The sequence below is a fragment of the Phaenicophaeus curvirostris genome, chromosome 1 (assembly GCF_032191515.1).
Source record: "Phaenicophaeus curvirostris isolate KB17595 chromosome 1, BPBGC_Pcur_1.0, whole genome shotgun sequence".
NCBI classification, from domain to species: domain Eukaryota; kingdom Metazoa; phylum Chordata; class Aves; order Cuculiformes; family Cuculidae; genus Phaenicophaeus; species Phaenicophaeus curvirostris.
The window spans coordinates 53,920,165-53,992,253 of NC_091392.1; the positions used below are offsets into that span (position 1 = coordinate 53,920,165).

At 37.2% G+C, this 72,089-nt stretch overlaps 1 protein-coding gene across 1 annotated transcript; it reads right to left on the bottom strand.

Moving 5' to 3' along the window:
• Positions 1-10,799: 10,799 nt before the first annotated feature.
• SLC6A15 (solute carrier family 6 member 15) lies at positions 10,800-40,002 on the bottom strand. The gene is made up of 11 exons (XM_069858401.1): positions 39,509-40,002; positions 31,016-31,173; positions 30,403-30,529; positions 28,437-28,618; positions 26,752-26,862; positions 23,228-23,469; positions 22,934-23,126; positions 21,403-21,595; positions 18,605-18,764; positions 15,840-16,002; positions 10,800-12,152 (listed from the first exon to the last, which is right to left on the bottom strand). The coding sequence occupies exons 1-11, from the start codon at positions 39,795-39,797 to the stop codon at positions 11,781-11,783; spliced, it is 2,190 nt and encodes a 729-aa protein (XP_069714502.1). The 5' UTR covers positions 39,798-40,002; the 3' UTR covers positions 10,800-11,780.
• Positions 40,003-72,089: the final 32,087 nt, after the last annotated feature.

Here is a 72,089-nt window from a genome sequence, read left to right on the forward strand (position 1 = left end):
GCCCGTGGAGATGCCTGAGCACAATACTGACTTAATGCAAGAGACCTAGCACTCTGTCATTGCTCAACTCATCTAAGTTTCTTTCACTTGTGTTCAGCTAGAGTGCCTTATGGCTTCTTGAGAAGAAACAATACTGAAAATAGAAAACTGTTATTAACTACACTAAGAATACTCACTATCTTACTTTGACTGTCTTCAATATATCAGTGAAAAAAATACGGTTAGGGGATTGTTAAGATATGGGTTGCAACATATTTATACCTAAGGGAGAAAATAACAGATAGGGAGAGAGATTAATTAAAAAATGTCACACAAGAAGTTAGGTTTAGAATTGGTATATAGCACTTTTTTGTAGGTACTTGTTGCAGGTGCAAAATAGGATTCAGCTTGCATTGTATGCCTGTCATGACATTCTTGACATTCTCGGTGCGCAGCTGTTTGGATGTTCAGTCACCTTATGTCACAGTTCCACATGTACATTCTCCATACAGCATCTGCTGCCTCATCCTCCCAAAGGACAGTCAGGTGCTATGCATAACTACACACTGCCTGAAATGTCAATATGCATTTGAATTTTGTTCTTTTAAAGTAAAAAGCCCTACTTATTCTTTTCTTCCACTGTAAAAACAAAATCGATGGGAAAAAGGATAGTCAAAATCCTCAATTAAACTAGGTAACTGTCTGCTCTTGCTTTTAGTTATAAAAAAGGCTATAAAACAAGCACAGAAGAAAACATAAGGTAAACATATTGACCAAGGGCTATAGTGGTAGCCAGCTCTGCACTAAACATGTGAAATTGCACCAGTACCCAACTCCTAATCCCAGCAAAATATGTTTTGAAGTAAAGACTCATTTCTTTCTGTGGCCTCATAAAGGAAGTGCCAGCTTCTTCATCTTCTCTTAATGGAGTGTGATGTTATCTTTGTATCTAAATCTGTCACAAACTTCATTTGTGATTCTTCTAGTCTTCCACTTCCCTGTAAAACGGAGATCACATTTCCTATCTCATGGGAGTTTTGTGCAAGTAAATTAAAAAAAAGAAGAAGAAGAAGAAGAAGAAACACAACAAAAAAACATGCATCTTGTGCCTCACAATTCTGGGGAGGGGCCAAAATCATCTAAACTATTTCTGCATTCTCATTGGCTTAAACTTTGGAGGGTTAGCATTATCCTAACTCCAGCAAACAGGGTTTGCACAACCTGTGCAACCCTCTTGGCTCTGCACTGTTATATCCAGCAACTCTCATAACCTTTATTCCTTCTTTCCCAATTGCTGACAGTGCCCTCCCTCCTATAGGCTTGTACCTGATTAATTCCAGGGCTACTGTACTTGCTAGAAAGCAGATGTGTGTCATGGAAATCGGACTGGTCTATGTACACCAGAAAAATCCTCACCCATGCTGGTTTGGAGGTTTTTACAATATTAACAATCATTATCCATAACAGAGATTACAATCTCACAGTTTTGGTAACAAATCTAGCCTCGTTGGAATAAATTCCCAAATCTGGTTTTGTTCCAGTTTTCTTTTTTTTAAAAAAAGGTGGAGATGGAGAGTTAAAGACTGGGAGATGCCACACATACAGCCACCTACAAGTCATATTCCCTCACATAAAACATATAGTCTTGGCAATATTTTTTTTCACAAATAGAATAATTTAGTTTTAATAGCATGTACCAATGAGTACAACTGACTCCTCCGTGACAAAAGGAAGCTCTTGTCAGCACAAAGTCTTTCTAGTGCTGTCAATGATGCAGCTATATTAGTTCAAGACTAGACTGTCAACCTAAATTAGGGGCCAGAGCACTGAAAATGAAAAACATACTTGCATTTACTGCATAGTTTGGCTCAAATGTGTGATGCGAGAGCCAGGATGCATAATATATGGAAGATTCAAAAATTAAAATCTTCATCTTTAGTGGTTGTACAGGGACACATTTCCACAGGGTTAAGCTGCATGACACCTCTTAAAGTAAACAGAAGTTTAAATCTTAAATCTTCTGTCCCACTTTCAAGACTTTCCTCATCATAGCATATACAGAGCATGAAATACCACATTTCCCTTGAGATTTGCAGTTCACAAAATGAAGGGTCCATTAATTTGGCTTATTATGCACCACCTGACTCACCTTCTTAACACCATACAAGCAATAAAAAACTGAATAGAGGACTAAATTTCTCAGGCTTGGTAGGTGTTTGGTCCTATAAAAGTACAGGAGATAAAAAGAGGAAAGTGGAGAGAGATATAACTGAGCACCCCTTTTAGTCTTTCATTTTGTTGCTGTCGAATTGCTCTCCCTTTTTCAACAACTGTCATAAATCTTCTGGAGTTAGGGTGATGCAGGCTGCATGGGACAGAGTGATGTTACCCTACAAGTCACTTCTGTCATAAAAGGCAATTGTAAGAATGTTCAAAATCTCTGGGACTGGATGAGGCTTCCTTGGCTTTTGCTCTGTTCACATTGAAGAATTACATCAAAGTCTCACTGAAGCTGACTACTTGTTTCTCTCTGCTCAGCAAAACACTCTCTTGAGGGAGGTCTCACTCTATCTGTTTACCTATACCACTGTTTGTCAGGCCAGAGTGTGAACTGGGAGATTTAATCCTTTATTAGTAGAGTAAACTGAGAGAAGGGACTAGTCTCTTTGTGCATGTGGTGGGGGGTAATTTCTGGCTTTATCCTGCTTTTCACAGTGGAGTTTATACCCTAGACAGGCTTCTGGAACATCCTAGCAGAATAAACAAAGAGCCGTCTGGATCTGTTTGCCCCCTGCAAGGCTGCATTTTGATGAAGGATGGCCCAGAAGCATGCAGTGTGCATCATGCATGTAGTATATGTAAGATGGTACAAAGGCAAAATACTAAGACAATTTTTTGCCCTTTCTGTTGCTGTTTTCTTGTTCCAAGCAAGCAATGCTAATAAAATTCCTTTCTTTCATGATGCTCATAAAAGTCAGAAACATTAGATCTTTTTTCTTTTTACTAACCAAATCAAAGCAATTTATTTTAGGTCTATATCACTGAGAAATTGCTATTTGAACATAATCTTTCTTATGCATTTTGTTTTCCACGACTCTACTCCACAGCTCCCCTTTTATTAGTTGACATTATCCGGTTACTTCAATATTTACTTATTAATTTCACTAGTATATTTGTTGTTTAAAGTGATAATTGTATCATCATCTCAGTAATTTTCTGGCTAATTGTGTACTTTCTAAAGATAACATATTCATAAGGAGCTGATTCACCCTACAATAATTAAAGGGTGCCAAAATCTGTTTCTGAAGCTGCTGAAGCAAGGTATGCCTATGCCTCTGAGACCAAGGTGATACTTGCTGCCATTTTTGTTCAAATCTTTCATCTGAAGAAATCTAATTGTCTAACGTAGCTTCAAATGCTTCTGCTTTTACCCCTGATATTGTGTCTTCAAGCAAGATCTGCTACATGTTGTATGGCATATACATAATTATGCATAGAGCCAGCAAGGACACTGAAGTGTTTCATTTTCATTATGCATTTTTCTTCATTTCTAGACACAGTCTTAAAATCTGTTACACCACATGCTGAGTTGCTGAAATATTTTGCACAGGCAGCACTCAAAACTTCATATATGTCTGTAAATATGCTAGGAGTCAAATCTCAGATCAAACTTAGACAAACTTGCATTGTCTTTGAAGAAATGAATCCCTAAAGCTATGTAATGATATTCTGTAAAGTAAAATTAATATTATTCTCTATTATGACTGTGATGTGGGAGGTCAAGAGCACACTAAGGCACATATCAGGGCACAGAATCCTACTATGTCAATTCAGCAGCAGTAAGCAAGCTGAGTTAAAAACTAAAGACACAACAAATTATTATATTCACATTAAAGACATGACAGGCCATTAACATTTTCCTCACAGTTTATTCTACAATATTAATCTACTATAATGAAAATGTGCTTTATGAATTCAATTAGCAATGCATACTGTGAAAGTTCATGTACACATAATATAGGATTTTTAATGATATAATGGAACTGAGAATTATTCCTACTAGGCCAAACTTCAGATTATCCCATCACACATCGCCACCTTGGGCTAATTTTACACAATTCAACAGAAATAATAATTCCATTGCTACCAAAAGAGAGAAGTCCATCCCCTATCCCACTTCAACTAGCTATTCCTTTCCTGACTGTAGAGTTGCCTCCTCCCTCCTGCATCTGGTCTTGCTTTCATTCTATGACAAATCAATTCACAACTTAATAAAAAATAAACTGGAGTAAAAATGAAATGTTTTGCTGGATTAATGAATTGGATCTGCCTGTGAAGATCTGATGAATGACAAAGTGGGCAAGAGTGAGAGTACGAAGATAAAAACACCTTCTTTTTCCTCACTGAATTGCTACATTTGCCCAGTTGCTTTCTGATAGCCCAACATCCCACAACAGGTTCATCACCTAAGAATGGTTTGAAGTGTTTCAGAGAACAAGAATTAGATCTCTAGGTCCTTTACACAGCCAATACAGAAAGATGCAGTTTATGTACAAAGTCAGAGTGTGATCTGAACCAGACTCTTTCTGGCCTGTGAAGTGTTGGCATGTTTTCTGTCCAGCATAGCAATAAAGATTCAGCTTTTCTGCATTCAAACTGCAAAGGTAATTAAGAAATCCAATGCAGATAGTTAGAATGTAACCCGCATGTGTCTAATAAACACTGTTAGGCTGCTTCTGTAAATTCCAGGTACCTCACCAAATTGTTAAGTGAGCCCTGAAGGACAGGTGATTGTGTAATGAGGAAAAGATGGATATGGAAAGCTAGAAAAAGTTATCCATGAAAACAAGAGGAAAAGGTCGAGAAAAGAAGTTTAGGAATTTCAGTTCAGTCTGTCCTGTTTTTTTTTTTTTTTTTTAATGATAGGTATAAACTCACCGTTCAGTGTTAACAGCACTATTTATATGGCCATATAACTGCATGCCTTGTGTTGGCTAATTTTCAGCTATATACCAACTGTAAATTAGGTAAAAAACTTAAGAGACTGTGGATATTTTTGCTATGGTTTAGATGTTATAACGTAGCTTTCATAGAGAGAAATGAATATTTCTAAGGCTGAAAGAAAAATCACGTGTTTCTTTCGTCAGTGGCAGTGCAGGTTTAAGCAACTGCTACTCTCAGCCATTCCTTCCTCTTTCCACACCACCACATCCATTATGCCAGCACAGCTGTTTGTGCAGCCTATGGTGAAAACGTGAGCCAACTGTGAAATCCTGGGGTGGCAGAAAGGAATCAAAATCAAAAGGAATCTTATAACAACATGTGAATTTAAGATGTATGAGAAACTGACCTTGCACTGGGACAGCTATGGGGTATATGGAGGCCTTGATAAATTGACCCTAGAGGATCTGAGGTCTGATGAAGACTTTACAGACTCTTATGAAATTTCATAATGTGTCTTGAGGATCCTCTTATTTCTCTAATTCAAAAGCTTTTTATCTAGTGACGGTACTTTCAGCCATTTGTCATTTGTAAGACTTTTTATGGAATAATCTTAAATTACTTGAAAATAAATCTTCTTGAGGAGTAAAGGCAGATCCTTAAGTGCCAACTGTCCTATCCCTGTTTTGCTCTTCTCTCAGAAAGTCAATTGAATCGCAGCTAGATACATGTTTATGTGTAGGTATAGATATAAGTAATGTGTACGTATACCGCTTACAACATTTTTTCAAGCCACTGTATTTTTTACATCAAGTACGCAGTTTGTCTTTCATGTTTTTGCTGCCTAAAGGAGAGCAGAAAATTCATGACATCTTCATCAAATACAATATCCATATGATTAAATTCTTTCTGTTCAAAATGTTTTATACTGGAACAGAGTTGAACAATCTATTTCCATAAGGACACACAGATATTTATATCTCACCTGTCTGATTTGGCAGCTTCTCCACAGTGCCACAGTTTCTCCTTTTTTTAAGAACAAGGGGTTCTGTCACACTTAAGTCCCACACCAAATGTTGCCCATTTGTAGATCTATAATGTTGGAATACTTCACTGTCCAGATGCATTGCACATGGGAGGCTGGGTATCTGGTTTCCATTCCAGGGACTACGCAGTAAAATGCATATCATTTAGGTGCTTTGAGGTTTTGGCTAATTTCAAGTCTGTGAGTACTGGCTGGGATTATTCATATCCTTGACGCTAGGCAAATGCTCAGGAGATTTACAATAACGTTAAGTCACCGTAACACAGTGGTCTCCGACTCAGAGCTTTTAGTCACAAACTCTCATTTTTCTTCACCTCATATCCTCATACCTCGAGTTTTCTGTACTTTTAAGTAACTATTTTTCTCCTTAAATCATAAATTCATGTCCCAATTTACCTACTATTTTACCATTATAATTTTGTCTTCAATTCAGACAGCTAAAATAAAGTAATTTTGGAAAGCTGCATTTCTTTAACATCTTTCCCCAGACCATCTCAAAATGCTTTATGAAAAATAACCAAGCTTTTCAGTGTCAAAAGCACTTGAGCACTTAAAAGGAAAATTGATTCTGACATAGCCCAAGCCTTTCTTCTCAGCCCAGCATTCTCTTGTCCTGATTCATTCCCCTTCTTTCCCTCTCCTCCTATACTAACAAAACTTCAGGCATCTTTGATTCATACATTTCTTTAACAGCTGTTATCTAACTGTAGAATATTTCTTCTAAAGTCTTGATTACACCATCCTTCACATAGCCATCAAAATCTGTTTTCTATCTGAAATCTGGCACTTTTTTTCTGTACCTATTTATCTTTCCAGTCACCTCCTACCTATTCAATTTACACTTGGTAATTCATTGGGTGGCTCTTATTTCCCCACTATCTTTTTCCCTCTTCCACCTTTTAATGAGCTCTACTTCAGTTCCACCCTATTTCACCACTCAACTTTTTAACTCTTTCGTTCTTTGGATTGCAAACCTGGCCCTTCCTTTGCATGTATTTTCTTTTTGCCTGAATCAAATATCTGAAAATCAGTTTGGCTATCTTTGAAGCAATTTTTTTTTTCCATAGAATTTTTCTTTTTGCTAATCAGTTCTAGTTCTTTTAGTTAAGAGAATATCTCTTATTCTTGAACTTCCAGTAATGGAAAACACATTCTTTTTCTACCTGTTGATTTTGAATTTGACATTAGACATGCAGACAATATCTCAAAAGCAGGGACTGAATAAAAAGGGAGACTGTCTATACCTGTTTGTTTCACAGAATAAACTCTTTATCGTAACACCATAATTTAAATACTACAGCATGGGAGCTCTCATTGCCAGTCTATGTACTTTATTGGGAAAGAATCCACAAGACAAACATGTATTTATGCTGATTTGAGACAAGAGTGCCTTAGTTAACATTTTTTCACTCATACGTAGTACTAAATAATGACAAATATGGTAAAAAATGAAAGACAAGATGGTTCTGTCAGAGCTAGTAAGAAATGCTTTAAACCCTCTTTACCAAAAGGGTTAAACAGCTGTCTAGGGCATGTTTTAGTAGCCATACTACTTGTAAAACACTACCAGATATCACAGTACGTTGCTTTCTTCAGAAGCAAAATTGTAGGCTTGAGTCACTCCTTCAACTGCTGCCCCTTCTCCGTACTCTTTGCTGCCCCACCTCCCATCTACCTCTTTGCAACTTTCAGCACTTACTGATGATGGCAGTGAGAGGAATAGATCAAAGTAATTAATATTGCTATTACTGTTAGTAGTATTACTGTTAGTAGTGATATTGTAGTCTGAGATTTTCTTACTCCACTGATTATTTGTCTACTATTTAATTCATTAATTTCAGAAATGCGAATAGCAAGTAATAGGATATTTGAAAAAAATGCATGTTAGAAAATTACTGTTTCAAAATGTTGAATAAAGAAGTTACTTGCTCTTAATTCTCAAATGTGGCCCTGCACTAGGATACTGACAGTGCGTTGTTGCTTTTACTAGAATTTGTTGTGTCTTTCTTTCTTGGGTATAGAAACTTAAATATATATGAAAGCAGCTGAAAACGCAGAAGGCTAGTAAAGTACTGAGTTTTAGTGAGACCGAGGAGTTCTCTGTCAGGGTGAAAAAAAACTCCTGAAGATGCTATTTTACCAACACACACGAACTATGAGCACCATCCAGTGGCAAAAGAAGTAAATCACATCTTATATTTCCCATTTCCTCTTTTTTCTTCAAATAGCAGAATTTACCTAGGCATTTAAGTTTTTATATTAAATTTCCTGCATTTTTTAAAACTGGCATAACTACATTTCCGCTAACTTGTAAAAGATGCTGTAGCAGTAAGCTTTTTTTGAGTACACTGCATTCCAGCTGAACAGTGCATGTTACTTCTTTCATGGTGGTCAATACAGTCAAGTGTTTTCAGTGTATCTAAAACTCATCTGCAAACACATCCTTCTTTACTCTGCTATTTCTTTCACAAGCATGATTCCTCCCTACTGTGACAAGCTCACTATTCTCCTTACACCAGCATCAGGATTCATCAGCTAACATATATCTGCTGCTCCCTGAGAACAGGCTTCATTGTTCAACTACTTATGTTCTTGGTTCTTGGGTTTTTTTGGTCCATTCTGGTTTTTTTCTTCTCTCTTCTCTTCTTTTCTACACGACACTGCAAAGTATCTATAAAATTTTGATATTTCACAAATGACTAAATCAGGTAACAGGACTATATAATCTGTCCTGCATCTCACTGAATTTGAGAACTTCTGTTGAAAAGTATGGAGGTAATGGCATAGCCCTTGCTTGTGCCATACTGGTGCTGACCAATTCCATCACCTTTCTTTGGGGAAATCAGACCTCACAAAGCGTGTTGGTTTCAAAAACCTTGCATCTTCTGCAAGAAATAATACCAGAAATGTATTTTCACTTTCCACATGGGAGATCTTGTTCTTACACAGTCAGATATAGACTAACACACAAATTAGACTGACATGACCCATGTATATTCTGCATTTCAAATAGATAACTATCTGAAACCTCTCTCTCCTTTATGCTACTTCTTTTTATCCACAAGGACAGCAAGTAGTAACTTGCTCCCAGAGCTGAAGTATGAAAATGGTGTGAAATCTCTTGGTTTTAACAGCAATAGTACATCCAAATTGATATTTTGCTTCAGCAGTTCTTCAAGGACTTGGATGTTAGACTTTACAGTTATTATTTTTAATGTTTTTATATCTCCACATATAGCTATTTTGTGGACCAGACATGCTTCTTTAGGCAGGACAGACAGTCCCTTCATTTTTAGACCACCAGACTAAAGCAGATTAAAGGAATTTCTGCACCTCAGGGTGTTTAATCATGGTTGAGATCAAACTATGAATCAAATATCCAGTAGTAGACAGGACATACATTCTGGGCTTTCTCAAGCCTGAAAAATGTCATGAAGCTGAGGAGAGACATGCTAATGGGAACTATTAGAACCAACTGCTTGAGAAGCAGTGGTTTAAATGAGTGGAAAATCTAAATACTCATTAAGTGTTGAAGGAGACAGGCAAAAGGCCAGAAAGAAGACATCCATTCCCAGCAGGATAATCAGCAGTCTGCTTAAGTAGCTTTAGTCCCCTTCATGGTACTTTAAGCAGAAGTAGCTACTGCACTTCAATAGCAAGATCTTGCTCATAGTCATGCTCACAGGTCTTCCACAGCAGCAGACATATGGCCATTGCTTTAGATTTAAAACTAGGGTCTATACAATTAAAAGCCCGTGTCACTGCAGGCAAGAAGTCTGTAAGAACAGGATTCTGCACTCTGTGATCTGGGCACAGAGGGTATGCATGACAATTAACCTGAGTAGTCACTCACCTTAGAAGCCTGATGTGATATGACAGTGGAAATATGCTGTTGCTTTGCTGCAGCAGGAGTATGTTGTACATGCTTTCTCTGTGTCTCTAATGCTGATCCATTACACACAGAGTAATATTGCCAATAGATGAGCTATGAATGCACAACCTGCTTAAATTATGCCAGCTTTCTCCCATATGTTCTAATACACGCATTTTAGACCACTACCTTAAACTTTGTTTTATGTGCACAATTCCTCACAAATGTAAGGTAAGTATGGTAATTAAATGCAGCTTGTTCTCAACTGATACTACTAGTTCACTTTCTGATGATTCAAAATCACTTCCAAAGCTCTCAGGTTAGAAACAGAAAATTACCTGGGATTATCCTCCCAAAGACAAAAGAGTTACCCTTAAGGAATGTTATTAGGTTGCTAAGATATTTTGATTTGTTTAAGATTTTGCTCCTTTTTATCTGACATAGCTTTTCCATGTTGATATGTTTAAAGCTGTACTCTTGGAAGCACACAGCTACAGTACATGTTAGAATCCTGTTGTTCCCCACATGGAGAAGCAGAAGTCACTTACCTCTTGGGATAACAGCACCATAATTCAGCCTTCACAATTTTTCTTCACACATCAAAAGGCAAGAAGTAGAAAATGAATGATAGACAGAACTATGCAAAAGATCTGTACCAGTTTTTGGCCTCTGAAACAGGGATAAACTGGAGTAATGACAGTAAGACAGTGAAACATCTATACCTGGTTATGATTCTGAGACTTGCATTTACCTCAAGTGAATCTGGTTCTTTGATGCTGGGACAAGGTAACTAGGTTACTGCCAGTTTAACCCCAGCCAGCAACTAAGTACAACACAGCAACTCGCCCATTCTCCCCTGATGGGATGGACCAGAGAGTCAGAAGAGTAAAAGTGAGAAAACTCAGTTTATAATAAGTAAACAATTACAAGTGTATTAGGAAATCACAGAGAAATACCTTGTCAATCTCTTTATTCATAGGTTAAAATGTAATGCCATACAGTTCTTAACAATTACTGACTGAAAAAAATTATCTGCATAAAACAAGCAAAACTGAAGACCAATTAAAAAAGCCATCTTGCTTCAACTTTTGAAACGATTACATACAGAATAATATACATATTTACATTACAAGTATATTATATAAATATAAGATATATGTAATCTTGTAACCACAATAAATATCAAGAAGGTCTTTTTTAGGCACACAGCATAGAAAAAAATGCAGAATCTGCACAATCCTTAAGATTCTTGGAGTGACTCACTCTTACATAGTTTTCACACTGAAAAAGCAAATATTTTACATAAAATATACAGCCACGGTTTATGAAGTCCCCAGTGAATGGGGAATCTTTCCTTGTCTTACTGTAAGTCTACTCCATGATTTTCTAATACTATTGCTCTATACAGCTATTACATAAGAAAATAGTTTGCAGGTTTTTTTTCACTCAGCTAATAGCTCAAGTAATAATCAGTGCTAACAAAATAAGTACAACATATCTACATAATGTATATACAAGTGTTTGCTCAAACACGGGTTTGAACTACTTCTGAGCTCACTTTTAATACTGGGGAATTGACCTGAAAGCAGAACAAACAGGAATTTCAGTGATACTACTCCAGAAACATTTTATCATTTGAGTGAGACCTAAGATTTCAGAGGCAGAAAACTTGAAATTTAGAAATTAATTGAAAAAAACCAAATTCTTGGCTACGCTGGCAGATGCAGGCTGCCACTGATTTGAATGTATTCCCTTCAGTGCAAACGAAAACCCAGAGAATTAATCCAAAGGGAGTTTTCTCAACCTATGCATACAGTCATGATGTTTAAAGACTGTCGCTATGGAGCACCTGAGATCATACTCTAGTAAGTGAAGCTGACCCTTCTTGTAGCCATGATCAGCAAGAGAGGAGAAACAAACAGTGGAGGGCAGATGTTCCTGCAGTTACAAATCAGACTCCCGCATATCAGGCATATCTGCCATAAGGTACCCAATACCATAGCGTCCATTTGGAGCAGTGTCCAGAGTTGGTGATCCAGTCTGTTTTCGATATATATTTTTGCCAAAACTTGGAGATGGCACTTCACTAGGACTCTTCCCATGAATCAGACTTGTATTATCTCCCTCCAGATTAACAGGTTCCTTTATTATCCGGCCTCTTTTGTACGATACAGATGCCAAACTACCAGAGGTGTCATCAATAAGGTTGCAACGGCGCACCATGAAGACTATTGGGACTGGCAGCATTGCCAACACGATCAGAGATATACAAACAACCATTGCCCATGTTGGATAGCTGCGGAACTCTTCTGTAGCCTGAGCAATCCAAGAGAAAAACTATTAATACATTTTTACTTAGAAATGAGCAAACCTGCAGTCCTCACAAATGCCTGCAGTTTTCAAACACATATTCACATTTTTGTAACTTTGCACCCAGTGAGTACAATTACAGATCACAAATTTGAACAGTCATGGAGATGTAGGATTGCTCTTTCTGCCAATAAGCAGGACCAAAACACTGCCCCACAACTTCCAAGATGCTGAGAGCACTCTAGCAGAACCCAAATCAAGATTTTCATATTAGGCTTTCTGCTGTATTTTTCTGTAGTTGTTCCCTGATCCACTAAACGATGTTCAGAACAAACGTGCAGTGGTATCGGTAACCGTGCCTGGAAAATAAGACCTTGTTCTGTAGGCTAAGAGCTGGTCTAGACAGGGACTGTCTCAGGTCACCCTGTGGCACTGTCTCACTTGGTATAAACTTCATGTAACACACTTAGTGGGGGGTAGGGACTGCATACCACACCTCTATTGCATCCATGAATCACTGGCCAACAGACTTAGTTTGCCTTATTTTATAAATGGAAAGGAATGGTATGTTTGATGTTCTAAGGCATTTCCTTTTCTAATTTTTGAGGGCAAGAATCAAACGGAATGAGCACTTTAATGACAATTCCTAGAAAGCAGTACTAGTTGTCTGATTAAAGGTAGACGTCTACCCACAGTAAAACCAACCTTTTGTATTTACACTTTAACTGTCTACGCTGCAGTTTACTCCCAGCTAATTCAGACAATTGTCCATTGAGGGTCCCCAAGATTAATCTCTCTAACATTTTACTCTCCCTATGTATTGTATGACAAGCTTGTAGAAACACTTGAGGGCTCATGAGCCTACAAGCTAGCAGAAGTCTTAGGAGTTGCCTTAACTAAATCTCTTTTCAGACCCAACACGATGCATCCAGACAAGTTTTCTACGAATCAGATCTTACAAGAGACAGGTTTTAATGCAGCTGTTACCTAAAATGTGATACATGTTCCCAAAGGGGAAAATTTATGACATGGCTAAATCTCAATATTTAATTCCACATAAAAAGTTGATGTGTTTTCTGAAATGATTTATTCAGTGTTGCTATGCAACTATTTTATCACAGAATCATAAAATCATTTAGATTGGAAAGCACCTTTAAAATTATCCAGTCCACCCATTAACATAACACTGCCAAGCCTACCACTAAACCATGTCCCTAAGTACCATGTCTACATTTCTTCTAAATACCTCCAGGGATGCTGACTCAACTACTTCCATGCACAGCCTGTTCCAATACTTGACAACCCTTTTGGTGAAGTAATTTTTTTCTAATATCCAGTCTAAACCTCCCGCAGTACAAGTTGAGGCCATCTCCTCTAGTCCTATCACTTGGTACTTAGGAGAAGAGACTAGCTCCCACCTTGCCACAACCTCCTTTCAGGTAGTTGTAGAGAGCAGTAAGGTCTCCCCTCAGCCTCCTTTTCTCCAGGCTAAACAACCCCAGTTCCCTCAGGCAATTCTCCTAAGACTTGTGCTTCAGATCTTTCACCAGCCTTGTTGACGTCTTTGGATGTGCTCCAGCACTTCATTGTCTTTCTTCTACTGAAAGGCCCCAGTGGAACACTGTGCAAGGTGTAGCCTCACCAGTGCTGAGTACAGGGGCACAACCACTTCCCTAGTCCTGCTGGCCACACTATTTCTGACACAAGCCAGGATGCTGTTGGCCTTCTTGGCTACCTGAGCACATTGCTGCTCATATTTAGCCGTCTGTCTACCAACACCACCAGGTCTTTCTCTGCTGGGCAGTTTTCCAGCAATTCTTTCTTAGGCTTGTAGAACTTCATGGGATTGTTGTGACCCAAGTGTAAGACCTGACATTGAGCTTTGTTGAAACTCATACAATTGCCTTTGGCCCATCAATCCAGCTTGCCCAGATTCCTCTGCAAAGCCTTCTTACTCTCAAACAGATCAGGACTCCTGCCCAGCTTGGTGTCATCTGCAGACTTCCTGAGGGAGCACTCGATCCCCTCATCCAGATCCTTAATGAAGATACTAAACTGAACTGGCCCCAACACTGAGCTTTGCGGAATACCACTTGTGACTGTCTGCCAACTACATTTAAATCCATCTACTACAACTCCTTGAGGCTGTCCAGCCAGTCAGTTTTTTACCCAACAAAGTATATGCCCACCCAAGCCATGAATAGCCAGTTTCTGCAAGAGAATGTTGTGGAAAATGTTGTCAAAGGTTTTACTTTGTTGCATTGACAAAATCCACAGCTTCTTCCTCACCCACTAACCAGGTCACCTTGTCCTAGAAGGAGACAAGGTTAGCCAAGCAGGACTTGCCTTTCCTAAACCTATGCAGGATGGGCCTGAACACATGGTTGTCCTGTACATGCCATGTGATGGCACTCAGGATGATAAGCTCCATAACCTTTCCTGGCACTGAGGTCAGACTGACAGGCCTGTTACTCGGGTTCTCCTTCCAGCCCTTTCTGTAGCAGTCATTAACCATTTCCCTTTGGATTATAGATGATAAGGTAGGTCAAACAGGTTACACAGAGCAGCTGTGGGATGCCTCATCACTGGAAGTGTGCAAGGACAGGTTGGATGTGGCTTTGAGCAACCTGGTCTAGTAGAAGGTGTCCCTGCCCATGGTGGGGTGTGCATGTGTGTGACCTTTTAAGGCCCCTTCCAACGCAAACTATTCTGTGATTTTATGGAGGCTTCATTCTGCTACTCTTCCCCGTCTTCCAGCTCAGTGGGATGGGTACCCAAAGAACAATTAGTCATACTATTAAAGACTGAGGCAGCATTAAGTACCCTAGTCTTTTCCTCAGGCTTTCTCACTATGTTCTCCCCATATCCAATAAAGGATGGAGATTCTCTGTAGCCCTCCTTTTGCTGCTGATGTATTTACAGAAACATTTTCATTGCCTGTTACTTCAGTAGTAATGGAAGTCCTAGTTGAGCTCTGGCCCCTCTAATTTTCTCCCTGCATAACCTCACAACATCCTTGTAGTTGTCTTGAGTTGCCTACTTCTTCCAAAGGTCATAAAGTTGGGTTGGTTTTTTTTCTGAGTTCCAGCCAAATGCTCCTGTTGAGCCAGGCTGACCTTCTTCCCCTCTGGCTCATCTTTCAGCACATGGTCACAGCCCGCTCCTGCACCTAAAAGACTTCCATCTTGAAGAACACCCATCCTTCCTGGACTCCTCTGGCCTTCAGGAATACCTCCCAAGAATTCTATCAGGCTCCTAAACAGGCCCTCTGGAAGTCCAAGGTGCCTGTTCTGCCGATCGCCCTCCTCACTTCTCCAAGAATCGAGAACTCTTATCATTTCATGATCACTTTGCCCAAGACAGCCTTCAACCATCACATCACCTGCAAGTCGTTCTATGAAGATTTAATGAAAGTGAACAAACTCTTCTACCCTTAAGAATTTCTTCAACATACATCAACAAACTAAAATTCATAAAAGCATGAAGGTTTCTGCCAAGAAGTTTAATTTTAAAAGCAGAAGTACTCTAACATTAAAAAAGTTATTTTTACATTTATGTTACTTGAGATAAATACAACTGTGTCACTATTTATACTGATTTTGAATTTCTGATTGCAAATATTTTGTCTTTTCATATACTTCTGAAATACTTCAGATATGATCATAATTGTGATGGCATCTGTTACATACATACCTTTTCTTCAACCCAAGCATTGTAGCCAGGAGGACTTAATCCCATTTGGACAATGCTAGCTGCTAACAAACATAACAATACTAAAGGTGAAACATATTTCCACATGTAGTAATAATACTGGCTTGGAGAAAATCCAAGCATGTCCTTCAGATCCTCCATAAATCTGTGAAGGGAATAAAAGGTTAGAGTGTTAGATACTGAGATTTCAAGTACTACAATTGACACATAGCACCTAATTTGAGGGAACAGACACACAGAAAAAATGCATGTATAGAAATGGCTGCAGTTTATATCACTTAATGGGCTGATTGCTTGCATCACTAGTTCAGAACAGATGAATCGCTACACAGTGTGGTGACTCAATAAACTGTTTGCTGGACTGTGCTGGAAAGATATGTAAATTCACATTTCTTTTCAAGATTGTTTTTTATATCTTCTTATACTGTTTACTGGGTTGCTTACTAGGGCCTGTGCAATTACTTCTGAGGACATACACTACCAGCATATCACACAGATTCTGCAAAATAAATTTTGAACCCACATGTGCGCTGCAGTGTATAAAATATCTTTAGGGATAAGCTATGTTTTGCATCATGTAAGTTACTGAAATAAAACTTTGTGACATTTTAAATCTGCCTCCTTGTGCCTCAAAATTCCAAGTCACATTTTTGTGCTTTTGACAGTGGCATACACGATTACAGAGCCAGTAGAAAATTTTTCAAGTTAATTCTTCTGGAGCTTTCACAAGCATTGACTCTGTTTTAACTCCCTTGTGGTCCCACTCCCTTTTGAAACATACATCTTGAAACAGCTCTTACAGCAATAAATACATTTTCAAAGCAGTTACACATGTGAAACTGCTGTCATATAAATGCTCAAAAATTTTTTTGAGCTGCATAGTTTCGCGTATTCTTTCCTTTGTTTACATGGTAATGAAACACATCACTAAAGAAACTGAATTTACAAATGGCTTGTGCCTTCTACAGATAGCTTTTTCTTTCCGTGATCTCCAATTCTTCAGTGAGTTAAACATAAATATATTATCTTCACTTTAAAGTCTTTCATCATCTCCATTCCACTTATCCTTCTTTAAAACCTACCAAGCTCCTTTAGTTCTGATGCCAGAATAGCAGATTTTCCTTCTTGGCTACAAGGATTCACGTTATCTTTTTTCTATCCTTTGGCTGTAATGCCTTTGGATGTAATATTTTTGGTTGCTTGGGTTTTTTTCTATCTGATCGAAGACAAAGTATCTAGAAAGGCATGTATAAGGATCTTCATCTACAAGGAGGACCCCTTGGTACTGTAACAGCCAAAGACAACCTGAAGTTGTTGACTCCAACGGTTTTTACGAACAAGAATACTAGGTTCTTAAAGAAGGATATTCTGGAGAAATATATATCAGAATAAATACTAGGATTACTCCAGAGGGAGTGGTAACCATTATTAATGAGAAATCTGGCTCTTAACTTTTCACTATACCCTGTCAGAACCCCTTCTGAAAAAATGCATCAACTGCCCTCTGATTTAGAAGCAAAGTATTACCATATTTTAGCTATTCCCAAACACCATCTTCCTCACAGATAGGTTGTTGAGCTTTGGCATGTCTAACTGTCTTCAGTGGCACTCTACCCGACTAAACATTACCAATCTGATAACTGAGACATCTGTTTCATCTTTTGGTTGCGTGCAGAAAAAAATCTCCATGGTGTTTTCATGTCTATGTGATCAATTATAGGATTACACATGTGGCAAGTCTCCCTTAATGAGTAAATAGATCAGGCACTACTTGCAGAAATAAGGTCTTGAAACCATATAATTAAACTTTCTTATTGTAGTTCTATTTCATTATGGTGAGGGACTGGTTGATTACTCAGACTGAATAAGTGGGAAGTCAAATGAAAACCCACCCATTCTATGTCACCCTTTGTACATGCAAAGGAATCATAGATGCTTAAATTACTTCAACATGCTAGTATAGCATACTCTGTTTTATCTGTGGACGGCATGAGTTATTTTTGATACGAAGTCTTCTATTCCTCAGGTGTGGCAAACAATGATCTCGCTTAGTGAACACGTTCTGGTGATTTCAGTCATGCGATGTAAAAAAATCAAAGGGGCCTGATAATCTCTTCAGCCACCACTGATAAAGGTCACTTCACTGTCAACTATGCTGCTTCCAAGTAAGATTCAAAACTGTTCCTTGCTATCATTTCCTCTATTTCCTCTCTCACAACTAATGCAAAGAACAATTAATTGCTACAACAACCCAAACTAAATCTAGTTCATAAACTGAAACATTCTTATTGTTACTGCCACTAGAGTTTGCTTTGCTCCTTTCTCAGGCTGCTTAGAATGCTGCAGATCTGTTTAGAACACTCATTCTCATCTGCTGCTAGGACCATGGTTATTACTTCTTGAAATCTTTCCCTTGTTGTCTTATTTCTATATAAATTCCTCATCCTTGTATATTCAGCCTCCTTTCTGACTCTCTAATTTTGCCTTTTTTACTGCATTCTCCTCTATCTGGATCTGTTGCAATCGCTCTTTGGATTTTACTACGCTGGCTTGCTGCAGTTTATCTTGCTCCAAACCTGTTCTTAAAACCAGACTGGATTCACAAATAGATTGACTCACTTTCTACTTACTTGAATTTATGTATTTATGTGTACATTGCAAATACTTTGCATAATACAATTAAGTAGTCATAATTATTGTACTTAATACTGTTGATATGAACAGGGGAATACATTTCCTTCACTTACTTGTCTATTCCATACATTCGGCTGACTGCAATATTCTCCAAAGTGACCACAATAAGCAGGGGCAGAGTAGCTGAGTAGTCATCGAACATTGTCACAAAATAATTTCCAGAGCGCTGCACGAAGATGAGGCCGATAAAAAATGCTACTGAGCAGCAGATGACTGGAATAAAGAACACAAATGTGAACTGCAATTATAACAAAGTTCTGTAGACAAAGAGGAAATGAGTTCAAAACAGCAAAAATGTACTTTAACATATCATATAATCAGGATTCATAAGGGGTCTCAATGTTAAGAATACCAGTAATCCTACCTACTCCCTAAATAACAGAAAAGCTAGGAAATTACATTTACTGGAATTGCCATACTATAGCAGTCCTGATTAAGCAATGGGGATTAATCAAGTGACTACTTCTCACGAAACACTGAAATTAAAGTGAATGCAAGGCTAAAATAAACAGATGTGATAAGCTAAACATCATATATCATGTTCCTTGGTCACTAGATCACTTTTTGGAATTAAGAACTGAAAAGAACCAAACTTTCAGACTAGGAGTCTAAAAAATAAAAAGGCTGAATAAGCTTCCCCTAAAAGACAATGCACAGCATGAAGTTCCGTTAGGATCTGTCTAAATCTATTTAAGCACTAACCAACATTTCTGCCCCTTCTTTTGTTGAGAGACAACCTGAAATATATTTTTAAACGCTTGATCCTGTATAATCAATCTCAATACATTTTTTTTTCTACTAAATTCATCAAGAATAGGACTGAAACCTTATGTCACCATAAAATAAGTCAAATTTCAAAAAACTGTTAAATCTGTTGTAGGTTAGGCACCAGTAAGAAGATTCTCCCACTTGAAGTGTCTTTTTCTGCTCACTGGCAACTTATGCTAAAGATACATCTGTCTGTAATTAGGTTAAATGAATCTAAGCCAAAATATAATATATCCTTACACAATTTACCCATGGCATAAATCCAAGATAATCAATTAGTATTGATTACAGTAGAGAAGCAATGACAATGACACTTTAAAATACTACAGTAGAAGACCAATCACTTCTTTCAAACCTTGCAAGAACTATTGTTATAGTGACTTTCAGAGAATGGAAATTCATAGAATTAAAGCGATCATTACAAATCGGTGTGAAATCCCAATGCAAGGTAACAAACCCAAAAGAACACAGGTAAAATCTCCTCAACCTGAGTGTCATTTTTCACGTTGAGTCTTTTTTACTGACCCTGAGAAAAGAATTAGACCACTAGAACCGTGATTATGCGAATTCAGAAATTCTTGGTATTCTTGTGTTCTCCCATTGTGCCTCACCATTACGTTCTCAAAATACACATCTTTAGTTGTAAATTACAGTTCAGGTAGTTATACTCATTATAACTCCAGACATCCATATGCAGACTCTAATTTGGAAATAGTTGAACACAAAATAACTTTAAGCATGAGTTCCTGAACTCAAGAGAGTCTGAACTGCAACCACTGTGTAAGAAGTTGCAAATGTGTTCACACTTCTGTAAAAATTGAACATTTGTGGTGTTAGGTACAAACTCTAGTGCAGGCATAATCCTTGTTAAATCACATTCATACAACATGAAATATAATCCAGGCATTTCAGTTTCATACGTTAATTATGAAAACTCCACATCATGTTGTAACTCAAGTACAACAGAGTTCAGCAAAAATCAAGCATGCATATCACTCAAAAAAATTATAAGAGTAATAAGGCAGTTCTTGAATATCCCTTTATCTTAATAGGGTTTTTTTGTCAAATGCAATAACAGGGAATTACTGTAAAATGCTCCATTACTGTAAAATGCTCCATTATAGTAGTGCCTACATATAGAATTTGCATATATACTTAGGAATAACAACTAGTTTCTAAATGTCACACGGGTTACTCAGTAAGAATTTCAAAGCTGATGAAACAAAACAAAACAAGTGCTTAATAGGTTAGGAGTTCTGAAAAATCAGTTGATTTATCTTTATGAAGAATTTTATTCTTAGATCTAACAAAGTGAAAAAAAGACATGTTTTCTGTTCAATATTATTTATTACCTAAGTAAGGTAAGGAAAGCAGTCAGGAAAGAACAGTGATCTGCTGCATCAAGGGTTAACTCACATAAAATATATTATTGTTTCCTTCATAGAATTAGAGAACACTGAAGCAGCTTGTTATATTTTTATTTTCTATCTTTCCTGTCACAGGTATTGATACAAAATCTGAATTTTTGCATAACATATCAAGTTCTTTGCAGCTGTCCTGAATATTTTCAGTAACCTAACTTTCACATTTTATGCTGAGGTTCTATTTCAAAAAGAGAATCTGCTACAAGATCATCAGAGCTATATGACCAGGTTACACCTCAAATAACTTTGGGCATTTAAATAAATAAATAAAAAACCCCAATTACACAACTGAAGACGCTTTCCACATTCAACAGCGTAAAGTATGTTCCTCTAGGGAGTAACCATACTGACTTTTAATGTAATAAATATTTCATCATAAATTAAGATTCTATTTGGCCTACTTAGGAATACTTCGTAGTTGCTTGCAATGTATTTTCCTTCTTTCCTTTTCCTTTGTTTCCCTGATGTGTGACAGAGGCAGGAATGGAAAAGAGCTCAGAAGGACTGACTACATAGAAAATTATAACAGAAATCCTCCATTAAAATTTGAGTTCCAGGACATTCCTTCTCTTGAAGTACTCAGGAAAAGGTTTTACTTGCAGATATTAATGTGCTTTTATCTACTGCTCTAGTGAAAGAATAAAGTTTGTGCAACTCACCCGTAAGAATTTCTTTCCTGACTTTGAAGGTATCAACAATGGGTGCAATAATACCTTCAATGGTTCCAAACATGCTTCCAAGTCCTAGATTTACCAACATGAGGAAGAACATGACTGACCAGAAAGGAGAAGCAGGGAAGTGGGTCATTGCTTCTGTAAAGGCAATAAAGGCTAAACCAGTTCCTTGAACTGCCTGTCAGTGAGAAAAAAATACATGTTATCATTCACAGACAGTACTTTTTTTATACTGTGACAGTCTGATTTCATGTTCATACAAAGTCATTCATTAAATCTTGAAGGTCCAGCAGGAAGCTGCTATCTAATATGTGATGCTTTCAAAACTGCAAACTTAATTAGTACTATTTACTGAAATATTGGATTTGGCTGAGCTTCTGTAAGTCAACCGATATTAATAACACACTTCTTTCCCTCTTTCACTGACAATTTTGTATGAGAGAAAAGCTGCCTCTAGGAAGACCTTATAGCAGCCTTCTAGTACTTAAAGAGGGCCTACAGGAAAGCTGGGGAGGGGTTCCTCATGAGGGAGTGCAGTGACAGGACAATGGGTAATGATTTTAAGCTGAAAGAAGGTGGATGTAGATTCGATATTACAGAGAATTTTTTTACTTTGAGGGTGGTGAGGCCCTGGAACAGGTTGACCAGAGAAGTCACAGAAGCCCCATCCCGGGAGGTATTCAAGGCCAGGCTGGATGATGCTTTGATCAATCTGGTGTTGCGGAAGGTGTCCCTGCCTGTGGCAGGGGGGGTGGAACTAGTTGAACCTGAAGTTCCCTTCCAACCCAAACTATTCTATGACTCTGTGATGACTACTAGAAAATATTGTGTTTTCTCCAGCAAGTGTATAAATTACCCTATTCTAATACCTAGTTGTTTCAAATTTAAATGGCAGGTATACAGCATAGAATCTTCTAATGTCTAAGCCATCTATTTGGCATTTTAGTTTCAGATACTGGTGCAGCTACTTATAGGTCAATGTTTAAACTGGAAGTCCCCGTGAAAAAGCTAGAAAAATGTATTTTCTTTTACTTATCTGGCTCACTGTAAGATTGTAAGATTTCAAAACATCAAAAATTACACTCATTAAACAATTACCTAATAAATAAAGAATAACTTTCTTACTTTCTAGTGAAGGAGTATTTACATTTAACCATTGTATCTTAACACTAAAACACAGCATAGTTTAAGATGTTGTATAGGTACACCTCTGTTCAGTATTTGAAAAATTCTCAAGCTCAACTCCTCTAAAAAAAAAAAAACACCTTTAAAACCTCCAGAGGACAGTGATATAATGATCAGGCTGTATTTTAAATCAATAAAGACCATATTAAGACATTGGACCCAAAAGTCCTCAGGTGAGCTGGAATGTGACCCTGCACAGAACTATGGTTTCATATGGATCCCTATAGGTGTACTGCTCATAAGTGTAAGTATACTTCACAGTTTATTTCAAGCTTAACAAACATTCATCCATTAATAACCTCTGTATTTAAGATTTACTTATTGCTCTCACCTTGTTAAGTTCATCTTCAATTTGACAAGATTTCAGACCAAGAGAATCAAACTCTTCTTCTTTAACTTTCTGAATGATGTCATAAACTAAATTGTAATCTTCTGCTGTAATACTTGAGAAATTTATATGATGTGGGATCATATCCTGGCTGAGATTCCCTATTTTCAAAAGTTTTAAAATCTTCTCTGAATTCCTGTAAAACACAATAAAATAGAGAAGTCAAATTTTATGATCTGTTTTAACTCAAATGAAATATACCATAAAAATAATTAAAAAAGAAATGGATATTCATACTGGATAACACATTTTTCATTTATGATATTGGCTTTGAAGCCCAGAACTGCAAACACCACCAAAGTTGCCAGCACAGAAGTGAAAAAATTGATGAAGGACACCAGTACAGCATCAAAATGGCAGTTGTTGTCTCTCTTGTTGTAGCTTGAAAAGGCAATGACTCCACCAAATCCAAGCCCTAAGGCAAAGAACACCTGAGTAGCAGCTTCTCTCCAGACCTTGGGCTCCAGCATTATTTCAAGCTGTTTGAAATTAGATATAATATATGTCAGCTATAAAATGCATTTCTATTATATGAAAATACAATAGAAAAAAAACAGGACGATCTGTATCACAAAATGCTAATACTCCGCTACAAATGTGTTTTCATCATGATATCATGAAAGTTGGATGTAAAACCTGAAGTTAAACAAACTTATGGGCCAGAATTATTATTGATTTTATACTATATAATCCTTAAAGAGACACAGAGTATGTTCCCAACAATGCAGCACTACTGGAGATATATGATAACTGAACTAGCAGCTAGCTACGCCGTGAAATGAAAGAACATTCTTTTTTTTTTTCATTGCATTTACTGTCTTTTTGTCCAGTACATGTATTATAAGTTGTAAGATTTATTTGGGGACTATTAATCCTCTCATAAATGCAATAAGTATGTTGATAGTTGTTTTGTTGCTATTTAAAAAAAAAAAGTGAACAGAAATACACATGTTTATATGGAATTCTATCACATGCAAATATGTAAACCAAAATACAACGTATGAAATAAACGCTGGACACCACAGCCTGCAGGGTACATGAGTCAAATCTCCCTTAAGTTAGATACCTCAAACTTACTCCAAGTTAAATCAGTCATGTATTTGAGAGACAACTAAGTCTTTTATAACTATCTTGTTCTTTCATATGACCACAGTTCAAGAAATAACTTTAATAAAATTACGAGCCATTCATGTATTTCAGATCCTCCTATATACTGAATCATGAGAGAGAAGTACATGTGAAATTTAAATATTATCTGCTCAAGTTCATTCAGGGCCTCCATTTTTTTTTAGCAGTGAAAGATCTTACTTCTGCAAACGTGTTGGAGTTTTTTGTCTTTTTTTTTAAGCTGTCGGCTTACTGAAAACAGTAAAACTAAAATGCATGCATGCCAGCATCAGAAAAATGATAGTCTCACTATCAATCTGCTACTGTTACGATATTAAAAAAACCTTCCAAATTCCCATAAAGGTATAGTATTTATTACAGATGGGTAGCAAATGCTTTCGTTATTCTTTTAGCTAAAAACCTAAATATTTGGGGGAAAAAAAGTGTTTATGACAATAACTTTTTACTGATGCAATTTTTGTCATAATTACAACGCACAAGTAGCTATTGCACGTAGTTCAAGCAGCTTGTATCACAGTCATGCTACAGATTTTCCACTAGAGTGAGCTCGAGGAACAGTCTTAATTTTACCAAACCTGGAAATGATATCATCAAAGGTGCATTCCCCAAAACACGTTGCCTAGCTAAGTCACAATAAACTTGTAACTGATTTGCCATTAGAAGATATTTACTGTGAAGTTTTGTGGGCTCCATTTAAGCTTCACAGTCTACTACATTTCCATGGCAGTAGTTGACCTCAGTGGGCTTTTCATATACCTTTCCTTAGATTTTTTATTAAGTTTATTATTTAGAAATTCTGCTTTGTTCATCAACCACACCAAACAGAGAAATTCTCGCCCTCTTCATCAGTCCCGTGCTCTCACACCTGCACCAATGCATGCGAGTCCTCTGGTGTGCTGACACAACTATTCTGTGGAAATGTATTGTGATTGTCTGTGGCCAAAGTGTGGTCTTTTGCTGAACTAAACTGAAGTGGTAAAGAAGTTTTCCCCTCTTGTGTCTATCTATGTGCATTATTTTCAATTTAGTTCAATTTAGCAATCCTTTTTACAGTCTGCCTACCCAAATACACTGTTAACACATTAGAGCAAATGAATTCCTACAGGTTCATACAAACCTACAGTCCAAATTAGTACTCCAGTATAGAAGCAAAGATTATAAATAAAAGACTATGGAAACTTTATATTCATATATACTGTGTGTGATGCATAGGCCTCAAATTTAAGGCACAGCTTAAGTTTTGTGATACAGAACTAGAAACCAGTAGAAGAAATTACAAACAAGTTTTCTTTAAATTTTGTTTATCTAAACACTTGAAACAATTGCATGACTAAGTTGTAATTCTAAGCTAAGCATCAGCTCCAACTTATTTTAGGTCTAACTCATAAAAGCTGAAAAAGTGAAGGGTAAAGAGACGTTTGTATTCAAGGGGAGTTTTAATGTTTACTTCCCCTCAGTATCTAGCAGTGTTTCTTAAGTTAAAGAAAGCATTAATACTGTGGTGGATAACCCAAATTATAACTTTAACAGGTCTGTATTCCATCTCTACTCTAAGACTTCTTCTTCGCTGGTAAATACTGAATTTCTCTGTTCCCCACATTTCCCCAAACTTGCCTGAGCAGCCTGCATGTTCCCACAGAACCACAACTCTTTAAAGCAATGACAGTGAGTGAAGCTGAGCAAGACTGCATATCACAGTGCAAGAAATAACAATGTGATAGCTAACAAAGGTCAATTTTATAGGATGGCAGCTCTCCACAAACTAAAAACACCTTGAATCAAAACAACTGACAACATCTCATCATCTGACATTAGCCACCACTTGCACTGATTTTAATCATCTTATCATTTGGCTTTAATTTTTGAATCATCAGTTCAGTTCAGCTTAACTGTATTATGAAATGGACTTGTTGGAAAAACCATTTCACCACACAATAACACAATACGAAGCCCTGCATTATGAATTCCTGAGCAAGTATGGCTCTGACTACTCAAACTTCCTGTAGTATAGACAGCTACAAGCATTTGAGATGGGCATGGGCAGAATTTAGAACTTTAGACTAAACAATGCCTCATAACATCCCTTCTCATCCCTCTAGCTGTAAAACTTAAAAGTTTTGTAAGACACAGTCCTGGTAAAAAAAGCTGATAATGAAAAACATATGCTTAAACCTGCTGCTGTCTTGGCATGACAACCATGAGGAATACAGTAAGAAAAGCTGAATGGGAAGTACTTAGGTTACTTTTAGAACATGAGCAGAGTACTTTTTGTTTGGGTTGCTATGCAAATGGCATTAATTTATTTGTCAAAAGGAACAAATTTGTCGTTTTTCAAAAAGGGACAAGTTACCCGTGTAAACTCATGACAGTGTTAAAGGTAAGGCATTTCTCTTTGACATTCCAGAACTAGGTATTTCAGTCATAGAGAATGGCAAGACTTAAGAATCATTTCTCTTTTCAGTATTTGGAGCTTTGTAAACATCCTAAATTCTGGAAATAACACTTTCAGTTGCTTAGCTTTGCAAGGGCATCTAAATCTGGGAACTTGTCATCTAAGGGAGGTAACTCTACACAGACCCTTGGAAATGAACAATTCTACACAGACGTACTACAAGCAGAAATTAAGCACATACCTTAGGTGTGAACATGTGACGAATTCCATCCACTGACCCATTAAGGAGTAGTACTCTGATCAGAAAACACAGAAGTACCACATAAGGGAAAAGGGAGCTAAAATACATGACCTGAAAAACATTAAAAAAAATTAACATGGTCTTTCATTTTCATAGCTTCTTTTCATTCATAGCTTCATTCACTACTCATTATCTTTTGGATTTATGACAGAATAGAAAATCATATGCTTTAAGAAATATGCAGAACCCTTCCCATTCCCCTTGTGCTGCATTAGAAAGCAAAATCACATGACTGTAACATAAATTCTGTACAGTATTAAAACAATATGGTTGCCATTGTGTTGACTAACTGATTAACTACCAGGCTTCCAGGGAAATTCATTTCTATAAGACGACAACAAGAAGGACAAAGTAGTCTGGTTTAGAAACGCTTCATTTGACAAACGCTTTTTGATCCAAGTGCACAGCATGGTAAAGATATGCAGCATGAACAGAAACTCTGTCTTCAGAAGGAGAGACAAGAGGCAATAGAAAGCATATAACCAATTGATTCAAACCACTAAGTAATTCTTACTGCTAAAATAGAAGAAAAGCTGGGGATATTCTCTGATCTACAGATGTAGTTAGTTTGTGTCACAAAAACTACAAAGCAATATTGCACCAACTACTGGACAATGAAAATTACATGGAATCGTCAGAATCCTGAAGCGCAATGTCACACAGCTTTCCATGCTGTGAATAAGCATGCTTTTGCTACTGCATTTGTGAAGCCTAACACCTCTGGGCTTCCTTATCACTGAAACACTTGTGTAACAGAATAGCTTTCTGACACATTCACAGACTCATTCATCTAATATAAATAACAAAAAAATAGTAGTCAAATACAATCTTTCACTCTCCATCATGAATGAAAACAAATCTATTCCGTGCTTTGAAGTCTGACAAAATTATTCACTAAATTTGTTAGTTTTTTCTTAAACTGAAATACACTAAAGAGGTCACAGAAATTTCCACCTTAGTGCCAGACTTTTTAGTAGTAAAGAATTTTGCTATCAGAACAGATTATTTTTCATCTCAAATTCCACTGGGATCAACTGACATAGCAAATTATTCAATAGCCAGTCCAGCTGGCTGTGTGGAAAAGAAAGAAGAGAAGGTGATGTACTCAGATGCAATGGGATGGTTAGTCATTAGTCAAAAGAAACAATCCACAATCCTGAAAAGCACCTGTGTTAACGACAGAAGGGTAGATACCAGTGATAATAATGATAAACAGAAAAACGCCAAGGAATTTTAAGGACCTGGGTGCACTGCAATCATATTGTGAGTATACATGGAAACATAATTTCTTAAAGATTCAGGAACACACAAACTTAGTGCTGCATTAACAATCAAACACAGCTGAGGTACAGTTGGTTGCAACTGTTAAGTTAATGAGAACAGAAATTACTCTTTCTCAGACCTCCTTCCCACTAAATTACTACAATTCCCACTAAAATTACTACAATTTTAATGCTTAAGTACTAATATTCCTCTACTTTTGATTATACAAAACTGGGGTGAGTCACAGCTTCTAACCTGCTCCTACAGATTTCAAGAGACAAAAATCAGAGGGTGTGGTGAATAAAAATGTGGTGAAATGTTTCAAAGTAAAATGCTGGCATTTAAGTAAAGGGTATACTCACTTTGCCTGAAGACTGAATGCCTTTGATCATGGCTAGGCATACCATGACCCAGGCGGCCAGCAAGCAGATAGTCATCTTCCAATTTAAACCCCCACTCTCAGACAAAGAGCTGGAAATATTCAGTGCTTCCCTGTACCAGTAATAAGTGGTTGCAGAACTTTTTTCACACTCCGGTTCCACAACTGTGAAGAGATGTTAGCAAGTAAAGAACGGGCTCAAGACAGAAGTACTTTCCCAACATTATATAATGATGTCCTACCAATTCCCAATATTTGCAAATGGTGCCGTTATCATTTACTGAGCAACTACACTCAAAGGCGTTCACTAAAAGAAACGGGTTCTGGAAAAATCTTTGTAAAACTTTTTTTTGGGGATAATGTATTCCTCTGCATACAGTCAGTCTGAGTCCTGGGCAAAATTTAACTTACACTTATGTACCAAATAGTAAGGCAGGCCTAGATGAAGGCATATATTTAATTTAACAAACATAAGATCAGATTACCTACAGATGACACTGTGACTTACATAGTACTAGAAGTATCTCTCTGAACTTGCACACTGAACTGTATTAATTCTGAAACTGTATGCAAAACAAATTTCCAATTGTGCCTGCTTTGATGACACTCAAATCAATAGACAATTATTATTATAAACAACAAAAACAATAACATAGTTACCAAAGCGATAAGAAAAGTTAAAAAACAGTTCCTACAGAGCCATGATAAATCAAAATTGCTACATGTATTCCAGAAGCGGTATTTTTATTATAGTGCAATTCTGCTTTACTCATGTTACTGAACAGTTTAAGCAACTGTATGTATCTAGACATAAACACATAAACAGTATGAATTCTTCAAAGCAAATATTTACTTTACTTTTTTAGAAATTATTATATCTGAGAATCAATAATATCTCTAAACTAGGTCCTGACTTAAGGTTAATTAAACAAAAGGGAAAAATATACATTAAAGAAATCTAATACTGGTGTCAGACCTTCACTGAAATAAGCCGTGAAAAATATAGGACATTATCAAATGTAATGCTTTTCTGTGTTTAATTTTAGTTCAGATGACCTCTGCTGAAGTTAGGCTTATACACTGTATATTACTATTCAGGTAGGATAAAAGTATGTAAATAAACACTGTGGCTTAATTAATGGACAATAGCTTCTGAAATACAATCAATTTGACTGGAAACCAACATGCACATACACTACAAAAACCTTGTATAACTTTTCAAATGCCCCTGGTTATGTTCTTTATTAAAGGGGTAAAAAAAGCACAAAAGGTTATTATGGAAAATTTAAGATCTGAAATTAAAACAAGTATTTCATATTTCAAGAGTAGGGATAAGGCAAAGTATGTAACTATTACAATATAATCAAAACCAAGGGATAAGGAACTTGCAAGTACTATTGTATAAATATGTCCAGTTGAGCATTATAACAACAAACCAATGATCAATTATCTAATTTCTACTGATTTACAAAGCAAATAATGTTTTTATCACATGTGTTTCATTGATGTTTATAATTTTCCATTTTCTGCTTTGTCAGCAATGCAAAACTTTTGCTTTGTTGCCAGGAAGTATCCTACTAATTGGAACATAGAAATATCCTCCTTACACTTTTGTTTGCCATAAAAGAAGTATAAAAAGCAGTATCAAAACCATAAAAAAATAGAAATTCTTTTTTCCTGCAGCACATTAAATAGCACTCAGCTGATTTCATCACTCTAATTTACTGTTGAAAATGTTTCTTTCCAAAACCAGTATATTTATCATAGATTAGGCTTTTTTGTTGTATTTTTTCCAACTGTTATTACGTGACACCTTATTAAGATCAAAAACTGACATTACGTACAACACTTTTTCTAAAAAACCTCTTTGAATTCTATTTTTTCTTCTTTGAAAATCTCAACTTTCATATATTTTATATGATTTTTAAGAACATTTAATATAGACTTACTGGTATGAGATGCATTTTTAACTAAAGGACACTGGTTCCATGGTAATGGATGCTGAAAAGACTGGGAAAAATAAAACAGACTCCACCCAATAATGACATTGTAGTACAGGGCCCCAAAGAAACATACCTATTAAAAAAAAAAAGATTAAAAAGTTACATTTATTAACTACATTTGTAATTTAAAAACCGCCAAACCCTACTGATCTTCTGCATATTTCTGCACATTTCTGCATATCAGCCACTGAATCTAATTTTAACGAAAAAAGTCAGAATAAGAACTGAATGGTTTACCCCATTATAGTACCTGACATTTTCTAAATTTTCACTTTTCCCTATGTTTATCATATATTATCTATTTTTTACAGGATTTTTTTTCCCCTCAAAAACTACTCTGTTCCCCAATTCCTAATTTCAAAAGAATCACAAAATACAAGTTCACGGGTCTTACAAACACATCTGTATTAAATTTGAAGTACTGATATAAAATCTTCCAAAACATCGTCAACTGACCTTGAAACCCAGCTACAAATCCGTGGCCTTTTTCTGCAAAAAAACAGTAAGTCTAAATAAATAATACATGCTGAAAGCAAACCACATGATTTTAAAAACTTACTACGCAGCTTGCAAATCCAATTCCTCCAAGTTTGGGGCTGATATAATTCCACACACCAATACTCCCTCGGCGGATCCTCTGCCCAACAGCAAGCTCCAGGAAAAAGAGTGGAATCCCTATTATCAGTAGTAAGATTAAGTATGGTACAAGATAGGCACCTATGAAAGGAACAAAGTATAAATCAGAGAGAGTGGAAGAAGAGTCAGAACCTGACACTACAAATGTGAAACCTTCTAATAGCTTCGAGTTTGAATCAGTATCATTCACTGCAAAGTTTTTTTCATCACATTTTACCTGAATATTGGCCATACATCTTGTAAGATCTGACACGCCCAAAGGGACTGAATTTCTAAAGCACTGCAACATTTTGAGGCAAACTTTACTGAAAGTATGCTACTATCTAATCTAGTAGGTTGCTTGTGTGAATGGGCATTTGATCAAACTTTTTCAGATACAGTCATGCTGAATCAACATTTCATTAAAAATTCTACTTTTATTTGTACCGAAGTGGCAAGACTGAATTCCATCCAATCTTAAGTGGTTTTCAAATAATGTACTGCTGATTTCTCTATGTGCACCTCAGGTACTCAGAAAGTGGACTTCACAGCGTACAGAACAATGACTCTACCCAGCTAAGCAAGAAAACTGCATCAGCCCATTTCTACCAGGGTCCAGCTAGAGACTAGAGACATAAAGTGGAAATGAAATGGAGTATTGTAGGTCCAGATCTTGTAGTACTCACAAACTCTCCTTAAAGATATATTTGAAAATGCAACTGTTACTTCACCTTCAGGCATATTTATGTGAAACAATTGCTTTTTTCAAGGTCTTATTCCCAGGTAGCCACCATATAAAATTCTAACTTAAGGATGTCTCTCCCTTTATTTCAGTAAAACTAATTGCAAGCAAATATATCCATACACCAAGCACACTGACAAGTTTAGAGCCTAACTTCCTCCTTGCTATTGAGGAATATTTACTATTACAGCTAACAAAACTTTTAGGCATCAGCAATTAGCAACGTGGCACCCAATTTTCAAATGCAGGGCTCTTATGTTGCAATGCAGAGTATTGTGCTGGTCACCTAAATCAAAGTACTGAGAACTTTTGATTGCAACCACTGTTAAGGCTAAAGAAAAACTCTTGAGATGCAGACTGCAGCATCTTGGAGCAAGCTACAAAGCAAAGACCTCAGAGCTATTAATTTGTCCAATTGGTCTATTCGTCTCTCTGATTAGAGAAAAGCTAAGCAAAGTTCAGAAACCAATCTGGGATTGATCCACAACTCCAACTCAGTCCCACTTTAAGTTTCTTCATCCAGCATCATCTTTCTAGGGCTTTTTTAGGGGTCTGTCAAAATATATATCATTTGCACATCCTTAGCAGGTAGCTTATCTCATCTAATACGGTTTATTTAAGAAAAGTTTGAACTTTCCAAAGCTATACAGGAGGCCTCAGATTTTCTAGTACCATCCACTCCCATTTAGGTCCATTTGCTATTTTGCTTTTCATGAAATGCACACAAATTGAACACCATCTGCTATTATAAAGATCTTCAAAAGATCATAAGCATGAAGAAACTACACCTATCAGCCTAAGATAAGTGGGAAAAATGACAGAGGAAAGTAAATCTGAGGAAAAACTACTGGTGGACCAAAGAACATTGACTTTTACCTCACAGTTTGTAGGCTGTTGTTAGCAATGAAATAGTTCCCTTGAGTTTTGTTTTCATGACATGATAATATGATATGCAATGATGCTGCCTGAGCAGTGTTTGGTCAAAGCCTATGCCAAGCTCTGAATACTGTACTGGTTTCGAGCTTAAAATTGTCCCTCAAAAACACAAACATCTTGGTCTACCTACCCATTTTAGCACAGTATAGACTGTTTATGTAATACTATTTCTAATAATGGTGGCAGCTACATTCCCATTCAGTGAAGAACACAAAGGATTTACTTTCTACTATGAAAAGAGAGACAACAGAGACAGAATAAAATAAACGTGAGGAAAACTGAGGACCAGCCACATTCCAAAATGAGGGGGACTATCTGTCTTGAGGATATGCAAGATAAGTAATACCATTAAATACCATTGTGTGATCATCAGCATTCTCTAAAAAAATCTGTGAGACAGAAGTATAGTGCAAAATCAGATTGCAAATGAGAAACTTTGGCATCACTATCTTTAAAAATCTGGTCATACAATTACTTGAAAGCCAACAGTAGATAGTTTTTTAAATAGTATAACACTACTGTAAATGATACCTGAGATCTTAATTAGACAGGCGCTGCATAGCTGAGCAGAGACAAGCCTAAACAGCTCAAAAAAAATCGGGGCCTAAGTGACTTACCCTGTATCCCACTGGATGACTGTACTAGAGCAGGAACTGAACCCAGCTCAGCTCTTCAGTGTCCCAATCCACAACCTTAATCACAAGGCTGCAAAGTTAAGCACATGTTTAAAGACTGGGCTGATGTGGGTGTTTTATGGTGCAGTATCAATGTAAGTTGCAAGATTTATCAGTTAGATTCAACTACATGAGTCAAATAGATGTGGTGTTAAAGCCACATGACACTGTACGTGACACAACCCAGTATGAGTAGCCAGCAGAGTTCACCCCTGTATGGCAGGGCTCGTGTAAAACACCTGAATTGCTGGTCTTATAATCATTCAAGTCTGCTGAGCTCCCTTCTGATTTTGTGCCCCCTCCCCCAAAGAAGTACATAAAGGAAAATATTGTATGTATGAGTTTCAGTGCAATATAGTTTTGACATAGGTGGATTATACAACTGTGCATCACAGCGGCACAGGGCTTTTGTGCCCTATAGTCAACATGAAATCACAGCAACTCTGGAATTTGTTTCAGCCCTCCCCTGAGGCTGGACATACTTCAAAAAACTGTAGGACATCTTCACTTCATCACAAAACAGAATCACTATGGAAAACAGCTCATCATGTCTTTTATCACTCCTTGGAGTTATAGTATTGAACAAGGATCAATTTTATTTGAGTTAGAAAAATAAACTACACATACAAGAATTGAACAAGCATCCTACAATTAGCTGTATTGTCTGCTACATCTGCCAGCTAAGCAGCCTTCTGAATATCACAGCTCTATGTGGTTCAGGGTTCCCAGGTCCCTATTCTACATTTTACAATTATTCTCCTGTGAAGTCCCTTTTTTGCATATTTTGGCCTTGAGCACTGGCTTTCATATTAAAAAGCCTCATCTCAACTTTATGAGGGGGGGAAAAGATCTAAAAAATAAACTTCATCCTTCTCTTAAATAAATGGAAAAAATACAAAATATGTCAGAAACCGGTGAAGAGTAATACTGTGCATAGCATTGCTTTGACTTATTGGGGTTTTTTTATTTATCTAAGCAGCTTAATGGGATAACTGGTAAACTGTCTCTCTTGATATTACAATATTTACTACAGCAAAAAACACTATTGATAGAAGTAGAATATTAACGCTTGTTTTGAAGTAAGTTCTTATAAATGCTCAGGAGGGGAATAACAAAATTATGTGATTCATAATGATTAAAGACTTAGAAAATAACTTCAGAAGCAATAATGCCAGACGACAGAACTATCACTATCTTGACACTACAGAAGAACTTTTCTTCTTATAGCCATTCTTGATGTAATCTGAAAAATGTAGTTACTTTTCGGATGTGTCTCAACTGCTGCTGTACTAGTTTTTAACTGTCTAGTGTATGATTTAATTCTTTATTCAGTGAAGGTGAGCTTTATAGTTGTCTTAAGGAGACATCCCACTTATTTATCTGTAGATTTGTACTCTATCCTACCGATAGGATAGTCTTGCTGTCAGTAGCTTTTCATAGTTTAAGTATGTTCGGGTGTGCCTATGTACAAAACTGTGCTTAACCATTAAACTTTAATGAAGAATTACTCTTGCACAATAAAAAAAAGACACTTTCAGCACACCAAACTAAATTTTAAGAGTCTGATAATGCAGTTTAAATCAGAACTCACAAAATAATATTGAAGACATCAATGACTTCAAGCCACTAATTATAAATCATTGATCAAAAGCTAAATAATGAAGCTACTGAATCCATACTCAATGTTGGAATACAAGAGAATACTTGCTTTGCTCCCATTCCACTTAAATTAGACAATCAGACAATAGCTTTTAGAGACTGCTCAGTCTTTAACAGTTTACATATTATTTCCTCAGCAATAACTGCTTTGCTTTTTGTAAGACCACAGAACTTAACTGTTCAACCTAGAATAAAATCGAGACTATTTAACAGGTGATATGCATTATGTGATTCCACCCATGTCAATCTTTCCAAAGCATAACGGTAAGATATCTGCTACAGATTCCTCTATGCTGCTCACAGCTTTTATCTGTTTGTCATTGCTTACTCATTCTTCCAACTTATTACATCACAGAGATATTAAAAAGACTGGCCTTAGAAAAAAAAAACCAGGAAAATTAAGTTAACGTTCATGAAAATACAACACAAAATCTTTCAGTGTGCAGTACCTTGTACACTCCAAATAATTTGCAACATTAGAAGCACCTCTTAGAGAACTGTGTTCACTTGTCTTCATAACACTCGCTCAAATATCACTTATTCTAGCAGAACAGCTAATTTAATTTGCTTTAGTTACTTCCAACATGTGATCAGCATTTTACTTTTGCTAATCCTAAAGGAAAACAATGGCCAAATAGAATTTTGTTTGAAAAAGGTGAAAGTTGTGCAAGCTACTCATCAGATGACAGCAATGAGGAGCAGAAAAACACAGGTCTGGTTTTTCACTATTTATTAGCCTCATAACAAGACTGGGTAGATTAGAGTTGTGTATTTTTAAGGCTCACTATCAATCACTGGCAGCTGAGGCAGCTCTGAATCTATGTTAGCATACAACATGTTACAAAATTGTTATACAGGAACTGTGCCTATCTGAACTAATACACATTTTTCTTCATATAGTAAAGGAGTAATATACAAACTGTATAGTGTAAAACGATAAATATGCAAAAGAAATAGTAGATTATACCCTTCTTCAATGCAAATCACCATTGTGAGGCATCAAGGAACAAACAGCTTTTTTTGTCTGCTAGGCTGCAAAGAGTGGAAAAGGTGCCTTAAGGGCCAAGTGGGGACTGGACATTGCCTACCAGGGAGAAGGAGGACCTGTGGTGAGGTCAGGGGTGAAGAAGGCAAAGACAACTGAAGTCAGTTCCTCAAAACTTTACTGAACAACTTCAGTCCCTCATCTGGAGGGCCGAAAACTCCTTTGCCTCTCCCCCCATCCCAAATCAAGAAAATGAGCTCCCTGGAGTGTTCTCAGTCTCTTCACAGCTTTTGTCCTTCTCTTGATACTTCCTGCATTACAGCTACAACCTAAATGTGGGATGCTAGGCTGTGCAGTTGCCTCTTCTCTCACCTCTCACACCAAATTTCTTCTGGGGAAGAGCCAAGCGTCAAAGCCAGCAAAGAACCACCTAGTCTAGTTGTAACATAGTTGAGCATTAAAAATACCAGGTATTACTCTAAATATTTGTGAGTTTATATGAATTAAAAAGAAAAAAAAAAACCTGTTAAAGGATCACAAGAAAAAGAAGAGGAAGTTGTTCTGGTGGTACAGAGCAGACCCAGAAACAAGAGACTGGAAAGATACCTATGGGTGTCCAAGTATCACTGCAGTGTACCAAGTTACCTCTAAAGATGGTACTGCAGATACTTTGCTGAAGCAGTCAGTCAGTCTCTCTAGTAAGCAGAGTGGAAGAGACCAAACATTTTCTCCACAAAACTCTCTAATAATAGGCACCTATTTGGGCTAACTTGTCTGTGTCTTTTTTAATGCTTATTTATTTTGTTGGTTTTGTTGTTGGTCATGAAAGTTTTAAAAAAAGGCAAACTTGAAGATTGCTACATGGTTAGGATTCACCTTTTTTACTGGTGACATTGGAACACTTAACACTGGAAGAATTTGTGAAGGAAACTAATGAGTAACTATGTTTTTTACTTCGTTTCAGTTTAAATTTGAAGTATACTTACTGGTTTGCCACTTTTCAATAGACTCCTTGCCTGATGGCATTTGTCAGATAGAAGTTGCTTAAACATCGGGAAGAAAACAAAAAATATTTGGAAAAGACTGAAGGTGGAGATCAAGCCATCCACTTCACTGAAATAATTCTAATGAAACCTTCAGAAAGACAGTTTACCTTATACTCAAAGACTTCAGCAAGTATTTACAGTAAAGCCTTCTCAGCAAAAGACTACAGAACAGTTCTGACACTGATATTTAGAATGGGTTGCATAAAACTGCTCTAATTTTACCTAGAATTAAACGTGAAATAATTACACATAGCAGAAACCTGAAACCTTGTATAAAAGATGTAGCTTTGGGTGTCCTTACCATGCATCTGAACTTCTCCCTCCCCCTATTCTTTACATACTTGGGAGAGCTATCTATCCATCAACACACACATACACAGGCACTCATATACTTTACAGCTTTCTATGTTTTCTGTCACCTTCTCCATCTTCCATTATGGTGATCTTGAAAACCAAGAAAGCTTTAGCTCTCCTGATCACTTGCTTTCCTCTGTTCTGAAGGTTGCAATTTGCTAAGATGGTGCAAAATTACTGCGTTATTATTTGGCCATGTGCAGAAAACATTATAGCTCTGTAGACCATGTTATATACCCAAGTTCATGCAATAACGGGACAGTGGAAAGCATTTAATTTCAACCTGAAATGACTCCACATTTATTTTTTCTATTTTGATTAATGAATTGTCCTAATCCCCGAGGGCTGTGGATAGGTGTATAAAATATGCAGTTATTTAGTTTCATAAACTTACATTTTCTCTGAATTAACACTCACTGGCAGACTAACTTTAAAAGTGCCTGATGGTATGAATCCACCAGTCTAAGGAACATACTAGATTTTTTCTGCTGGTTCTAAGAAGAATCCAGTGGGCTTGCAAAATCAGTAACTAACTATATTAACCACAGACTTTCAAAAGGGACAAAACTACACAAAACAAAACACTGTAATGCATTATCCTTGAGTCTACATTTTGACACCATACTTAGGATGATACAGAATATAAACATTTAAATAGCTACATCTTTAACTACAAACCAGTTTGGTTTAAAAAACGTTCATTAATAAACTTATTAGTTTTTTTCAACTAGTACTGATATACAATCAATCCTATATTGTCTAGTAGACTGGATAAGATAGCCGTTCACTGAAAAGCTATGTTTTTTTGAGAAACTACATTCAACATGTTTTCTTGGTTAATAACAGTTATGGGTGAAGAAAACTTTAGATTCCATACAAATTATTAAACCAACCATTTAATGACTTTCTCTCGAGAATAAAGAAGAATAAAGAAGAAATTAAGGGCAGCTACATGAGTGAAAAAAATCTTATATCAAGACATAGAAGAATTTACACTTTATCCTGGAGATGTAATACTAGAAAGTACAAGCTTCATTTTTACTTCTTGAACTGAGAGAAAACAAAGAAGAACAAAATTATACCCCAACTATATTCTAGGTACATTTCTGTACTCCTCCATGACAACAGTTTAACCATTCACCTTTTACAATTCATCATGAATAAAATGTTTTTATTTTCTGTTCTGTAGTACAGATTAACTTTTTGTATCATAAAAACTGATAGGTTTGGTTTGAATTCAGTTCAGTAATTAGCTACAATAGCATGCACCTTAATGCAGTATAGTAGGGTACAGTACAGCATAGGCTAAAACACTAATCCTGCATTCATAAAGAAAGGTCTTTGGCCTCATACTTTATACGATGTTCATGACGGACAGCTAACAGATGAACAGCTTGACATTGTTCTAAGTGAAAGCTAACTTGGTGCTTAGGAAAACAGATAACCACATAACAGCAAAAAACAGATGTATTCCTTTAATGTACATGTTATGATTTAAATTATTCATTATCAGTAAAAAACTAGTTTTCACTCCTAGACTATCTTATTGTTCTTGTAGAAAAGCAAATCATGATCAAGTGGCTTAGGAGCTAAAGGCAATTAAAAAGTAAAGGCATGAAGCTTAGTACCACTGCATACTAATACTAAATATTGCTTTGGTCTTTAAAGTGGATGAAGTTTTAATGCCTTGACTGATTGTCCAACTACTATAAAGAACACTTTAGCACAACAGTAATCAAGTCCTAAATAATGCAACCCCTCCATAAAGATGTGTTTTGCTTAGCCACTGGTTTGGCCACTAGTTAAGGAGCACTTTCTACCCTAAAATGAGGAAATGGAATCTTAGAAGAAACTCTTGCTTTTTTTTAACAGATAGGTCTCTCTAAATAAAGAGAATATGGGTCTTCCCTGTTCAGCTCTGGTAGAAATTAAAGAAAAAATTGACATGCCGGAGCAGGTTTTACTGTGGGTATCTCTGTTGACCTTGAAATCTGAAAGTTTATCTTCATCATTTAGCTATGACTAGCTACCACTGACTTACCTCCACCATTTTTCTGACACAGATATGGGAATCGCCACACATTTCCCAATCCCACAGAAAATCCAACTTGTGCCAGAATATACTGAAGTTTGCTGTTCCAGGCAGGTCTTTCATCTTCTACATCTGAGCCTTCTTCAACATCTACATCTTTTTCTTCTTGATCATCAACCATAAGTTCACTCTTCTTAAAGGCATCATCTGAAGAGTCTTCATTAGAGAGAAGGTCCTTAACTGACTCAATGACCTCATCATCTAGTTCTCTTTTCACTACCTTGCTGTTCTTAGGCATTTGTAATATAAGCAAAAAAAGTAAAGAAGTTAAATGCAGCTGAAACAGAAGGACAAGTGCTGAAGACAGTTCTCCCTCAGCTTGACCAAAAATATTGAAGAAATAGACTGAAGATAGTGCCTTGTAAGTTCTTGATATCAGGGAATCAAGAGTAAGGAATTCTGTTTCTGAGCACTTGTTCTAATGAAATTATCTGTGGAAAAAAAAAGAAAAAAGGATATTATATTACTATGCAGAAGAAACTTAATTTAAATATCACATGCTTTGGCTTACCCATTTCTGCTTTTCTCAACGATTTGACAAGAGGAAAAAAAGAGAAGAAAGGAATGCTAAACCACTTCCAAATTACAGAAATTAAGTCCACTTTTTGGTCTTAAATATTTATTTAGAATACATTTTTTTCACTTGTTGAGGGTTTTTCATGAGTTGTTTTTTCTTCCTAAAGACTGATAGGCTAACAGCATAACAAGATTCTTCTTCTTAGCAGATATAATGGAGTATGCACTTTACATGAAATTTAGAGGCCCAGTTCCACACTTCCTGATGTAATAGCTATACTTAATTTTATTAAACGTATATTTTAAACAAAGTAGATTAAGACTTTCAGACCATTTCTGAAAGTCATGCAGCACTTAAGATTTTGATATATAGGATGCTCCTAGTGCTTCAAAGGCAAGTGTGACTTACTTTTCCTGCATTCTTCATCAAGGAATAAAAAATTACAATAATTTTTTCAAAGGAGAGATGCTCATCTCTTATGAACTTTGATGCTTTATATAGTTTCTTGGAAACAGGAAATAATTACACATACCTGAAACATCTGAAAAGCTGTAACCAAATTAATTTTAAAACCATACTTTTTCAGACATGCATGTATAGACATAAAAATGCCTCCATTTGAATAGGTGCTTTTCTTTTAAGACAATGATTCATTTAAAAACATAGATCAACTTGCTCGCAGCTGCCATACTGAAGGTAACCGTAAGATTTCAGGGAGGAATGTTTTATGAGAAATTCTTAACTAATCACATGAGACAAAACTAGTATGTGCAAAACCGTCTGCACAGTTAAGAATCTGAAAAGGGATTTAGATTATGTGTTAAGCTTCATGAAAACCCTAAAGAAGGAGTACAGAAGAGATCTAATCTAGATCTGTTAAATGATGACAATCAAAAATTTCCCTGGGATACACAAGACCTGTCAGCTTTATCTTATGGACTTGCTGCAACATGTGGTCCATACGTTGAAAGCTCTATCATGTAGCCAATAATTGCAAGGTATTACTGGACTGTTAGCACAATAATTGAGAGATCAAGCACCTCGTGGCTGTTTCAGGGACGGACCAGAAGGAAAGACGTTAAGCTACTGGAACTCAGCCCACAGCTTATCAAGATGAGACTCTCAGCAACAGAACTAAAACCTCTGTCACCACAAGTACTATCACCAGCTTTGCGTCTGACAGGACAATTACCTTTTTTCAATAGTTTCCAAGGATTTGGAAGTTGAACTTCACTCCAGTTGCCTACCAAACTCCATTCTAAACTCTTTCCACTCATCTCCTAGACTCCTGTGACTGCCTTTCCACTTTCTCTCTCCCTCCTGTTACTGCCTTCTCACAGCTACTCCAGCTTTGGCAGTCAGTTCAATTTTTTTTTAAGCACAGTAGAGCCCACTGGTTTGTGATCTGCTTTGCGCTCACCACTGACACTGGAAGGGTTGAGGATCCTACAAGTTTTCCTTCTGGCATGTGGTAGAAGTAGTAGCAGGCTTTGTTTTGTCTGATAGCAGTTCTTATTAAAAAAATTAAGTATATGAGCTATAAACAGAGCAGTGTATCAGGAAGAGCTGTTAAGACAACAGAGAAATCTTAATACTGTATCTTTTATAACTGGGCTAAATGAATGTCTGCTTAGACCTTTTTGTATTCTGTCTTTTAGGTTGTATACTCTTCAAAGAATTACATACTCTCCCAGTCCCTGTATGCTTTAGTAGCTCTTTGTTATGACTAAGCTATCTAGGTAAGTCCAGAATGCAAACACCAATAATACATTAAGTGAAGCATTTAAGCAGTCTTGATGGAGCTTTCTGACTGTATACCACAGCATCTGGTACTTCCAGCACTACTTTTAATCACAATTCAAACTTTTCTTTTCCTTTTGTTCCACCAATGTAAATTAGAGGGCTTTGCATTGCCAATAATTAGTAGTAAGTTCAGAGAGCACATAAAGATGAAATTATTTTCTCTATATATTTCACCTAACAGCTGCACAAGTGAAACTAGATCAGTATTTGTCCTCAGGGCTGAAATCCTTCTCCAACTGTAATAAGCAACAGATATTTCCAGTCAAAAAGGCAAAAGCTATCCATCAGTATTTGTTAAAACATTTTAAAATGTCACATCAGTATTAGTTATTTCAGATATAGTAACTTGCAGGGCAGCAATATGATTTATCTGGAGCTCTCAAAGATGAGTCAATTCCAAAAGAAATTGCATCATTTTGCCCGGTCATGCATTAATTAAACATTGCCTTACTACACTTCAGAATAAACTGGACTTGATACTTCTATTCCTAGCACACTCCCTTTTAGTAACCTTCCATTAAGCCTGATGTTACCCATATCACTATCGCTGTATAGGCTCAATACTTGCAGGACTTGAGAAAATGCGGGAGACATGCTCAGCAGGCTCCTGCTTGGTTTCAACAACACCGTTTTTCTAATTTAATAAGTCTCACTAACCTGATTGCAGCAGAGATGCAGCACAATCCTTCAGGATACACCACAAATTCACAGGTGGTCTCCAACTGCCAGATTTAACAACTTGTTCTCTTGTACTAAAGGGGTCAGTGGTAAACTCAACAAGCACTCCTACCTCGCTAGACACTAACATCAGGTACAAAGAATGAAAGTGTGGTCCCAGCTCGTTTGCACAAGGATGATAAAGTTCTGTGTTCAGCACTCCTAGCACGCACTCTAAGACACACACGGAAGCCTCTCTCTTTGATGCAAATCGTACTTGCAGAGAAGGCAGACCAGAATTTACTCAGCTCAAGCTAGGTCTAGATAAGAGGGCTACCAAGACTGAATAGGGAGACATCTAGTAAGGTTCCTCACCGGCACATTTCAGCCAAACACTGGACAAGCTTTTTTTTATATCACTGCATTGAATTTTAGCACTACTATCCAAGAAGTGCTATTTTAGGTTCCCACATCACTTGGATCTACACCAGTATTGAAGTTCTTAATTAGCACCAAATAGTAATTAGGACATTTCCTGCCAAAATCTGTTAAACCATTCTATCATTCAGTTCCACTACTGGCTACCTTCTACACACCTTATGCAATAATACAGCATTATGTGATAGGCTTGTTTCTCCAAAGTATCATTAAAAATCTATGTAATGAACCACCATATTTACTAAAGAATTACAGAAGTCTGTATCACAGGCTCAGACATTACTGGAATCATTTTAATCTCCAAGTTTTCAATCTTATAATGTATTTTAAAATGTTACTGTACATACAATTACCAGCACCTTGAAATAAATGTAAAATGCCTAAAATATAACTTAGCCTCATTGAAGCTGTCTGGTTAGGGGTTGGGGGTTTTCCTACATTAGATATTGATCACAGAATTTGATCAAGTGATTTATTTGTGTTTTCCAGGCAGTTTCACTCATCCTTTTCATAACTCAAATGATATCATCATGCGTCAGATGAAAAGACTGAAGGGAAACTTTTATTATCACATTTACTGGAGAATATAATTTTTCTCTGGACTTTTCTCCACTACTGAAATGAACAAATAAGATAGTATCCCTTTTCTTAAGTAACATCTCCTTTTAAAAAACATCTAAAATTAATCTTGAACAGACCTGACAAGCGTCTCTGTTGTTTGAGGGAATTTCACAGAATAGAAACTGCTGAATGGTACATGATTCAGTTAGAAGAACATTTCAAAAATTATTCTGCCACTGAATTAACAGTTATCAATAAACTAGCATAAACAAACATTTGCAAAGCACTTACTAATCAAACACATCTAGATTTTCACGTCTCATTATCACCGCCCTTGATATGTTAAAATCTCCATTTCATTCGCATACTAGAAGATAAAACAGCAAGATTTTCTGACACATCAAGCAAACTGCAGATCCAAACTTCCCCCGAACACAGTAGTGATGGAAGAAAAATCAAGCCGTAATGCATGAGCATGCAGAAGTAAAGCCACCTGATTAAACCACCACATTATTAGCAGATTAAGTAATAATAATCCCTTGCAACCGAGATTTCAGACCAAAATTGGCTCCCTAGGAAATCTGAGCTTGCCAGAGAATGTGTACTTCAGCTTCAGGCCTGCATTCAGAAATGCTGGTACAGGGTGATAAGACATATAAAGCCACTGCTGACCAAACTGCATGTTTTTGCAGCTAAGAGTCCAACTTCACTAGTCAAAGCACTGAAAGACACATGGAAAAAATTTGCTGCCTACACTTTTCTCTTAACCTTTCTTACACCTGTTGTCTAGTAAGGGCGCTGTACTAGTTCTGTCCAACACACCCTGCTCCTCTACTCCATTACACTGGTAATGACCCTTATTTCAGGCTCCCTTTCAATCTCTATTAGACAGATCTACATGCCAATCTACAGTTAGACTAATACTGTACTTCCAGTTCTCTCAATCATGTAGAGCCAGTAAACAGTTAAAAGTTACAAGGATGGAGATTTTCACAATTTGTATAGAGAAATGGGTATAAAAATATTTTCTCTAGCTTGTATATTTGTAAATATAATGAGCACACCTGCCCTATGTTCTTGCAGTTACAGAACAAGTATCCATATAAAGCCATTTGTAAAGGCATTTCATGTTTAAAACATTACATAATACCACTGCAACAAGTGATATAAGTAAATAATGAAGAACTTCCAACAATGTTTTTCTGACATAAACTAAAACATGATTCTTTTTACATTGTATTCCTTTTTAAAACCAGTACTTTTCTCTGAAAAGAAGACAGCCCGATAAACCCTCCATCTTTTCTGACACAGCATACTTAATTGCTTTTATTATCTATCTTTACATCTGACGACAACACGGCAATTTGGCAAATTTTTCTACATTTAAACTTTAATGCATTACAAATAATCCTCAAATTTTCTTTGATCAAAGAATGGTTTCAATTTTCAATGTGAGTTGGAAGGAAAGGAAAGAAGGGAGGAATAAAACAGTGTATTCATACTTCCATAGAATAGAATTGCTTGGTTGGAAAATACCTTTGAGAACATGGAGTCCAACTGCACCTGTCTACTACTAAACCATATCCCTAAGCACTTCATCTGCCTGTCTTATAAATACCTCCAGGGATAGTGACTCAACCACCTTAAAAAAAGATTCTTTCATAAAAGACTATGGAGAAAGTCCAGACAGAAAATACCTTTCTAGAAGGCTACTGTAGTATCAGAAAAAAATAGAAAAAGGAAAGAACAGATACCTTTTCTAAGTTCAATGTTTGCTATTAAAGAGAGAAAAATATTTATGCTCTGCTCTTCAGAACTCTGCATTCTTCTCCCATGAAGCAGTCAACACAACAAAATGCAATATAAAGCTGTAGCCACTTCACATTACTACAATCTCTGTTTTGAAGGTAGGTTGTGATAGCACCATGTGCCAGTCCAGTCCCACAAGCTTCTGTCTTATGCTGCCACTCACAAAATCTCCACTTTGAATCCCAGTGAACAAATCAGTATGATTCAGCTGAGGACACAAAAATAAAAGTCATGATTCTCAACATGGCAGATGTTCATAAAAGATCTTGACTGACGTTCACACCAAAGGTGTCAGTCTGTATGAAATCACTGGATGAGACTTAATATGCAAAACTGAGGAAGAGGAGCTTTTTCACCTTGAAGGAAACCTACAAAATAGACCTCATATACAAAAGTCTACAAGCGAGGCAGAGGAAAGTGTGATGGGAACAACCAATACAGAAAAATAAAAGTTTTAGGACCAAAGGAACACTGTGAGTCTGCAAAAAGAAATCAGGCCATTGGGGTAGATAGGATGGTGCTATAGCTAACAACCATCGTATTTGACTGAGAAAGAGAAAGAAGACTAGGATTCATGGGAGTACTGTGATTGTGAAGAATGGCTATAGCTGGGGAAATCTGCGTATGGATAATTACTTCAGCAAGAGCTACACTATGTTACAGTACTCATGGCACAGACTGAATTACTGCTGCAATGCAGCATTGTGTTCTTTGGCAGAAATAAGAATACACACCATAGCCTTTTTGCATAGTCAAACCCATTTTTATCTGTCTACTGAAGCAGCCACTATGCTGCTCTTCAGCATGAAGTACATGATCTAGCATTATGCCCTAGCTAGTTCAATAGAGCCTGTCAATAATGGATACAGACTCGATAGGTACTTAACTTAATCATAATGAAAAATAGTAATATTCTCTACAATGAAATTTACATTTCTTTGCATACTTCAATGATGTTACCTGAGACACATTAGTGCATGCTACAAATACTACACTACATTGTGAAAAACAAAGAGCTCTTTGGGCTACTCGAGACTTGAAAGCACTAGAAAATGTAAACGTATTTGATTCTGGCATCTCTATACTAAATCATTTAGACTGCAGCAAAACTATTTAAAGACTCAAGACTAAACTCACACCTGCTGCAAATATGGGTAGTAACACAGACTTCAGTGACACTGAATCTGTTTAATATTGCTGGGAAACTTGTTCCCAGTTCCTACAACATGTTCTTTCTGGCCTCACGTTACATTCACAGTCTCAAGTGCAGACAATTTCTCTCACTGATTATTCTCCTTAATTTTTGGTTACTGAACAATATGTTCTGCTACTATAAGACAAAATGATTTCACAAGAGTAGTAAGATTTCTTTCTCAGCATTGTTCATTCTCAATAGACTTGATCTTAACAGCTTGTATGACTTCCTCAAAATCACTGTCCAAACAGAAATATCTAAAAGAGGAAATGTTACCACCTAGAGCCCTTGAGTGTATCTTTTTTCATTTTCATTTCAAGTAATCTCTACAGACTTTATTGTCCTTACTGTAGTTTCTCACCTGCTTTCAGAGATTTCTCAGTATTTTCTTCTCACAAATCAACTTCACCTAAATACTTCACAGGCTTACATGATGTGCTATCAGTAATTTTGTATTCAGATGGAGAAAATGTATCACTTGTTCTGTAGGGGGTTTTTTTATGTACTGTATTGAGAGACCTAATCCAGTAGTTAACAATTCTCCGGATGAAGCCAAGTGAAGTAGTAAACATCTCAGCAATCCTGACGATACTCTACCCTTGACTGGTCAAGTTCAAGAAGCATAACTGCTGGCAACTTGAAACATAATCTCCATTTTCCAAGTTCATCACATAAGCTACAACAGTACCATGACTTTATTATAAAATCCCACCATACATCTGAGAAAAGAGAGGATATAGAAGTATATTAAATATTTCATTTAAATAATGAAGTTATTTGAGCCACAAAATCAAGTACTGAAAGTTAGCCATTACCAGATATATAGTTGCCCTTAAGATTGCCATGGATCCACTCGCATATCAAGTGTCTTCTGGAAGAATGTATGTGATTACTTCTTTGTCTGTTTTTCATACACAAGCAAAGAAGCTGAACTGTTCATATATACATTAGCAGAAATCTTGTTTCTCTTCATATCTGATTATTTAATTCCATGATGTATATCATGCCTTCAAGTTATGTTATCAGTAAATCACTGTCTTTAAAAAGAAAATTATAAGTAACAATTCTTTTGTGGAAAATCCAGCCCTGTAAACTTCCTATTCTGATTTCCCATCCATTCTGACACTTGAAATGCAGAAACAATTATCATTTGTCAGGGGCAAAAAACTATTTTCCTGAAGCGGAAAATAAACTACTAGCACCATGAGTTACATGCAAAGCATTGGTGTACACAGTGTTACACAAACTTTCTTTTTTTTTCCCCCATACAGAAAATACGGGATGCCTAGTCTCAAGAGTGAAGGATAAAAATTAAGTCCTCTGTTTCAGTGTAGGCTTCTGGCGAGTTCAGCCAAGTTATTGCCTAAAGCAACAGTTCTGGCAGTTACCACTGCTCTTTCATGCTTCTTTGTATGGACTTGTCAGGTTTTGAGCATCCAGCTCTTCAGTAGAATAGTGTTCAGTTACCATTACTTGATGATACTTTTCTTCCCTAAATTATTTAAGAACATTTCCTCTGTAATGGCAAGGTTACTTTGAACCAAATTTCAAGGAAGAAGGGAATTCCTAATTTTTGAGATGCCACCTGCTGATATGTCAAAATTATTCTGCAATAAACTGAGAATTTAGCAAACTTTAAAGTCACATGGGAAAGCTGCAACTGGTATCATCACTTTTATAATCCACTGCGTATAAACTTAACAAGCACAGAACACAAAATTCTTCTTCCAAAATAAACAGATATTTTGTCTTTTGGAGCAAGAACATTATTCCTTAATATAAGCAAAACAGTCAGTGTAAAGCGAAGTAGCTAGGAATACAGGTGAATGTGTCTGCAATGTTGTGGATGCTTTTGGTTGGACACGAGAGAATTCCTGAAAAAAAAACCTTTCTTCCCAGAAAGACTCCTACCATAAATACTTCCCAAGTGGCACAATTCAATACCACTTGAGCAGCAACTACTCCAATATATAACAATTCAATACACAGCAAAAGGAATAGCTGTGTTTCTGAATAACATAATTTTTTTTTCTTTTCTGATAAATTTAACATCTTAAAAGTTTCGTGCAAACAGATTTTTGCAATACACAGCACAGAAAACAGAGTTGACGGAGTTGTTCTATCTACATGGTCCTCACTTGAACTATTACTTTTTTGCTTGCTTGCTTGCCTATAAGAAAAAAACTGTAAGAATGACAAGGCACTAAAGGTCAAGAGGAACCAGCTTATGCTACAAAACTAGTTTCAAAATGCCTTAGCAGTTTCATTGTTGGTAGTACATCTGAATAGTTAGGAAATGGCTTGGGTTTTTCACCCACAGATCAAAACCAATGGTGTTTTTTGTTCTTGAAGCTGAAGTGCAGAACTGAGCCCAAAGGGAGTATGTGATACACACTGAATGCACGCTGTAATTCTCATGTTATCTTAATACAGTCTTTGTGTAAACCAAAATCTTGTATATCGACCAAGACAACATTAAGCAACATTTCCTGAGGTTTTTTTTTTAAGTTTCTTTTTAATGAGATGTTGATAACGGGAAACACACTACTAGATAGAAAAAAAAAAGTGTACATTGTCATCATCCTTTAATTAAATAGAGTAAACTATCTGCATAATACATCAAGTGCATGCATACATGACATCAGATGACAAAATCCTTCCTTCATTTACACTTGGGTCCCAGTCCTACAGTGTGTCGCAGTGACATATTGATGGTGACATACTATTTAAAAAAAAATTAGGTTTCTCTTAGAAATCAATACTACGGCAGCAAGCTCGTTAGGTAGCACTACCACACAGAAAATAAAATGGCTGATGAGGATGAGGTTTTGATTACAACATCTTTTACAAATAAAACAGAAGTCCAATTTACTTAGACAGAACAAAATGCCACTGCAACCACCCATGTGGCAGGGAAAGTGTGATTGTGCAGACATATTTCAATCATCTTATTTACTTCCACAACAAAAGCAAGCCCTGCAAATAAACTACAGTTTACTGTAATAGTAGGAAAACCTGAACAAAACCAGTCAACGCGGGCACTTGAAATAATAAGAATTAATAAGGAAATTGAAGAGAAGAGAGAAAAAAATCAACTGGGAGGGGACTGTATTCTTTAATCTACTCTGTGGATCACAGAATCACTAGGTTGGAAAAAGACCTACCGGATCATCGAGTCCAACCATTCCTATCAACCACCAAACCCTGCCCCTCAGCGCCTCATCCACCCGCCTTTTAAACACGCCGCAGCAGAGAGGACCGCGACCATTACAATCCTTAACAGAAAATAAATCCGAAAGGCGTCAGGGTTGAGAAACGCTCCTCATCAACGCACCCACCGAGCCGGGGCTGCAGCCGGGACGCGGGGCGCTCCCCGCCGGGCGCCGCCCAGGCTCCGCGCCGACAAAGCAGCCGCGGGGCTTCCCCCGCCGCCTCCGCCCTCCCCTCGCCCGCACCCTCCGCTCCTTCACCGCGCGGAGCGGCCACGTTCGCCCCGCCGCTCCCTGCGAGCCCGAAGCGGCGGGCGCGGTAGTTGCGCGGGGATGGCGGGGGGGGGGGGGGGGGGGGGGGCGCGGCCTCCGCATCCCCGCGGAACGGCCGCCACGCGGGCGTCTAAAGGTGCTTTTACGCAACGCGCGAGAGATGAATGAAAACTGCTGTCACGCCGGTTGGAAGAGGATGTAAATTCCCCAACCCCCCAATAGCGATAATAATAATAGTAATAACAACGATGATGATACTAAGTAACAGCCCTGCACATCCTCGCACCCTCACAACCCCCCGCTCAGCTAACGCGCTCGCTATTGTCTCCCGAGGGGCCGGTTCTCTCCCTGCGAGCGACCGACCGGCGCCGGGGCGAAGGCTGGGAGACCCCCCCGCCCCTTCCCCGCAGCGAAGCGGCCCCCGGGCGGAGAGGGACCCGCACCCCAGCGCGCCCCCCGCACCCCAGCGCGCCCCCCCCACCCCCGGCTGCTCCGCCTCGCCCTGCCCCGCCTGACCTGCGGCTGCCGGGACGGCGGACGGCGAGCGGGGCTCGGCGGCGGCGTGTGCCCGAGCGCTCGCTGCGGCGGCGGCGTTTAAAGACAGACATAAAAGCGGCGGCGGGGGGGAAAGGGAGGGAGGGGGAGGGCAGCGCCGGCCGGGCGAGCCGCACCCCCTGACGGAGGGAGGAGCGCCCCCCGTGTGCCTGCGGCAGCGTCTGCGGCGCCGGAGCTCGTGGGGGGGGAGGCAGGAGCGGTGGCGAGAGGAGGAGGAGGCTGAATAGCCCCAAAGCCCTGCGGCCGCGCCCCGTCTCCGCGGGTAGCAGGCGGCGAGGGGGGCTGGAGGCAGGCGCAGGGCTGTGAGGTTCCATGGGGAACGTGGGGGGCTTCCAAAGGGAGGGGGGGAGTGGGAGGCGTGGGTCCGGTCGCAGCGGGTGGAGGCGGCTGGGGGGACCGAGACCGAAAATGCCGGCAAATAAAACTCATCTTGGGACTCGTTATGGAGTTCTACGAAGCAAGCATCCTTTCATCACGCCTGGGCGACGCGAGGGAGGGATCGCCATCAATCGTGTGCAGCGAGACAGGAGCTGGGGACAGAGCGTATTTCCCACTTCAGTGAGGATGAGGGATGGAGACCTGGCGCGGGGGAGCCTGGAGAGCGAAGGGATGGAGGGAGAGCGCGACGAAGGTGGAAGGCACCAACCAGGACGAGTAGGGATGGTGCCAGAGTCCTTAGCTGCCGCAGCCACGTGAACATGATGTTTAACACCCTTCCCTAAGCTCCTGTCGTTAAGTGTCTGCCCACTGCCCTTCTACCGTGTTATTTCCTTTGCTTGCGTTTTTTCTTAAAAGAAAAAGAACAAAATAGGAAAAGAGAAAAGAAAAAGAAAGAGAAAAGAAAAAGGAAAGGAAAGAAAAGAGGGAAGGGAAAGGAAAGGAAGGGAAAGGAAAGGAAAGGAAAGGAAAGGAAAGGAAAGGAAAGGAAAGGAAAGGAAAAAGGAAAGGAAAGGAAAGGAAAGGAAAGGAAAGGAAAGGAAAGGAAAGGAAAGGAAAGGAAAGGAAAGGAAAGGAAAGGAAAGGAAAGGAAAGGAAAGGAAAGGAAAGAGGAAAAAGGAAAATGTACAGATCAATTCTGATGGCAAAGAAAGGCTTGTAGTAAAGATGAGACGGCAAGCTGTTCAAAGGTGTGGCAGTCAGACACGAAAGTTGACTTTGGTGAAGATAGGCATGGTGGAATGGAAAGCGATAAGTTTTCATGTGCACTGTGTGAATAATTATTGCAACAACTTCACTCTTAGCATGGTGATTAAAGCACATAACTTTCTTACACTGCGTGAATCAAGGAGAGATTTTTCTTCAAACGGCTATAAAGTTAGTCTGCCTAGGGGATTTGCAATTCTTTCATGTTTTACTGAGTAAGCCATGATGCAAACTTGTTTTCATATTTCTACTTAATTATCAAAACCAATTTGAGATAGTATTATGCATTTCGCATTATCTGTTACTAATACTATTAACTAATAATTTCCACAGGCTGTATTTAAGTTATGTGTAAAAACAGCCCTGTACACGATAGATTTTGCACATAATGATTGGATATTATTTGGAACTCCGTAAAATTGAACTCACCTTAAGTAAATTTCTAATCATGAATTAAGTTTCTTTTATACTAAGTACTAATAAGCAGAAGAATTTACACTTTCTATTGCTAGGTCATAGGAGAGATACTTTTTTTAGTAAATTAACTAATAAGGATAATGTTATCACGTGACTGCATCGTTAATTGACACAGGAAGAGGTCATTACTGGATCCCATTGAGTTCTGTGTACGGTTAATGATAAGCCTAGATCTGAAATCACATGAGCAATTAAGTGATGCCTCTAATTTTACCATGGCAAAAATACTCAGTTTTCAATGTTCACCAAACATATCAGATATTTACACCTTTTGCAATCCCTTGGGGAACTTAGGAATTTGCAGTTCCTCAAATAACATTATTATAAAAGAAACAGATGTAAAATACCACACTGGTAACCTTTCAGTAGCATTATTCAGACTTTCTGCAAACTAGCAAGCTGCATTCAGAATAGATGGACTAGGGCATTTTTCTGCAGCTCTTGTAAATACGTTTAGTTTTACACCATTGCTTGTAATCATTTTTGTTATCTTTTTATACTACGTTTATTGGAACTTAAGCTTTTACATTCCACACTGGTTAGTCTTCAAAGGGCAGATATTTCCCACTTCAAAACTGTAGAAACAATTCCACTTACAGTGTAGAACTATTTCCACTTTTGCTTCTGGGTGCAAATGACAAAAATATGGTACAAAAATAGCTTATTATTTTTTTGCTATTTTTTTAAAGCACAGGAAAACACTGATGGACACAAGGTTTGTAATTAGCAGTTACAAGCTTGAGCTACATTGGAAGGGAGCTCATTCTCTAAGCTGAGTTATGGGCCTACAAACACAGAGACAAAGCCTCATCTGCTCGTCAGACTCAGTGTACCTGTGTGTGTAACTAAGGAAGACTGAGAAGAGAGAGAAACAGATTTCCAAGCAGAATGCAAGAAATACCAGCATGAGAAAAAAACATGCTAAAGCAAAGCTGAGATGCTGCTGTACAAAACCTCTGCTTTGTCAAAACTTCAGATAAAAGGAATGCACAAGCAGAGAAAATTATTGTATACTACTTGGAAGAAAATGTTTTAGATAGTAGTTGTGCCAATTTTATGCTTTGTTTTTCTTCTTGGTTTTGTGACCGTGTCATTTGCACGGCGATTTTAAGTATAACACATTATTTTATATGTATTTTGGAAGCACGAAATAAGCCACTCAATAAAAAAAATATTTTATACACCTAACAATCAAATAAATATGATGTAAATAATATATTGAGTACTTTAAAGATCTTTTCTGCCCCAAACTATTTGTTTTTCTTAGATTGATGGTATACCATTCAGTAATAGGTGAAAGTTAGAATTAACATTCTTGTAACTAGAATGAAGTCAACAAGCATACACCCAAATAGTTAGTATGCATCAATAAATTTGAATTGAAACAGTGGTGATTTTCATTACTACTAGCTAAAAATCATACCTTGGGTTCATAATCCAGCGCTCAAACTTTCAGGAGAGAACCGTTTAGTGTTTCGAACTTCTCCATAAAATCTGTTGCACAGTGCTTCAATAAAAAATGGCAGTTTCTTGTTATGTGTGGCTTTTACATACAAGTATCATTAATATTCTCAGGGCATATAAATTACACTTTTTCACATGCTGGCTAAATGTGAAGTTGCATCTTGTACCTGTTGAATCCATTACTAGTTAATGTTCTCTCCTTTTGCCTCAATATAAGATCAGCACTGACTTTTAGTTTAAGCTGTTGCAATTCAGAATATTGTGGATTGTAAAATGAGTAAAGTCAGAGGTTATGAACTACACTAGCTATCTGACCAGTCTGCTGCAGCTGTACTGTGATGATCTAAGTCTCTCAAAGACTGCTTTACACCAATATTTTTTTTTAATGGATTTTAAACTATGATTTGAAGCAGACTAAGCACACAGATGCTACACACAAACCCCCTGAAAAAAAGTCAGGTGTATTGTCAATAGCAAGTCCAGAGTTTTCTGCTTACAGGGCAAGCTGATTATTTTAAGGGTCATGTTTAGCCTCAGTTTTGATCGTGTGTTACTTTCTAATTCCATTGAATGTTGTGCAAGAAAATATGCTTTATTTTGTTAGTATAATTTGTCAGTGACAACTTCAGTTTTAGGCAGTATCACTTGTTAGTGTGCTGTCGAAATAGAAGTTTTTTATTTTCCATCTTGGGATGCCATTTGTGTTTTTTTGGTTTAGTATTTAACTTAGTGCAAATTAACCCCCAACCAAAGTTTTTAGCATTCCTCCACTTACTCTTCAAATCTGCGTATAATTTTGTCTGTCTGTGTGTGCGCTTCAGGTTTGCAATTATCATCAGGCAGAAACTCAACTAGTTTTTGCAACTCCAATTCTGGACAGCTGAAAAGCTTTTCAGCTTATTAAAACACGTCCAAGTGATTGTGATCACATTTCTGAGTCCATTAGTGGGAACTGCTGCTTAGAAGAGAGAAAACAATCTTGGATTTTTATCAAACTTAACTTATCCTTGTAAAATGAAAAAAACTGAGGCAGGATGATATTTCAGTCTGACCCAACAATACTTCTAACTATAAAACAGTCTGATGACGCAAGCAGATTTCCTTGGATGAGCAGGCAAGCATCATAGTTGTATTCCTAAGTGTTTTTACCAAATCTACAATAATATTGTAGACTTTAATGTGGTTCTTCTATGAATGATGAGCTATAGAAAACATGTCAGCATACCTTGGATCACGTGAGAAATCACGCTAATTTAAGAATCATAGAATCATAGAATAGTTTGGGTTGGATGGGACCTTGGTTATACAGCAATATAGAGATATTGCCAACTTCTGTGTAGGCCACTGTAGTTGCTTCCGCATGCTGCAGTAATGGTGCAGTCCTTAAAGTCTGCCTATACATCTTTATTTTTTTACTTTTTCTAAACATTTTCTGAAATATTAACAGGTGTAAGAGATTTGCTACATTCTGCTGGCTTCATCAAAGGACACGTCTGTTTCCATGTTGTGAAAAATGTGGATTGCCTGTTACTCTTTGTTTAACATCTTTGCAATATTTAAGTTTGTTGAGATGATGACTGAATCATTTTTAAAATTGCATCCAGAAATTAGTAGCGACTAGGCAAAATAAGGTGAAAAATCATCTGAACATACCTGATCAACAGGCCTAAAACAATAGAGGTGACCCATGGATGGTTCACATTGCATTACTATGTGTATTGTTTAATCTGTAACTACTCATATTGCTATTACAGTAGAATTGTGCTGTGCTATTCTTAATACAAAGGGTGTGAGAAAATGTATCAGCAGCAGCATTGTCAGTAGAATAGGGATTTGCCACCTTAAGTGTAGCTTCTCTAGCATACACAGGAGGAGAAAAAGACCATCAACATCCTGGCTGATTAATCAGCAGGAGCATGAGCGCTGTGTGAAAGGACAGTGTCATGCTGAGAGAGTAACATCCTAAAAGTTAAGTCTTGCCTGCAGGCTTTGTCTCTTAAATGTATTTATTTAGGTAACTCTGGCAGCTGGGTTTGATGGTGCCTTCGGTGTCAGAGCAACCCAATTCAGGAAGTTGCTGCCCACCTAGTAGGAAATAACATGAGAAATGACATCCTGGAAGATGTGAGCTATTGTAGAAAACTAGCCAGAATAAATGTGCCCTTCTGTCACTTGTTGAAGAAAAAAGATTTATAATAGATACTTCCAAATGTGAAACAATAGCGTTGTATTGAATGAAGAAACAGAGCATTGGAAGGGCATGCAAGTAAGTCACCATTGCTCAGAGCACCACATGAAAACCAAGCAGAAAACTCATATAGAGTCATATTTTAGCAGTTAGTATCTAACACAGATAATTATGCAACTTGTGAAAATGTGGAAAATGAAGATATAATTCTGATAATGGAGCTATTCTCTGTACCTTTACAATTTAAGAGATCACCAAATTTAGGCTGATGACAGCAATATAGAAAGATAGTATCCAACTATCTACACCTTCTTTTCTTGAATATAAAATAACAGATATAACAACTGCAAGAATTTATGTCTGTATAAATCAAGTTCCAAGGCACCAAAATTTAAAAATAATATGGTTGAGTGGGTTGAGAGTGGGGCTAAGGCTAAGGAGCTGAGAAATCCCCTAGCAAATGCACGGCAACTAGAAAAATAAAATAGAATCAGAATCATAGAATAACCAGGTTGGAAGAGACCCACCGGATCATCGAGTCCAACCATTCCTATCAAACACTAAACCATGCCCCTTAGCACTTCGTCCACCCGTGCCTTAAACACCTCCAGGGAAGGGGACTCAACCACCTCCCTGGGCAGCCTGTTCCAGTGCCCAATGACCCTTTCTGTGAAAATTTTTTTCCTAATGTCAAGCCTAGACCTCCCCTGGCAGAGCTTGAGGCCATTCCCTCTTGTCCTGTCCCCTGTCACTTGGGAGAAGAGGCCAGCACCCTCCTCTCTACAACCTCCTTTCAGGTAGTTATAGAGAGCAACGAGGTCTCCCCTCAGCCTCCTCTTCTCCAGGCTAAACAACCCCAGCTCTCTCAGCCATTCCTCATAAGGCCTGTTCTCCAGCCCCTTCACCAGATTCTTTGCTCTTCTCTGGACTCATTCCAGAGCCTCAACATCCTTCTTGTGGTGAGGGGCCCAGAACTGAACACAGGATTCGAGGAGCGGTCTCACCAGTGCCGAGTACAGAGGGAGAATAACCTCCCTGGACCTGCTGGTCACGCCGTTTCTGATACAAGCCAAGATGCCATTGGCCTTCTTGGCCACCTGGGCACACTGCTGGCTCATATTCAGTCAGATGTCAACCAACACCCCCAGGTCCCTCTCCTCCAGGCAGCTTTCTAGACAGACTTCTCCTAGTCTGTAGCACTGCACAGGGTTGTTGTGCCCCAAGTGCAGGGCCCAGCCCTTGGCCTTGTTAAACCTCATGCCATTGGAATCTGCCCAGCGGTCCAGCCTGTTCAGATCCCTTTGCAGAGCCTCCCGACCCTCCAGCAGATCGACGCTTCCGCCCAGCTTAGTGTCATCCGCAAACTTGCCAAGGGTGCACTCAATGCCTTCATCCAGGTCATTGATAAAGACATTGAACAGGGCTGGACCCAGCACTGAGCTGCTAAACAGTGATAGACATCCTGGACAAAGCTAAATTGTGAATTTATTATCCATTGGAGCCTTAACCACAGTTTTCAGGAAGCTATCATTCCTGGTTTTTACATATTTTTCAAAAAGCCTCTTGACTCAGTTATTCTTCATCAGTTAGGACCATTTTTAACTTAAAATTTTAATTTTAAATGTAGCTTGTTTAGTAAACAATGTTAGTAATCTATTAATGGAAGTACGATTTGTCCCCAACAATAGCAGAAAGATTACATTCAAAAAAGAGTAAAAATAGTTTATGTAACTTGCCTATTTTCACTGATTTTGTGATAATGAATATGTTGAGTAACTGGTACAGAATCACTGACCATTCTCCATGGCTTCTTATTTCAGCATTGTGCTAGCTACTTAGTTCTTTAGTAGATTACATCTGGTCAGCATTCTGTGGACATTCTGTAGTAAGCATTCTTGTTCCATGGGACGTGAATTATTCCTTTGGACATAGTGGGCATGGTTCTGTTGACTGTGCACTTGTTTCTTTGTTCTGGAGATGTAGGAAGGCACCTTACTCTCACTAGTCTGGGGCAAATCAAAGTGCATTGCAAGATGTAGGCATGTATACACACTAAAGTATTCAGTTCTAGGAACACTGTGATTTGAGGGTTTGGCTAGTCAGGTTCTGAAATGTGTATGTGAAGTTTAATTTTCACTAAATTAGAAGTTCAGGTATAATTAATGGAACAGTACATTGACCATCATTTATTCAGCAGAATAACTTAAGTAAGTACCTTATTTTCATCAGAGTAGGAAGAAATAAATAGCATTGCAAATGTTGTTCAGATAGATACAAATTATCATGTAAAGTGTAAGTGTAGCTATAAATGTATGGATTTTAGTTTTGAAAATAATGTAGAACATACTAATTACTAAGGAATGATTCCACATGTTATGTTCATCTACATAAGACATTATGAGAATCTCAGAAATCATGTTCTCCACTTAAAACCAGAAGGCCAGTGTCTTAACCTTAAAATTCTAAAATCATACCAATAAAATCATACCCAGATGAAGGATTTTCTGATTCCCCAAACTCACTGAGACTAGAAGAAAAAGACTGTAGCCACTCAAAACTCTGCGTTAAAAAAAGCTTTTTTTTATGATGTGTTGTATCCAAAGTGACACAATTTCCAGAAAATTGATAGCAATGTATTTTTTAAATGAATTAATATATTAATTGATATAGGTAGGGAGTATTATTTCAGTTAATGCAATTCAGAATACCGTGTAAATAACTGGATGCAATATTCAGACATTTAAGAGGGTTTATTTTCAGAAATCCTCAAAAGACTCTTTTTCAGATTGAATCAATGATAAATTAATTTTTGTGACAGCAAGTAATGAATAGCATAGAATGTTAAATTGCAACCCATCCGTGAGAGATTTTTTAATGGATTTAGGCAAGTAAATGTACATTTTTACAGGATGTTCTATATGGTCATTTAGGACATGGGGAAAAGAACAAATCGTCTGCTTCAGGAAACAGAAGAAGAAAGATGTTACAGTCATGGGTATAATTGCTAAGGCTGAACTAAGACAATTATTACTTTGAAAATGAAGATGCCACCAGTTCACTGAATTGTTTTCTTTGCACCAGAAGTCCATGTAGATTTGTGCTGCAACACAGCATTCACACAATTAAATGTTTAAATAAATATCTACTGTTTTCACCTTGTCATATACTATGATTTAGCACATTTAATTATCATTATCTTTCAGGCTACACACACAAGCATAACATAATAGTCCACTATACAGCTTTGTCTAATGATCTGTTCATGGGTGTACTATAAGTCTTGAATGAAGCGATGAAGTAATAAAATGCCAGGATGTTTGTTAGGGTTTTTTAAAGCTTGCAGAATAGCTCTCTAAAGACAATTATTTTTGCTTGTAGAACCACACTATATACAGCATTTTTAATATTATAATGAGGACTCAGTTCTGAATAGTGTTTTTATTCAATTCTTGCCTGAAACAGCACATAATATTCAGAATTGCTACTTATATTTTGAGCTAGGTAGACTGTTTTAAGTATATGCTTTTGCTTTGCTTTGGTGTTTTTTATCATCTCACAATGAGATGAACCAGAATAAAGTCCTAGCCTCACCCTATGTATTCTAAAATTCGTGGATCTAGGATAACATGGGCTAGGTCTATGTTAATCTGTGCATTGCATGAAGAAAACTGTGGTTTAAAGGAAAGCTACAAAATGTCTGTGGCTGTGTTGACGCAGTGAGATTTCAAAGCAAACTGGTTTGACAATATACTTTGACAAATGACCTTAGATCACAGATTTTTGGACTGAGCAAATGTAAGGCTCCACTCATGTCTGTAATACTATCAGCCATCACTGCTCACAGAAGCTATCATTCTCTGCTTGCAGCATAACTGGGTTATTTCATAATAATATGAAACCCATGTTATATTTTGTCCATGTACTCTCATGCTGTTTCATACATCATTATTCAAAGGCAAGAGTGGAAATTACCTTTTTACTTCTGCATGGAATTTTCTTAAAAATCTGCAGTACAAGGAACTGGTGTAGTCTATGTGTGTCAGTCCGAATACCTTGTGAATCAACCACCACTTTGTCTTCCTGTCAAAAGACACAAGCAATTAATTTTAAACCATTTTAACACATTCCAATCATAAAGCAAACCTGAGGAAGTATAAGCTGGTACTTAGTAGTCGGCCATCAATTAAGGTCAAGGAGTGAGGACAGGAGTAAGAGACAGGAGGGGACAACTTGAATTGGCAAACCCAGTTCTGTGATGTCACTGTCAGCCTACCTGTAGGAATTCATCCCTACATTTATCGTATTCAGCATTAAAACTACTTAGATTTCACCACGGCACATTGTTGAAAAGTTTCTCCAGAACTTCTCTCCTGTGATCGTTAGAGACCTCCTTCGAACACACACACACAACCTATTCATCATCATTTGTTCTTGTGCCAGAAAGTTCTTAAACTAATTTTTTTACTTTGTATTTTATGTATCATCATGTATTTATGGAGAGTAAAGCTAACTCTTTCTGTCTTTGTTTTGGCAGAGTGAATAAAACTGAGGTCTTTTAGAGCAATGAAATATAACGTAAAACTCTCCTCATGTATATTAGTCATGCACATCATGAAGAGAGATTATAATAGCTTGAGTCTTAAAAGGAGCAGGCATGTGATAGTTTACTACAATATTGCAGTAGTGAAGTGTTATCCCTCAGGACATTTATTCCATCGCTGTGAAAGACTAAGTAGCTCATGCACAATACAGTGCCAATGCCACACATGTTCCCAGTTATATATAAGACCAGAACAAAGGTCCACCTAAGCAGTACTTGTCTCCAGCATGGTAAATGGTAGATGTTTTCAAAAGAGCATTAAGAACAGTGCAGGTATGATTTCACATATTGTATCAAATGCTTAATAAATTTCAGACAAGCTTTCCTCTAATTAAAAGAAAATACTAGTTTATTAAAGAAAAGCACAAAGCTAATATGCATGTCATCCTTAGTAAACTTAGAAAACTTACTGATTTTTCTTTCTTTGACTAGCTTTTCTTTCAAATTTGATTGACAAGTCTGTATATCATTCAAGTCAAATGAGTAGTCTCACTGTTTATCCTTAAATATATTTATGTCCAGGCATATTTGTAATACTTGGCTTTAATTTATTAATTTTTAAAAAATTACTAAGAAAAATCGTATAAGGTTGTATTAAAACATATCATGCATAGTACTTTAGGTATTCTGCGATAGAAATAATGTAGCTTTTTTTCCCTCAGCTGTCTCCAGCTATACAGAAATGGTAGATTTATTGTTGAGGTTTGCTCCATTTTAATAATGCTCATTAGCAAAGCTCATTTTGCCACCAGGAGTTACAGCACCAGCTTTCCTGAAGACTCAAGCAAGCTCTCATAATTTTTGCGTATTTTACTTAAGGAGATTCCGTACTTCCGATTTCGTAAGTCCGCAAAGTTCCCTAGTAAATTTCCTAACTGCTTACTACTGGCTTCTCTTAATACCAAAAATGTTAGTAGCAGAATTACTTAACCAGACTGTTTATGCCATTGAACAAGGTAGGGATCATTCAACTTTTCCTTTAACTGATCTTATTTTCCGTTATGACTTCACTGTTTCCCAAAACACATTAATATTAACCTATTCTTGCTTCATTACTTATTTGGGAAAAGAAAGAAATCTATCATATATTCTGCACAGAAATAGTTTCTGTTGACAGTAATATTTCCTCTCCAAACTGCCTCTAGTTTCTATCTGTACGACACAAGCTTCAGTAGTATATTTATCTTGCCAGTAACATTATTTTCTTCATATTAACATCCTACTCTGAGGGGTTATAGTAGACCTATGCCATTATTACAAAGCCAAAAAAAAAAACCTTCCACCACCAGCAGAAAAAAAAGGATTTTAACCAAAATGTATTTTATTCATGTTCAATTCTGATTTAATTAAAGCTTCCAGCAGCAGCTTCCAGACTACACATCTTTAACTTTGTCATTTTTCCTTGTCTTACACCAGCAGTTCCAAGTCTTTTAGTTTACTTTCAGAGGTCTTTGCACTAATGTAAAGTTATATAAGCTATTTTCTTTTGTATTCATCTAATTTTCTGGCTCAGCTAGGCAGTCTTTCTCTTATATCCATGACTTCTGCTTGTTACTCTCATCACTGTTCATATTTTCTTCCTCCTGAAATACTGTTCTTCATTTTCTGTATCTTTTACCACTCCATTTATCAATTTTTCTTCTTCTTTACTGAATGTAAGTAGACAGATTATTTGAGTCTCTCAGATTTAATAAAAAATAAAATAAAAAGTGAAGGACCAACTTTGATCTTAGATACCTGGGCTTACTGGCATGCTTAGAATCAACTCCATCTGTTGAGAAGAGTCCTTTTCCTGCAAATACCACCCAGAAGTTGGACATCTCCCTTAAATCTTCTGTTCAACCTTGTTATCTAGATCTGGATTTCCAAAAATCTGCTGCCTGCGGGCTCCACTTCTGAAGGGTTTATAACCCTAAATACCAATTCAAATAATCAAAATGAGTCTTTGCTGTCTCACTCAAAAGTCCTAAAATTTCATTTGTTTTCAGGTTTCTGTTATGAGAACTGGTGGATTAGCAGGACCCTTGTGTTCACTGACTTCCCAGTATTACAAATTTTGCCTGTTGTTTATTTGTGGTTTTCAGTGGAAATCAAGAAGCTGTTTTGCAGGCCATGGGGAGAAGTTAATGGGTTTTCTGCATTTGAATCCTTTTCAGTCCACAGTCAGTAGCTTAAATCTTTATTGTGTCTGAATCTGCTCAATGGACAGGCCTCTCTATTGTTTTTTTCTGACTACAAAGACCAGACTCTTTTGATGTTGTAGTGAGTATCAGACTATTCCCCTATCTGTTCTGTTCCTATTTAAGGATCATTCTGCCTTGTAGACATTCTCATTTTTCCTGTGTATCATCCTGTCTTTGCTTTTCATCTGGCTCCTGATTATCTCTCCTCTTCCTTAAATTTTACTAGTGAGACAAACGCCTCTCCTCCTGCCTAAGCCACTCTCTCTTTTCTTTTGGTAGAAACAAGGATGCATTACTGCTAATGATCTGCAAGGCTACTTTGCAGTTTTCATCAAATCTGCAGTCTTTCTTATCTCCTGAATGATACTACTTAAAAAAAATAAGTCTTTGACCCCCTCCTGTATTACTAATGGCTTAATCAGTTTTCCGTGTATCTTTTGAATAAGCATTTTAAATTTTTTGTCTTTCCATTTCCCCATGTTTCGCATAATGTCGGTCACACTGGCTGCTGTAAAAATACAACTAATAAGGTACCAATTTACATTACACTAATTAATCAAAGGTTTGGAGTAAATAACATCAAAACCAGTTTATGTATCCAAAAGTTGATGTTGATGATTTTACTTTTATTTAGTTATTTCCATTGTCCTCTAAGAACCTAAGAACAGTACTGAAAATAAAGTTTTGATTCAGACAAGACTCGTTTTCCCTAAACTACTGGAAAATTCCAAGTAGTGTTACATACATGCATAAAGGATCTGGACTTTGCATTTTATCTATTTTGTTAGCATGATGTTACTCTCAAAAGACTACTAAGTAGTAACACTGATTGAATCAAAAGTGTCTTTTAGTAAGGAAAAGCAGAAAACTACTCAATTACTCATTTTTCTATGAAAAAAAATTGTTGATACCACTGCACACAACCTAAACCTTGCATGCAGTTTTAAAGACTCATTTTATGTCTCAGTATTTTATTCCTCTATTGGATAATGCTCTATTTTCTTAACAAAAAGGCTAACATCATGCCATCACAAGGGAAAACAGAATTGGTAACATATAGGAAAATTATTTTTCTTAGTAAATTGATGCCTCTTTTTTAACTACTAAAATGTGAGTACAAGTTATAACACTGGAAAACGGGTTGTATTTTAAAAACTGCTGATTTTAGTAGGGTTTTTTTTAAGTTTTGTGAATTACAATAAATCATACCCATTTTCTTTTTGTTTCATTATATACCTTACTTAGATTTCATTATAATTTGGTGAATTTTAAACCAAATTCTAAGTTGCAATGGTGCCTTTAAGATCTAGTTTGGACTAGAAAAATCAGTAGTTCCTTCAAACAACACTCATTCTTGAAAATAGGATACTTTCTTCAGATTGGGGTTTTCTTTTGTTGTACAAAATTCATCATATATGGGTGTGTCTCAGTTACTTTAAAGGCAGGATTTATCTAACAAAGAGTGACCCATCCCAACAATATTGTTACTTACATTCCTCTAGTGGGATGGGATAAGTTCCCCTGTGGATACCTTTTTTGTCCAGCAGCTGAAAAGAAGACAAAAGCTTACCTTAACCCAGACATCTAACTTTGAGGCAATTGAAAAAATTCTATCCTTTACCCATGCACCTTAAATTAGTCTCATGAAAGAAGCATTTTGTCATAAGCTTGAGATTCAAAGTAACTAGTTGCACACTTTGATTAAGTCCATATTACGAGGATTTATGAAGAGGAACGATGAAAAATAGTGTTGAGGATAGGATGACATAATTTACTACAAGACTATGTAAAAATGCTGGTTTAAAAATAACAGGCTGTAGGAAAAATGGCTCTGTATATTACTTTGGCTATTAATATAATTATCATATAAAGATATTATGATTAAATTTGGTCATAAAGCTTCCTCAAATTACATTTTTCTGAATATATGTTCACAAATACTAGAAATCATTATCTAGTGTTTGCTTGAAAATAGAATAAACAATTTTCTGTATAAAGAAATAATAATATGCAATATTTACTCTAATATTCTTATACAATGATTTCTTTATAGAGCATTCTAATTTGATTCCCCTTTACTGCTAGATAAGTGATATATCAAGGAATTTGTATTAGTTTGGTGAGACTTTTCTATGAAAATACTCCTAGACTTTGAAGGGTCATTGTAACAGTGCAGTTTAAATGTTCAGAATGAAAGATATTGGGCTTTACAGGGCTTGTAACTCAAAAACAAACAATGCAATTTACAGAGATGCTACTGCAATTTATAGGTCCTGGTATGCAAGACCAGGGTTTCGAGTTTGGGGATTTCTTGTCTGGTTCATTCTTTCTCCTAGAGCTGTTCATTTAGACTGGATCCTACTGTATACGTGATAGCAAAATGAAGTGTTACACTGTGGAAGTGAAATCACTAACCCACAAGTGGACTGCAAGTTTAATTCTCTGTAAATGTGCTGCCTTACACTGTTCAGGGCTGTGACAGAAGGGATCGATCCCTTGCTTAGCAAAGTCTGGCAAAATTTGCGTGGTAAGCAACAATTAGAGTTTTCCCATCATTGGCAATTTGTAAGTAATGTGAAGAAAGAAAAGCTTTACTTTTCTGCAGGTATGAACTAGCAAGAAATAACACCCTAGAGTAAGAGAAGTAGGCAGGAATGTGCACTGCATCAACATGTGCCTCGGGGCAAATAGTTAGGGTACCAAAAAGCCTGCTGCTCCGTGCATGAGACTTGCTTTAGAGCTAAAATCTCTAAAGAAGTCAGTACACAGAACCAACATTTCAAGCTGCAGTTACAGGTTGAGGAAGTTTGGCAAGCTTGATATCTTCATTCAGGTAAAGTATATGATTAGATAGACAGAAAGCGTCTTTACAGATACGTCTTGTTTGCAAAAATAGTTTGCCCAAAGTAATGAATCTATTGTGAAAATGTACACAGACAATTAATGCTGGCTTCAAGTGAAAGCCAGTTAAACAGATGATTTTTTTGTTCTGTTAGCTTCAAAATGCAATGGTCTTTCCTGGACATGACAAATGGGGGCCACAAGACTCTGCAAAACAAGTCTGGTCTGCTACCTAGCACTGATATAATTGTTTAATCAATGAAAAGGTTGGATTTTGTTATAAAATAAATGAAAACCTATTCTTGATTTCCTAAGAGATTCCAGTGAAAGAAAGCATGCAAATGAAATTATTTTCTTTTACCTGCAAAAGTAGACTGATTACACACAAGTAAACCTTAGTCTTTAATTAAGGAAAATGCTTATTCGATTTGGGGTAGAGAGTTACAGCCACATTTATCCAATGGAACAGATAAATGCTACTAAATTAAACTGAATATTTTTCCAGCCGATTTATAGAGAGTTTTATACTTCCAAAACCTTTTCATAAATTTGTCAAAATCTGGAAAAAAGTGTATAAAGAACAAGCTTCTTTCTAAACAAATCAACTCATTAATATGACAGAGGATGGGAGAATAAGGTTTGCTACATACATCACGATGGCAACTTGAGCATTGTATCATTTTGGAACCAGATTTGTACATGCATAACAAGAATATCACTCACTGGAGGATAGCACAAACAATGGGTGTGGAGAAGCAGCACCACCAAGGGCTCAGTTCAGCATTTAGTGAAATGGCCAGGAATAGACTATGCTGAAGAATGTGATTTAGTTTAGCAAGTCTAGTTCTTCAAATATACATATACTTCTGTAAGTTGAATGTGCCTGAATTTTAGTTTTTATTCATCAATAGAAAATATATGTTCATTTGGGGGTTTTCACAAACTGAATCATCTAGTCATTGAAATTTGTCTAATTATTTTCCTTATCTCAATCTACTTTGATAATGTTAACATTCCTTTTAGTAACAAGATCTGTACCAGCAGAATATTTATGTCTTTAAGAATTTAACCTTGTATTTAAAAAAGCAAATTATCTGTTGTATAAATTCACTAGGCCTGCTCTTTAGTTCATGCAGTTTGAACTTGGCTGGAGTTACAGTACAGTACAGTACAGTACATACTTGAGAGCTGGGGCTTTTCAGTTAAAAATTAAATGGGGTTAAAGGAGGAAAATGTGATTTCAGACATTTTAGCTTTGCTTATTTAGGAAGTTTATGGAAAAAAACCCAAACCACTCAGATGTTCTTATTTTTCTCTTTACAGTGTTTTAGCAATTTTGGTTTGTTTCTTTAGAATTTTCTATCTTTTATCTGAAAAAATGCTCTAATCTTTTCTATGTCATCTGCTTTGATATGAGAAATAGAAAGATTATAAATCACAGAATTCCTGCAAAAAGAATCTGTTAAGTCCCTTGGAAAACTTGTGTAAATGACTTTGGATGCTCCATTGCGTAACCCAAACAGCTTGTGTTCTAAGAAGAAAAAAGAGATAGATCTTACTACCTCACATCAGCCAAAGGATGATAGCTATTATGTGCAGAATGCCTAATGTGAAAGATTTAGCTAGTTTTTTCAGAGATTAGCAGGTAAAAGGAAACTTAAAGATCAGAATTTATAATGTTAGAGGCTGGTAAAAAACTCCTGAGAGTTTTAAATGCACAAATGCATTTAAAAACATAGTATCTTTGAAAATTATGAACTGTATGTGATGAAATCAAGTCTTTGAATAAACAAATATTTTTATGAAATTACTCTGTAAAATAAAACACCTGTGGCTCAAATTAATTGAAAGCAAGGAAGTTAATAATCTAGCATACAGTGTTTTAATTTAGCCAATGGACTTTGTTTTATGATGGGTAAAATAAAAGTATGAGTCTAAATTTGAGATACTTAAATGGACAGACAGTCATTATATTACTCATCATCATACCTCTTGCTTCTTAATTTCAAGTCTGGCAGTGATCAGGTCATTGTACAGTAGATTAACATGAGAACAGTTTCAAAAATTCACTCTCATTGGCTTTCAGGTGTTCTCAACAGATAATACTTACAAAATTATATATATTTTACTGGAGCTGACTTAAATTCTCTAAATAAAAATACGTACATAAACTGTTCATATATATGTACACCTGTATATATCTGTATATATATATTTGCATATATACATGGATATCTCTGCGTGCGTGTGTGTGTGTGTGTACATACATACACTCACCTAAGGATAAGTATATAGATACATATGATGAATAGGTAGATTTCTAGATAAATCATATATCACAGATGGAGAGAGAAAGGGAGACAGGTGCGTATCCAGCTGTCAGGTCTACCAATACTCACAACTGAATTGCTTGTCTGAAGACTAGGACCAGCAAGGTGCTGTTGCTAAGCACAATACGGTTTGCTGCAGGAATCGCATGGTGACATTTGATGGTCAGAAGATCAGTCAGGGCTAATCAGATGGTCAATAGAGAGAGTTAGTCGAAGAATTACATAGAATTTAGAGCTCTATGTGTTCCTCTGGGCAAGCGTCTCTCTACCCATAACTGCAGGGATCCTGGAGAGGCTGTGCCTCCTAAAAATGTCATCTGAATAAAGTAGTGCCCATTCATTCTACATGATAGAAGTGCTATATGCTTTCAGTGTCTCTGTGAGTGCATTCTCATATAACTTAAAAACAGATCAAAGAAGAGTGACAGTAAAACAGCATGAGGAAGTTCTGCTTAATTGATATATTTGCTTTTATTTGCCTGGCTTAATTAAGCAGCTAATGTGGGTTTCCAGGGCATATATGACACTATGTCTGTTATATATAATCAGGGAAATGATATCCAGCCAGCTTCCCAGTTGTAAGTCACAAATCTACACAAAACTCAAATTTAAAATGTTGTCATAGCTTGCAAATATGCAGAAATTATTTTCTTTCTGCATGTTGTAATGCTAAGTATAAGCTTTACCATTTATTGTTTTATTATTCAATTATTTCTTTTCCTGTGGAGTAGAAGAAAGTCTTCCTGTAAGCTGCTGGAGATGAGGATTAGTGCCAAATGAAATCTGAAATAAAATTGTCTGAAACAAGCAGTGAAGTTGTGCATTCCTCTAGCATGTTTTGGTATACAGATTATAATCATTCTCCTTAGGATATAATCCTATTGCCCTGACAATAAGTATTTACTTCTGGCCATGATTTTCAAAAGCATATAAGTTGCTTCAAAGCATGATTTTTATCAGTTTGAAATGGATCTCTGCCTCTGAATATGGGGATACTTTAAAATTGCCTCCCCTTCACTTCAGTTAAGTGCACTCAGATTCTCTAATATATGAACATAGATTACATTTTATCTTTGAACCATTTCTATGTATGAGAAAATATATCCTTTTTTGATGCCACATATTCCTTGCTTTATTATCCAAGAAATTTTTTTTTGTGGCTGATATATAATTTTAGGATGACAGTATAGAGAGTGCCCCTACTCTTATCCCATAGGGGGAAAATACATTTTTTGTGCCATCTCAGATAAAACAGTGATGACCATAAAATGAAAGTATTACTCAACCACTTGTTTAAATGATTGAATTGTCCAATAAGCTAAAAGCAGGTACATATATTATTTAAAACAGGCATGGGTTTCTTACCACAGAAACTTCTGAAGTTGCTTTTATTATGACGATTGATTTCAATGAAAAGATCAGCATTCAGGGTATAGGGGGTAGGACACATTTTATATTTCAACTTAAATATTATGTATTTTCCTAATATGTGATTGAGTCATTTTATTTCCCCTTCCCTTCCCTTCCCTTCCCTTCCCTTCCCTTCCCTTCCCTTCCCTTCCCTTCCCTTCCCTTCCCTTCCCTTCCCTTCCCTTCCCTTCCCTTCCCTTCCCTTCCCTTCCCTTCCCTTCCCTTCCCTTCCCTTCCCTTCCCTTCCCTTCCCTTCCCTTCCCTTCCCTTCCCTTCCCTTCCCTTCCCTTCCCTTCCCTTCCCTTCCCTTCCCTTCCCTTCCCTTCCCTTCCCTTCCCTTCCCTTCCCTTCCCTTCCCTTCCCTTCCCTTCCCTTCCCTTCCCTTCCCTTCCCTTCCCTTCCCTTCCCTTCCCTTCCCTTCCCTTCCCTTCCCTTCCCTTCCCTTCCCTTCCCTTCCCTTCCCTTCCCTTCCCTTGTTAGTTGACTATTGAGATATAAAGTGAAAAACCTAGTTCTGCTACTACCTATGGTGAATAAATGGATCATGATGTACTGTCTCAGGGCTACAACTCTGTGGGGTGAAGCAAGGAAATCAGTAACAGTATGGGCAGATCTTGGAAGGACGGACACTGGGCAAAGGAGATTGTCTTCCTGATAATTCCACTTTTACTCTGCAGTGAGGCAGATACTACTCAGATCCAAGTGTTATTCTCTTTTTTTGATTGACAGACAATATTGGAGGAGTAGAAGAGCACTGACAAATTGAATACATCATACTTCAGATGCAAGATAACCAGAAGGGAGGTCCAGAATTTAATTTTCAGCTAGATCCTGGATAAAGGCACTGGCAAGGTACACCTACCCATTCTGCAGTGCCATGGTAACAAGTACAAGGTCCCCCTTCCTGGTACCAAGTCACCCTCCTCATCTAAGTCTGCTCACCTGTCTGCTCACCACTGGCTCATAAGAGTTGTATGCTGGTTGGGTTTGGGTGGACGACTCACAAGTGCTTTGGTCATAGCATAGTTAAGTATTCAATTCCTGTGTTCCTGTAAAATTCACATCATTACCAGACTGACAGTTATTGAGGATCTTCCTTTCTTTTGCCTTCTTTTCCAAAAATAGCCTTGTGCTTCTTCTCTGGATATGGCTCTATGCACACTCAAATGCCAAAGAGGTAAAATGATATCTGAAAAAGACCAGTAAATAAAAAAATCAGTGAAAATCAACTTTCCATTTAAGAACCTTCTGAATTCTACCTTTTTATTGCTGTAAATAATAAGTGAATATACATATGTGTGTGAATGTTGTGGTATGTTTAGGTATTGAGTCTAAAACTCATCCTTCAGTTTTTCAAACTGCAAATCCTTTGGGACAAGGGCATCTATTTGCTTATGCAGTGTGGAACACAATGGACCTTATATTCTTCTGTTTACAACACATGTAAACATAACAAGATGTCTTTTCAAGTATTACCTAGCTTTAATATAACCTAGCTTTAGACTTATGCTCTTGCATTGTAAGATATGTGAAAGAAATTTGAATCCTGGAACTTTTTTGATATTAAAAGATCAGAAAATTTGGGTTGTGCTAATACAGAATAAAAAACTAGTTTGAAACCTTGAAAATTACTGTGAAAAAGAATTTCTTTTCTGTGCAGTTGAGAAAGGAACTGGTGATTTCAAATATACAGCTGCATTTCCATTTGACAAGGACATCTGCAGGGAAAAGATATGCACTAAAAATTGGTTTGAAAACTCTAGCTACTCAGAAATTTTCACAAAACAATGTTTCTTTAAATAATATCCCTTCACAAGCAGAAAAGTTAAAACCATCAATTTCAAAGTGAAAACAAATAAAAAATATTCTGAGAACAGAATAAAAAACATTAATCAGGAAGTGTTTGTTGGCCAAAAGTTAGCCAAAATTTAAGTCAGAGTACAGATATTCTTTTCCTTCAAAACCCACTGCTACTCAAAGACATGCAGAGGCAGAGAAAAGCCCCTGTGTCATGGCTGCACATGCATATAACAACAATGGGAAGTGGAAATGATTTAATTGGAGACCCCATTGCTCTCTAGAGCTACCTGAAAGGAGGTTGTAGAGAGGAGGGTGATGGCCTCTTCTCCCAAGTGACAGGGGACAGGACAAGAGGGAATGGCCTCAAGCTCCACCAGGGGAGGTTCAGACTGAACATTAGGAAAAAAATTTTCACAGAAAGGGACATTGGGAACTGGAACAGGCTGCCCAGGGAGGTGGTTGAGTCACCTTCCCTGGAGGTGTTTAAGTGATGGGTGGACAAGGTGCTGAGGGACATGGTTTAGTGTTTGATAGGAATGGTTGGACTCAATGATCCGATGGGTCTTTTCCAACCTGGTAATTCTATGTTTTTATGAATGCATTACTAGACCATCACTACTGTAAATGAGGTGGCAAAATACAAGACATTATTAGATGTTAATAAGCATGGAGAGAAAGGTGTCTTGTAAAAAGGGAGAGGAACCTTCAGCAACAGATAAAATCAGTAGCGTAGACTCGATACTTATTCATTGAAATTTGTCAGCTAAAACCTATATTTCATTAAGGCTATAATTTAGTGAAATACTTCACATCAACTTCAGCAATTTTAAACTTTCATGAAAAAATCTTAGAGTGCATCTAAATTAGTATTTCATTTAGCTTTGAATTCATTTTTTTTCTGCTTTAACATGTTGTTAGGAATAAGTTATTATGTTCAAAGTTCAGGGAAATGTCACATGTTGGTCTGCATGTCTTAGCCTGACTGAAAGAGCTTTTTGTCTTTACTTTTTCTTTCCCTCTCAACTGATTAATTCAGTTTAGCCTTTTGCTCCTCTTTTCCATAACTGAAGGTTTGTT

Coding starts and splice junctions, on each gene's coding strand:
- SLC6A15 (XM_069858401.1), bottom strand. CDS start 39,797: ATGCCTAAGAACAGCAAGGTAGTGAAAAGAGAACTAGATGATGAGGTC. Junction 16,003..18,604: donor CGAATGTATGGAATAGACAA/GTAAGTGAAGGA, acceptor TTCCCTTCACAG/ATTTATGGAGGATCTGAAGG. Junction 12,153..15,839: donor ATGCTTGGGTTGAAGAAAAG/GTATGTATGTAA, acceptor TGGATTGCTCAG/GCTACAGAAGAGTTCCGCAG.